The sequence below is a fragment of the Anopheles bellator genome, chromosome 1, assembly GCF_943735745.2.
Source record: "Anopheles bellator chromosome 1, idAnoBellAS_SP24_06.2, whole genome shotgun sequence".
In the NCBI taxonomy this organism is placed as follows: Eukaryota; Metazoa; Arthropoda; class Insecta; order Diptera; family Culicidae; genus Anopheles; species Anopheles bellator.
Window position 1 is genome coordinate 45,102,622 of NC_071285.1, and position 61,921 is coordinate 45,164,542.

A 61,921-nucleotide genomic window follows, 5' to 3' on the forward strand; every position below is an offset into this window, starting at 1 on the left:
TTACATTTTCTCGTCTTACGATCATGGCGATTACAAGCAAATAATTGCTGAATTCAAAGAGCTGCGCAAAAATCAACAGCTGAAGAAAATTTCATGTCAAGAGTTAGGTATGCCTAAGAGAGCAGCTAGTACCTTCGTTAGGAGAGCGGATGAATATGCATTTCAGCAAAGCCCTGGGCTGGATGTGAATCATTCGACAGAATCGTTAGCAGTGCAAGGCGCTCAACATGTTGAAGACGGTTCTTCAACAGACATAATCTTGAACACGGCGGAAGAGCGGATTCACTCACCAGTGTACAATGTATCCTGGCAAGAAGCGAAAATGATCGAATCAATTTTATTTGCTCAACCTCACCTAACGTTGCCTCAGCCCACGATTGAAGATTCGTTTGCAACCACTACCAGCACAGGGAGCAATATGTCGATTCAAGCCGCACAATCGGCTTTACAGACAGTTGTAATGTTGAATGAACGAACATCTCATTGCCATGAACAGCAGGAGGTTTTGAAACTTCTAAAGGAAATCACTCGAAAGAGCTACCGGAAAGACCTTCGAACCGAAGTCAGTAGCTTAATAAGTGAAATAATGGAAGAAAGACAAACAACAGAAGCACTGGCGAGCGGAAACGAACAGTCGGCTGTAAACCAACGGTGCCAACTTTTACGAGATCTCGAAGTTATCCGTAAAATGGCCAATCAAGGAAAGCTAAGTCCTGTGTCTCAACAGCGACTTTGTGAGGCAATTAGAATAGCGATGTACAAAACACAAATCAGGATCAAAAGACGTTTGAAGAGAAGGAAGAGAGAAAAAGAAAGTAAGAAACAGAGCTACCAATTTTCCGCAAGTAATAAAACAAAGAATCGCCCAAAAGAAATGAAATATCGTTGGTAGTAAGTTGTGTACCGGATTAGTGTATCGAATAAGCGCTGAAAGGATGCTGTTCACCAAAACCCAACTGATTGCAAATACATGAATGGTTAAATATTTTATAGTAGTTTTCGTGTCTTAATTGTTTAATCTGATAAAAAAATTAATCAGGAGCGATAAGTAAGCACTCAAACGATTTGTAACAAGTGACTAAGCATGTCATCACGAATGAAGCTCAAAGATCCCATGAATTCCGAATGAGTCACGTACATGAACCAGTCATTATTACCGTTGCCACGTTATTTTGAACCAGTCAAATGGTCAATTGTTATTCGCCCGAGGGCCAATTATTGATATTTCTAGCATGTTGTCGTTTGTCTTTGTGGTGCTTTCCAGCGGCGCGCTTTCGACGAACTCAGATTTGAGCACCGTCCTACCACATTTGTCCATATGTTGCTTCTTGGTGCTCCAAGCCGGGATCAACTGGTCACATATCGGGCACCATTTTTCTTGCGACTAAACCACGAAATGGGGTGAAAAGAATGCATTATAGTGTGTGTGGGTTTTTGTACGAAGCGCTTCACTTACTCGCAACGCCCGAAACTGTCCCGTCAGTATTCCTTCCGCCGGTTTAACGCGTACGTTCGTGTTCTTTCCGTGAACCAAAAACATGTGCTTGTTGTAGAAATAATGGTACTTGAAGTCACGATTGCAGCAGATGTAATTTTCTCTGTGAAAAAAATAGTATTTTAGCGATTACCCAACAAAACGACTAACTGGCTAACAGTTTAGTTTCACACAGTAATACCGGTAGGTGATGCAAAGATGATCGCCGAATTCTTTGGTCGTCAAAAACGCCCCTAGGCATATTCCACATTGTTGGTCTTTGGGGTTTTGATGATGGTTTTTGTGGTCGTCCAATTTTTTCGACGTACTATAGGACTGCAGGCAAATATCGCAAACAAAGTACATTTGGATCTGCACGATGTAAAGGAAAGGACAAAGTTTAACAACGACATCGGCTGTTTTATCTGCCATCTACAAACATTATGTTTCTTCTCGATGTGCATCCGTAGCTTGTCTCGGCGGCAGTACGACTTACTGCAGTGCTCACACTGGTGCCGTTGTAACTCATGGACGCCTTTAATGTGTCTGTTGAGATGGGTGTGCGATTTGAAAGAGAATCCGCATTGGGCGCACTCGTACCAACGCTGGTTCGTGTGACTTTTGCTGTGTTGCTTGAGCTCGGCATTGTGTTTGAACCGCAGTCCACATTCCTTGCACTTCACTTCGTACGTTTTCAGGTGCACCTGTTTGACGTGAAAATGCTTTTCTGCCTTCGTGTAGTACTCGAGCGGACAGTAATCACACTTGTGCGGACGCACCGGCTCGTGTCGCTTGCGGTGCTCGTCGAGGGAAAACTTGACCGCAAACGACATACCGCACGAGTCACATATGTAATCCCGATGCTCGGAGTGCTTGTGGCTTTTGAGCTCCTTTTGGCTGTCGAACGTAAGATTACAGCGTTTGCAGAGTACAGGTTTTGGCATTCTGTAAAAAAAAACCAGAGACGTCAACGGATGCTGTACGGACCACACCACCATCAACGCAGTAATCAGATTGTCGCCTACTTCTGATGGATCTCCATGTGTAACTGGAGGGATTCAGAACAGGCTGCTACAAATTTGCATTTCTCACATTGAAGCTGCGATGATCCTTCGTCTCGATTCTTAACGCATCTTCGGGCCGATGTCCTAGTATGGTGTCTTTTTTTTGCATCTACGTGGCCTCTTTTTCGAACCACTGCATCATTCAGTTCTGCATCGGTTACGTCCATTACATCGATGTCCATTACTTTCACAACTTCGGTATCCGGTTCCAATTCCTTTCCAAGTTCCACATCTTCTTCAGCATCTACGTGGGGTATTTCTCCGTCCGACTCGTTGGCTGCGATCTCGTCGAGGCAGTTACTGCCGTCGTCAGCTTCCGCTATGTGTTTATGTTTCTCCTTATCTTGTGTCGAATTGGTAGCACCTTTTTCCTGAAGTTCCATCTCTGTGTATTCATTCTTTCCTTCGTCCAATATCGAGCTGATACCATACTCTTCGAACTCGTCAAGCAATTCCTGCACGTTCAGTTCGTTTTTCTCAACATTCAACAGTTGCAGTTTCTGTAGCATCATCAACATAGGTTCCCGGTGATCAACAAACAATTCGTGTAGCGCAGACGGATCCCCTCTGCGTAGCTGCGCGAGGCTGTAAGTGAACTGCATTACGTACCACAAATTTTTCCGATAAGCCAGGAAACGCTCAAATGCTTCGAAGCACTTTTGGCAGACACCAGTCGGAATCAAATGTATAATTTCCTGCAAGTACCAAAATAGGATTAGTAGGAATAGTGTCTAGGCATTAACGTGCTGATTTAGACTTACCTCCGGCAACTGCAACAACGTAAGTTCATCAATGAGGTCGCCAAGTTTTCCATCGTACGGATGCATATATTCATTCGCCGGAACTAACGTTTCTTCATAATGCAAACAAAGTCGGCACACGTGTGGGAAATATTTTAATCGAAACACGGTCATACCGATGTGAGAATTCTTATTAATCGAACCAAAACACGCTCCACGGGGAAACAAGTCTGTGTTTACATGTCCTATAGAGATCGGAAAGTAGAAAAGCGCAAAAAGAGGCTCTTCTCGTTTGACGTTTATGCGTATCCTGCAATTTCGAACGGCGATGTACAATTAGAACCGTTAGAACAATTCGGTAAGATTTAATATCGATTTCTTACTTATTAACTTTATTTTTATATTCGTATTTGTGGGTCTTACTATCATCAGTGCTAAGATATTCGAAAATGTCTGGGAAGCTGAATAGAAAAAGTAGGAAGACAATGAAAGGATAAAGTAAAGATTACGTTACGAGCGAAGAAATTTCCCTACGTTTTCAGCTTATGCCTTTACCGTAGGTACGCAATGTAGTTAAAAAATCGCATTAAATATTGCGTGCGGCTTCAACAACTTAACAAAATTACTTTCTCGAATGAATTGCAAACGCCCGAGACATTGGTTGACGGGAATCAGTCACAATGGCAACATGCATTTATTGTTCCCCTGCAGATGGTCGGCTAGTGAGACTCCCTTTTCTGGTCCTATTTAGCAATGCTCCTACACGAAGCTTTGGCGTGAGGGTAAAATATTACTGTGACGATTACCGAATCCCTGCAACACCGTTAGCAGTATGGTTTAGTATTTGAAATATGCAAAACGCAGCTTTGTCTATCGACAAAATTGCCCGAACCATTAAACACAACGGCTCTGTTAACCCTTGATGGTGTGCAGACGACGGTTAAGATCTTCAAATTTTAGGATTTTACGGATGAAAAAGTCACCATAACGGTGCGAAACTTTCGTGTCGGCAATGTGAATCATATCCTTGTCGATGTAGAAGTCCAGCTCGGACCCGGACTGGAATTTACCCTCCAGCCCGCTCACGCCCTTGGTCCATACAATGTTCTTCATCTTGTGCTTGAAGCACAGCAGACGTGTGAGCAAATTCTCCAGCTTCTGCTTGTCGACGTCGTCACGAGGCAAGTGGTCCATGAATGAGGCCAGCTTCATCATCGGCAGCGTCGTGTAGAGCTTCAGGTACGAACGGATCGTTGGCAACTCTTGCTGCTGCCGTACCTCGTCCATAAACACGTTGATCTGATGCTCAAGCGCCTCCTTCACGTAATCGTCCATCGGTGCATCTGGTGGGGGCGGAACTGGCGAAACGAACTTCGGGCAGGCGAAAACGAAGAAGTTGCGGAACACGTCCAGGTCGCCGCACTGCATCTTGTACATGTTGTCGTGGTAGTTTTTCTCGCGCAGCACCTGCTGGATGGACTCGTCGATGCATTGCGGGTGCAGAACCAGGCAAATAGCGAGCAGATGGTACATCTGATCGGTTTGCTTGTTGATCTGATCGTTCTGGTACGAGCGGGCGCTGTACAGCTGCTTGGTGCGCTGAATGTACAGCAGAATGGACGAAAAGGTGCGAATCGCGTCCGAGTAGCGGCGCATCATCATATACGCGAACCCGACGTAGTACGAGGTGCTAATCTGACACGCCGGAATGTGCGAATACTGGCTCTTCTTGTGAATCTCAATCGGTTCCAGCACCTTGATGGCCTGATGATAGTCGCCGAGCAGCGAGTGAACACGCAACAATCCGACCAAGCTGAAGTAGCCAAGCATTTTGTAGAACGAATGACGTCCAAACTCACCGGCCACCGCCTCCGGATCTTTGCCGGCCGCTGCGGCCTCCAGCTGATCCTTGATCTTCGACATTGAAACGAGTGAGTGCAGCACGTTCAAGATGCAAAGGATATTCCAGACTTTGCTGTTGTTGTTCAGTAGCATGTCCATTTCCTCCTCCGTCTTGTCGGTCAAGCGAGCACGATATTGGGCAAAGTTTTGGAACTGGTACACAAACTCATCAATCAGTTCCCACAGCCAAATATCGGGCAGCTCCAGCTGAACCGGCTCCTTTGACGGTAGGATGTAATTGAAAAAGTTGCAGTAATTGTAGAACGAGTTCAATCGTTGCTCCAACGAGGGGCCTCCCTGGATGCGGGCGTGCAGATGACGGTAATACAGCTCCTTGTACAGAATCAGGAACAGGTTGTCATTGTCCACGAGATGGGCCACCTCCTCCTCGCTCGGCCAAGCCTTCTTCTCGAAGTGCTGCTCGCTCAGCTTTGGGAAAGTGTTCTCGTACAAATTCTGTATCTCGTACACCACTCCGTCCTTGATAACGGTAGCGAAGTACACCAGAAACTTCTTCACATCCTCGTGCATCGGATAGTAACCACGGTCATACATGGGATCCTCTGGCATGCCCACCTCGTAGCCGTACTCATCGTAGCCCTACGGTAAAAATCGACAAATGCAGTAACCGTAAGTTAGGTTATGTTGTAGTTCGTAAATTTCCCTAGTCTTTTCTACAATGCTGTCGCTATTCATTCTACTAACGCAAACCGCTTTACTTACACCTTCCCACACTTCTTCGTTCGAATACATTTTGCACGTTCGGGGCGTACGTTTTTCTCGCAAAAATCTATAATTTTCCGAAATATCTCCGGATCACGCACCGACCGAAAACGATTGCTATGAGAAAGAGGTACGCTGGCAATTGTCATAATTGACCTGTGTCATTTGACAGCAACCCGCGCAGGAAAATTGTATGCAACTTCGGTGTCGCATGCAACCAAAAAAGCCGCGTTGAATGGTTTCTGTTCCGGTTGTTCTTTGTCAAAATCTTTCGATCCTCAATGTTCTCTGTTCCAAGCTTTACGTTCCTTGCCCCGGAAAAGCATCTTATTATCATTCCTTTGTTGATTTCAACATTCATTCTCTTGATGATATTTGGCATTTGCAGCAAAACTGAACTGGTATAAGCGGAACCCAAGCAACTACATTATACCAGTTCGATGCTCATCAGGCAACTTTTTCACTTGGCTACCCAGTCGTCGAGCAGTCGGTGTCGCGTTCCGTATGTTCAAGAATTAAAACTTCATTAAAAGCAACAAAATAACTCCGCGGCATTAAATCGATTCTTAAACAAGTTATTTCACTCGAAGCAATCTAGTTTGCGTGGAAAGTTCATCACAGTGAAGCGTAGAGCAACGCAGTAAAACCGAATCGTGATCCTCTATCGCGCGTCGTACGTGACCGACTCGGGAGAAAAACAAAATGGTTGACAAAATTGAGATGAGCCTTGATGAAATCATCAAGTCGCAAAAGGGATCCCGCCCGCGCGGTGGCGGACGCCCGGGGGTGGCCAGCCGGCCACCCCGTCGCACGGCCAGTGGCGGAACCAGCGGAACCGGGTTCCGGTCTAACCAGCGCAACGGCAGCGGCGGTGGCGGAGTCCTGAAGGGACGTAATCGTGGCGGAATCTCCCGAGCACGCTACGGGCGGGTAAGGCAGTGAACGATGTGGAGACAAGCGGACGAAACCCGTACGTCTGCCAGGCACAGACCCCTTTCTGATCGGATTGTAGAGCATTCCACGGCCAGCCCAAAGTAGCTTCAAAGCAGATCTTCAGCCATCCGGCTGAGCGCGGTGGCTTCTTCTTCGGTCGGGTACGGCCGCCCCGGACACCCGGTGCGCGTCCTGCTGCTGGTTCTCCAACACACGCGGTTCCTATGCCGTTTCGCTCGCATTTTGTGCCTAGCGTCGATGCTTCCGCTCTAAATATTGTATACCTTCGCCTAACGGATAAACTTTTTCGCTTCTCACGAGAAATGGTGGTGCTTCTGGTGAAAAAACGGTGGGTGCTGAGAGTATGACCGGGGACATTTTCGTGGCTGGAAATCGCTACGCTACGCAACGCGGTGAAAAAACGACGAAAAGTGGTCGAGTTCTTCCTACTGCGTCGTTCTTTTGCGAAAGCCACCTTCAAGGTGACGCCATGAGAATTCAACATGGCGGCGACAGTGGTCGTCGGTGGTTGAGAATGGCAGAGGCCCCGCGCCAGCGGTCACGATCTCTGTCCAATGCGCGCACTCGCGTGTGTGTTCAGTTAATGTGCTCTCGTGTGTGTTTATGTGTGAGAGGGCTAGTGTTTTCCGGTGCGTTAGTGAAGGAAGAAAGACGGATAAGTGTGTAACGCCGAGTCGATGTTATTATTGTGCCGCTCTGCGAGTCGTTTCCTGTTCGATCTTGTTTGTTCGTTCCACCTTTAATGTGCCCTATTTGGCAACCGAGTGCTCTGTGTGCGTTCTCTGGTATGCGCGCTTTGCGTTCGCTAAAATCTGAAGCAATTGTCGCTATTGTTTGAAGCGATTACTTATTCTGAAATTCATAAGATGCCAAAATGACAGTATCACCGTTTTGATTCTTCGCGCGTGTGTTTCCTGCGGTTTTTCGGTCAAATGTAGACATTTTTAAGAAGCTGTGCCAAATAATAAGTTGATAGCATATCATTCGAAGCAAATGCTAGTGAACTGCCCGTCCAGACGTAAACGCCAAAGTCTTACTCCATCTAGTTAGCCGAGTAATCAAAGTGGTGCTCAAATGTCCTTCAAATGGCTGTGAATCGCTTCGTAATCCCCAGTACTCAGCTTCTAAAGAACTGTAGTGCGGTGGTTCACCAAACCACCAATGGTCCAATTCTGTGCAAACCCATCTTTTTACGGTGATTCTATTCCCAACATTCCAACTATAAAAATGCCACAGTTCACAGTTTCACTTCACAGTTTCAGCTTCTGCTCAGCTCTCGAACGGCATCCCATTGTCTTCTTTCTTCCGGCTAGCGATTGGTATCACACAAGACACACACCTCCCAGAACGTAGCGAATCGTTCCAAAGAAGAACGAACGTGGAAATGATGGCAAATAGCATCACTTTTCAGTACTCGAAATGGTGGAATGGCTCATACAAAGGCAATGCTTACTCTTTGTCAAGCACGAGAATCCAATAAGCGGCATTTGATGAGAGCGAATGCATCATGAGACTACTGTAGTAACTCTAAGGAGGCGGCGGCGACCCAGCTTTGATTGCTGATATGCGCGCAGAACCGCAGGACTTGCTTGCGCGAGTAGCGAAACGTGTGGCGGAAACGCACGACGTTAATGATGAGATATGGTGCCAGGCGGAATACTTTTTTGCAGATACACTACTCCAGTGAATGTAGTCACGAAACCGACGACACCATGCTATGCAACTGAAGACGCTGCGGTGCGTCGACGAGTTGTGCTGCAAATGGGAAAAGAAGGAACAGAGGAAGAACCCGGAACCCCACGGCTGGCGTGGAGTCGTTGCGGCAGCAGGAAGCAAACTGCCGGCCCTCAGCCTCCCAGAATAAAAACTAGGGGGGCCAGCAGCAGGAGGGCAAAGGAGGAAGAAGAGAGGGTTATTGATTGCTGAAGTTCAACTTTGGGCCTAGCTTCTTTGGCACGCGTGCAGATTTCGGCGGGACGCGAGAGAAGTCAGACGGAGCGAAGCCAAACGGCGATAAATGCTTGTCCGAGGCTCTTTAGAAACCCCTCCCGAGGGAGTGGAAAGAAAGGAGTGTGCGAAGACGAAAAAAATCCACAAACCCAAAACCCGTCACATCATCATTCCACAGGGCGACGTGAACAGCGCATGGAAGCATGATATGTACGAAGGATCGCGCGGCAAAAACCGCCTGATGACAGCGGCCGGCTTCGGCACGGGCTCCGGAAGCGGCGGCGTGGCCAAACTGTTGGTGTCGAACCTGGATTTTGGCGTATCGGAAACGGACATCAACGAGCTGTTTGCGGAGTTTGGACCACTGAAGAATGCCTCAGTTCACTACGATCGATCCGGACGTTCGCTAGGTAGGCTGACCGACCGACCCGGCGCACCATGGGTTGAATTAATTAATTAATTTATTTATTGATATTGTGTATTTATTTATTTATTTACTTATTGAATGTTTCTAACTCCTTATTGCCATTGTGTTGCAGGAACGGCCGACGTTGTCTTCGAGCGGCGCGCAGATGCAATCAAAGCGATGAAACAGTACAACGGAGTTCCGCTGGATGGGCGACCGATGAGCATCCAGATGGCCACCTCTGAAATCCCCGTCACCCGCCCCCCACGTCCCGTGGTATCTCCGGGACCTCCAGCGCGATCAACCCGTAAACCGGTCGGCGGCCGCGGTGGTGGTGCAAGTAAGCATTTCTTTCTGACCACGCTTTCCGGGCCGTTTCTAAACTTGTTACGGTTTCGTTTTGCAGATAAACCGCAGACGGGACGTCGTCCAGCCGGTGGAGCAGGCGGTGCCCGAGGGCGGCAACCACGTGAAACCAAAACTGCTGAAGAGCTTGACGCCGAACTGGACGCCTATACCAAAGACATGAAGTAGAAAATGGCCCACCCAACGGCCATGCAATGAGAGGATGGTGTACTCTTGTTCGATTACTAACCTTTTCATGCAGTGCGTTGTCTTCGGTACGGGGTGAGCGAAGATTTTAAGGTTTAAGGAAGAGCACGAGTGAGTGTGGACACCGCGCACTGGCCACACCTGTGCTTGTTTGTATGCTGGACTTCAAGTGTACACCATTTAAAAATTTGCAGCGAAAGATACATATTTACTCTTTCCGACGATTATTGTAAATAGACAACGTAAACAATATAAAAAGGAACTCACGCAGCAGCAGCAGAAGCAATTTACGAATAGATTCTTCAGAATGGTGACGGTCTTTCGGGAGTGAAAAGCGTCAGGGTGTGGTGCATTTACTGTGTCGTGAGGCAATTAGGCAAACTAACGAGACAAACACCCTACGGCCAACCGCGTGGCTCTATCCGCGGGTCAATCCCCGAGAGAGGTGGTGTAGACCACGTCGTCAAATCATCGATCATCGCTGTGCTGCCTCAGTGCACGATTCGCACTGTTCATCTTTGACAACAGTAATTAAGTTTCATCCCATCATCATCATCATCATCGGAGAGATCATCAACAGCAGATTAGTCGTTAGTTGTTGGTACTACTATATAGTGAAATTGTAGTAGCAAAAACGAAGACAAATAGGGTACGAGCACATCGGAACTTAGTGCAGAACTAAAAAAGGAGTGAATAATTGCAGTTTTGATAATTTAGATTGCAAAGGTGATTTAGTGGCCAACTAAAGCACGATCACCCATCACAGATCATGCTTTCCTTCATTTTCTCAGCGGACTATAACAAACGTAGCAACAAAAGTTTAGTTTTTAATCGAAACCGCCTCCACAACTCACTCGTAGGATTTCGTCAACAGAGAGGCGCCAGAGATCCACGCGGAAGTGAGGCACAAGATAGGACACAGGTACCGGGAGGAGGATTATCACCGTGTATCGCTTTAGTTTGGAATCCCAGCAAACAGAAAGAAAGAAAGAGAAAGATAGCGCGCGTCGCGGCACGAGAGAATGTAGAGAGTGAATTCCCGGAAGCGAATGAGAACCAAAATACTGAAATAAATTGAAAACGTGATTCCGGTTTGTATCCCCTGGCTCTTGCTGTAGAGGTTTATTACTGATCGAAAAAGGGGAACGAGTTCTATGGGTCAATCCAGTTGAAACCGAATTTATCTATCAAATAGAAACGTGTGTACTGCGGCTGGCTGTTCTCCTTCGATTTGATGAGCGCACAGAACCGTTGCTCGTCCTCCGTTTGCTCGTCCTCTGTTTGTTCGTTCGTTCCCGGCGGCGTTTGGCAGTGGTCGCTCTCGCACAACTCGATGCGATAGTCCACCGGTAGACTAATTGTTGCCGCGCCTTTCCCGGGCGGAAACATGTCGTTCGTCGGTGTACTCGTAGTCGCCGCCGACGTCGATCCTTGCGACGAGTTCTCCACCAGCAACCCGTCCGAAGACAGTTCAATGTCTCGCCCGCTCTCACCGTTCGCAAAGTATGCTGGTTTCGTGTAGACGAACGCCTTATTCCACTTTTCAGCAATTCGCTTGAACTTTTGGCAATGCGCCAATTGATAGGTTTCCATTCGCAGCCGATTCGCCGGAGTGCACTTGGTCCAGTAGAATGTGGCGATCGAATCGACCAGCACGTAACTGATGTCCGGCTGCTGAAGGAAAACGTTGTCCAGCGACAGTAGGGTCAGATCGAACTGTTCCAGCGAGTAGCACGTGATCAGCTGCAACCGGTGCAGACTGGCGTCCTGGATGCGTTCAATCCCCGGCCGGTCCAGGGTGGCGGCAATGGCCGGTTCGGCGTAATTCAGGATGTACTTTTCCATCACGTCCAGCAGCACCGCCGGCTCGAAGGAGTTCTCGCAATCGATCAGCACGGCACCGAGCTCGTGGCCTGCACAGTTCACCGGAAGCACGATGCGGGCAATCAGGTCGAGCAGCAGGCGCGATTTGCCCGTGTTGGACTCTCCGACTATTTCCACCAACTCGCCGCCATTCGGGCCACCGTCCGGGAAGAGGGTTTCCTCCAAACGGGCCGGCACTTGGTTAACCGTTAACGATAGGCGCGATAAAACATCGCTGCCGGTTTCAGAGACACTCATCGTCGGAACTTTGAGATTTGGCGATCACGAAGCAGTTTTTGCGCGCCCCAATCGCGTTTGACAGCCGGTTGATAGCTCTCTCACTCTCTCACTCTCTCTCTAGCTTAATCTCTTCCTTCCTGTTGGTTAAACGCCTTGCGTTATGCAAAACGCACCACACCGGAGCCCCTGTGGATTCGAATGGTTTCCTTCAGCGGTCACGGAACGTGGCGCGGCGCGGTCGGAGACCCCACACAATGATGGCGAAAGGTGATAAAAATAATTCGTTTTATTTTAAAACACCTTTCTCGACCTCACGGTTCGCGGTCGATCGATCGAATTCGAATTTGTCAGCACCTTTACATTGTTTGACAATAATCAATAAGGAGATGCAGAATCAACGAGAAGATATTCAATATTTAGTCGCTGTATCCGCCGTCGATTACAGCATAGGATCATTTCTTCGGCTGCTTCCAGGGCCACCCGAACGGCGAGGATAATTATAAATCAGCTGATCTCCCGCTTCGAACCGTGGTGCCCTCCCGATAATTTTGGTTTCATTGTCAGAAACGGCAACACCAACGACGATCCGACGACGTCCAACACGCGACCAGTGCCCCCCCGCACTTGCCATACCCTGAAGCCGAACGATATTTATGATCAACACGCCACAGCCTTCGGTGGTCCGCTCGGGGCGGCGGGACTCTAACCCGGACCGAAACGAACCCACCCGGGGGGTTGATTTTCTGACAGATTTTCCACCGGTACACCGCTTGGGGCACGCACTCGCGGTCGCAATAAGTCCACAGTCTGGCGCCGTGAGTCACGCGATTCAAACCGTTGCACACGTGCATCGGCTTCAGCGGTGCATCCGCGTTTTCCGATCTGTGGTCATTACTTGTGGTCAGTTTGTGTGCCAGTGTTTCGCCAGCGTAGCTGGCAATTCGGATTACTGATGCCGGTCTTGGTGAGTGTCCCATTAGAAGCATAGAACCAATAGAAACAAACATTTGATCACCTTTCTTGATAAAACTGTGCAGTGTGCGCTTTATTAAATTTCTTGCCCTATTTTGTGAATACAAATGTAAATGAAAGAAATCTAAGTTCATATGAAAAAGTCCCCATCACTATCTCCGCAAAGTCCGCTACTAATCTACTCCAATCATAATGTCCCCGTCGTTGCCCAAAAAAAGGGGGGGATGACGAAGCCCCTGCAGCGAATGCAAAGTTGTTTGCGCGACGGAAAAAACCCCGATATTGGCCTGCCGGTCGGGTCGGTTGTTGACAAGAGCGCCGGCACCGGACAAACAAGCCCGGGGCCGGAAAACAAAAAGACACCGATTCATCATTATCGGTTGCGGTCCGCGCACGATTGGCAAGTGTGTGCGCGTCTGGGCCCGGGCTTATCGCTCGCGGTGCCCCCCGGGCACAACCTGGCCGACTTTTGCGTCCGCACAATGGCCAACGCGTCGCAGGCCAATCCATCGATCACACCGGGCCAAAGCAGCCGATCCTGTGGCAGCTTTGTGCCCGCCACCCTGCCGGTGATAGTGTTTGCGCACGGCACCACGGGCACCAGGGAAGACGACGTAAACAAGGGGCCAATGTTTTTTTCCGCTCAGCGACCGATTTCCTGCGTCCGTCGGTTTTGTGCACGTCGCACCAGCCCACACTTGGAGGGGGGAGCATCCGATTGGGAGCGCACACTTCTGGGTCGCAATAACCCGGACTCAGCGAAAAGTGCCCACTCATCCCGCCGGGCGGGTGATAAGGGAGGGCGCACACTTTTAGCGCACACTCCACGCGCCGACAGCGCGCGATTGATGTGCGCCCTTGCGCGGGACACACGCAAAATCACGCCAAATCCTCGTGGCGTAATCGGATGAAAAACGGCACTTTTGTGGAGGATCAATCGGATCTTATCTGCGTGTGCCCGTGCTGGTCAGTCGGGGAAAATCCTTCAATCCGGGAAAGTGATCCGGGACATTCATCAATGGCAACTGGTCATTACTGGCCCTCTTGGAGGAGCGTGTGAACCAAAAAAGGGTACAATCGAGAGAGAGAGAGAGAGTGAGAAACACCAGTTTTGTTTACACCAACCACCATGATAACGGCGGACACAGCCGCCGGTGCGCGGAAGATAACGCGTTGTGGGCGCACGCCACGGGCGCATGACAGTGCTGCGCGTTTCACCTGTCGCTAAGGGCTGCCTGCGACACACCTGCGTTACGCACCCAGACAAGAGATTAGCGCTCACCGGGGGGGGGGGAGTCCCAATTACTGGTCTCGCACGCACTGCAGAATACCTTCGATGACGGTCCTGATCGTGTCGAGTGTGATGTCTTCGACCGTGTTCTCCTGCGCGTACACGAGCAGCTCCTCGCAGACCAGCGCCACGTTGACGTCATCCGCGTCGATCCCCGGCTTGTGGCGGATCCCGTTCGCCACGAACCCGACCGTGTCCGGGTGGCTTACGTCGGCCAGGTGCAGCGTCGCCAGGACCTGCTTCATGATGTCCACCAGAATGTTGTGCGAGTAGTTTTGCGACGCCGGGAAGATCATCTCCAGACTGTTGCTCACGATCTCGCCCAAGATCTCCTTGGTGTCGATGTCGTAGCCCTCCTTGAACGTGCGGAAGATGCTCTCGATCAGCTCGGCGATGGCCTGCGGTGGGATCGTGATCAGCAGCTCCTCCGGGATGAAGGACTTGAAGTTCTCGATGATGTGTGGCAACAGATCGCTAGCGTGTTCGGGTGCAAAGTTGTGTATGATGTTGGACAGGTAGTGGGCCAGGTGGTTTACCACGCGCTTAATGTCCGACTGCAGCACGTGCGACCCCAGCTGCTCCATCAGGAAGTCATCGATAAGGCCGGAAATTTCGTTGTACAGGAAGTTATCCGGCGAACTGGCACGGGTGCTTGGCGGTGCCGAATCCATCACCGCGTTGTACACGGACTCGTCCGCCAGCGGGAGCGGTTTGCCGCCCGTGACCGGCGGCGGGATGATAATCTCCACGTCCGGACTTTCCGCCGACAGCGGCTTACACTTCATGCTCAGTGTTCGTATCTCGCGTTGTAGCGTGTTGATCTGTTCCTTCTGGATTTTGGCAATCTCGCGCAACTTTGTCAGATCGTCCGAGTAGGTGGGCTGCGGATGATTGCGCTTTTCCTGCAGCGCCCTCTGGTGGGCCAGCGATTTCTCCAGATTGTTGTACTCCTCCTGGAGGACGGTCAGAATGTGCAGCTTCTCGGTGCCCTCCTGGATGACCTTCTTCAGCTCTTCCTGCTTTCTGGCGTACAGCTTCTGCAGAGTGATCGGAAGAGAAAGTGATCGAAGTGTTTCTACAAAAACCCATGCGAACCCAACGTTACCTTCAGATCCTTGGTCCGTTCGGCGTAGCTCTTCTTCACGTCGTCCAAGTTTGCGCGCATCTCGAACGTGTACTGGCGCAGGATCGTTTCCTCGAGCTCGTCCAGATCGATAACGCGCCCGAACTTCTTCATCATCGTCCCGTTGATCGTCTCCTTCAGCGAGACCAGCTGCTGGCGCATGTACTTGATGTCCGTCTTCATGCGCGCCAGGTGGACCACATTGACCCGGTGCTTCCGTTTGGTCTCCAGTGTTTCCGCGGCCAACTGGTCGACCCGGGAGTACAGGGTGAGCAGCGCGTCCCGGTTAAACATGAGGCTGCTCTCCACGTCGTGGAACTCGGTTTCCGTGCGAAAGTACTGCATCTGATCCATCCGCACGATCACCAGCGTGTCGATGTCGTTCAGGCGCCGCTGCTTGTCGCGCCGCAACTCCAGCAGCTCGTCCTTCTTGCGCCCCAACCGGACGTTCGTTTCGGCCAGGCTCGGCTTCAGGTTCTCCAGGTTGCGGTGCCACTCTTTCAGCGTCTTGTCCTCGGCGTAGTGACGGCGCTGCAAGTCCAGCTTCTCGTTGCGCAGCTGGATAGCCAGCCCGTACAGGTCCGGATCGCAGCCGGCCGGACACTGGTTGAGATCCAGGAACACCTTGCTAACCTCTCCCTCGTTCGCAACCTCCAGCCCTTCGATATCCTCCGAGGAGTACTCGGACGAGGAGTCCGACTCGTTGTCGTTGATTTTGCACGGTTTGTACTTTTTCTTGTAGATCCGCTTCATCACCTTGGCGTACTCGTTGTCCAGGCAGGCCGAGTTGAACCGGTGCAGGTTCGACCGTTGCTCTCGCTGTATCGTCTCGATCTCCTGCTCTACCAGCTCGATCGCGGCCCTCGCATCGTGCACCGCCCTCAGGAGCTCGTTCCGCTCGATCGTTATCTCCTCCACGCCCCGCACGATCTCCGTTTCGATCTTGCTAAAGTCGCGCAGTATCCACAGCTCCTGGTACAGGGTGAGCTGAAAGTTTTCCAACAATTTCGCATCCGTCTCGACCTGCAACCGTTCCTGGGACAGTTTGGCGAGCTCATCGTCGAACTGGCCGATGCGTCCGGCCACCTTACCGATGATCTTGTCCTGTTTGAACAGCTTCCTGACGAGACGCTCGTCCCGCAGTTCCTGCTCGTGCTTGTTAGCCATCGGTGGACGCGTTGTACCCTCAGCATCGGCCAATCCCAGAGCGTCTTTTGCGATCGAATCGAAGTACGCCAGCGTTCCCTTGGTACCCGGTCCTTTGGGAGTATCCGCTTGACTCGGGCTATCGAAATTAGTTCGATCCTCTTCGAACTTGTACCGATCGTCAGCGTATTCGACGTCCACGTTGATGGTTACCTCGACCGGCAGCGACTTTCGTTTGTCGGCCGGAATTTCTTCGTAAATGTCCCGCAGCTTACGCTTCTGTTTGGCCACGTAGCGCATCAGGTCGAGCTTCTGCTCGCGCAACGCAAACACCTTGCGATTGTACGCGCTCTGGATGGTGAACATTTCCTGGCGGACACGCAACAGCTCCCGGTACTTGCCGGTGGCACTTTCGACCCGCTCCTCCGACGGTTCGTACTCGGGGTCGCTCTTGAGGTTGTAGTCACCGATCGAACCGGCCGCTTCCTGGATGGCCTGATCGTCGGCCGGATCGTTAACGTTCGGGTCCGGCTTGGCCGCCTTGTGCGCTTCCCACTCCTGCTGCCGGACCGTTTCCTGGTTCTTTCGCTCGCGGTACTTCGCCAACAGGCGCCTCATTTTGCTTTCCAGCTTGAAGTCGATCGTCGACTGTGACAGACCCTCAAGGAACGACTCTTTTCTCTGCATCTGAGAGTCCTTACGGCGGTCCTTGCGTTTCGTCGGGGACGTCTCGGGATGCCTGAGAGTGGAACGTTTTGAAGGCGTTAGTAGAGTTTTACCAACCAAACCGGCAATTACAACACTAGCTAGAAATCAACGAAATTAACCAAAAAAAAAACGGTGCAACACACCACTGTGCCAAACGGTGCTTGTTGAACCAACCTGTCCTCCGGAGTTTTACACAACTCAATGAATCGGCTTTAGGGAAATGATATTAATCGATTTGGTTACGATGTTCCATTATTTACACCATTATTTATGAAGCCCAAAGATCTTACCGCTTCCGTAGTTCTTCCGCCTCGACCAGTCGGTCAACCTCTTTGACGGTCTCGAAGTACTCATCGTCCAGCTTTTCGATACGGAAACTCTTGACGCTCCGTTCGCTCCTGGAAGTCACTCCTGCCGGTGTTAAATACTGATACTTGGCCACTCTCTCAGTTGCGACTCACCTCACGGCCAACACCTCGATCGGAAAGCTTTCGAGCGGTTCCAGAAAGAATTGGCTCAGCTTACGCGCCGTTATGCGCACCTTTTCCACATCGAACGCCATCCGGCGGTGCACCAGACTCATGTCCGCTTCGAGCTGCTCCCTCAAATCGTCCATGATCCGTTCATCCAGCACAAAGTCCGTCACGGGGATACGGTACGCCGGGGGCAACGCACGATTCCGTTCGAGCAGTGCGACGAACCGCTCCCGATGCTCGGCCACCTTCTTCCGGACCACCTCCCTACGGTCGGTCACAATTTTCGCCAATCGGTCCGCTTCTCGTTTCGCCTTCTGCTGCTCGAGCGACGGGAAGCCCTGCTCGGCGATGTCGAACACACGTTTGACACCTTTCTCCAACGGTTTCGGTGGCACGGCCTGAAACGCGTCCCCAGCACCGTACCAGCGGTAGGCGAACAGGTTACCATCGGTGCCGACGCTGAAGAGGTACGAGAAGTCATAACTGAACGCCAAGCCCGTGATCCGCCCGGTTCGGTTATCGTGCATCGGCAGTGTCCAATGGTCACCCAGATCCCGAAAGTCCTGCTTCGTTCGATTCACCCGCACGGACCCATCGCTGGCGCCATAAATGGTGTAGTGGGTGCTACAAGAAAATACATACACAGCCAATTAGCTTGACCTCGTGGAAAATCCTTAGAATACTTACTCCTGCAAGAAGCAGGTGAGTTCCGTGTCCTCGGCATCCGGGATCGGTGTGCACGAGAGAGGATCTTCATCGTCGAACCCATACTCGTACACGTACCCCGCGTCGTACCCACCCATCGACAGCCACAGCGTGTCCTCGTCCGTGTACCGCGCCCACAGTATCGGGCTGGGCACTTTCGGGATGTAGAGCGGTTCCAGGTCCTGCTCCTCGTCCGAGTCGGCCAGAAACGCTTCCTCGTTGATCTCCGCCTTCGGATCCGCCTGCCGCAGCCGGTCCAGTGACTGCTGCTTCTTGGCCCGCTTCTCCTGCTTCCGCCGTTCGGTGTCCGCGATCAGAAGGTTGCGTTTGATTTCGGACTTGACCGACTGGAACACCAGCTGCTTGATCTCGACGTGCCGCAGATGGTAGGAGATGGTCGTGTAGTCGACCTCCTGCTCCGGTAGGTCCACCTCCAACAGTTGCCCTAGTCGGCAACCGACCAGTGCCGTGGCGGCCGAGCCTGGCTTCCAGTTCAACGAGCTAACCGCCGACGGAGTGTAGACCAGCCCGATCGGTTCGATCGTTACGTGTGGTCCCGTGCGAACGAATCGGTGCACGAAGATCGTCCTGTCCTCCGAACCGGACACCAGAATGGTTTCGGAGCCGTTGAGCGCAAGCGCCGTGACCGCTTCGGTGTGTGGCTTAAGCAGCTGTATCAGATTGACGCGATTCTCCGGGTACGCCAGATGGCCATCGTGTAGGTTCACTGCCACGGTTCGCAGGAACCCATCACTGAAGCCGAGCACCAAGATAGCTCCGGTGGGATCCAGCGTTACCGGGAGCCACAGCATGGTCCTCCCCGAGTACTGGAACTGATGGGTTAGCAGCAGCTCGCGCTTGTGGTAGTCGTAAACGCACAGTTTGCCATCCACGCCGAGTGTAGCGACGTGACCCGACACCGGGCTGGTCTGGACCGCCGCAATCGGTCCGGCGTGGCACCGAAACAGCTGCTGCGGGGGCTCCGTGTGATGGGCCGGTGTCAGATCGCACAACCAAATTCCTCCCGCCCCGTCCTGAGCGTACCACTGGAACTCTCCCTGTTCCCTGCTCACCAAACACATCAACTCGCTGTGATGCGTCGCGTCGGTTCCGATGCGAAACTCCATGATCGGTTCGATCTCCACAAACCGATCGTCATCCGGTGGGTCGGCCAACTCGACCGTCTCCCAGAACCAGATCTTTATCTTACCGTCCAGCCCCGCCGTCATGATCTCGCTGCCGCGCATACTCAGCTGCGTGATGGGCCCCTCGTGGCAAGGCTTCCGGCCCTTCCGGCACACTTCCAGCTTGATGAGCCCGGCTTCCCACACCAGGATGTTGCCCCACTGGCACCCGGACAGCACCTTCTCGTCCGGCAGGGGCAGCAAGCCGATGATGTCCGAGATTTCCGTCTTCCCGAAGCGCCCCAGCTCACCCTGCAGCTTGAGGCCGGTGAAGGTGTTGGACATCTTCCAGAACTTGACATGACCGAGCCCTGCGGAACCAGAGAACCCGTTGCGGTAAGAAGTATTTCCCCCAGCTTTTGGTCGGCTCCACTACTGACCGCACGTTGTGATGTGCCCCGGGACGCTCGGTGAGAACATCACGTTGATGACATCGTTCGAGAAGGACTTGCAGCGCAACACGATCTCACCCTCGGCCCAGTTCCACACCGTGAGCATGTAGTCCGGTTCGATGCCCTGCGAGATCAGCAGCCGCCCATCGCCCGAATAGTCGACGCGAGAGTAACCGGCCGTGGTGCCACCGACTAAAACGCTAACCACCTCCATCTCCGGGTACTGGTAGATGATGATCGGTGGATTGACTCCGTTTTCGGCCACAGTCAGATGGCAGTACTCGGTGCACGGGTTAACCGTGATGCAGCCGATACCACCGCCGGTCGAGCTGCGGCGGGTCGTAACGGTACGTGTCCCGACGTGGAAGAAGTGAATCAAATTTCCCGACGCAAACACCAGCACATTCTCTTCGATTTTGCACAGATTGAAGTAGCGCTTGCAGTCGTAGCCGTAGGAGTAGCTAAAAGAAGGAACAGGATCACATCGGACGTAGGCGATAGCAGGCCGGTCGGATAACTTACTCGAACTCGAGCAACTCGTTCGGAATGGTGCACGACGAGTTGCGTATCGGTTTCGATATCAACGATTTTCCATCGTGACGAGCCGGTTTGTTAGCGGCTTCCACTGGCGCCGGAAAATTGTCCATTTTCACAACAAACGTTCTGAAATCAGAGTCCTGGACAGTGGCACTCGTACTGAGGTTCAGGTTTTACTTCCATGCACGCTTAGGTGCGTTGCTAAGGAAACAGCTTTTCCGGTGGCATAGCGACCAACGTTGCGCAGGCTGGCAGCGTTTGGTGTTTTGTTGGGGAATCCTTTTTTTGTTTTTTCGTCGGTAACATTTCTTTTAGTTTTCGCCACTTTATTTTACCACAAAGTTTGGGATGTCCTGAATTTACTCAACTATCCCAAATAGCACGCTGTTGACTATATTTCTATTTTTGACTTTTCACTTTTTGACATTTCACTTTGACATTCAAATTCCATTGATAATTCATTGTTTTTTTTTTTTCAAAAATGCTCCTGATAAACAAACTAACAAGCTACCCAAGAGAGTGTTGCTGAAATAGTACTTTTTAAATCCAAGAATGCTTAAATAAGTATTATAAGTCGCCGATGAGTTTGCAGCCCGGAAAAAAGACCAGAGTGTAAAGTAAAGTATAAAATGGGGAACATATTGATTCGTTCAATTAATTCACATTTTCAATTGGCTCAGCTCTATTTTCATGTTCGAGTGACAACTTTGGAGTTTCCCAAGTCTGACATCTCTCGAGAATGGCAACAGAAATTCCTCTTTCTTTGATGCACCCCAATTCCGATACGGATCGGCGGACTTCCGATCGCCTATCAGAGCAGATCGACGCCGGACCGGCGATCCTTCACGTCCCGCGGTAGGGGTGTATCCGATGGCGGGAAACGTGCCGTGTGGCAGACAACAGAGCATTGACCGCCGTCTACCGATAAGTCTGCACGTCGCCCCAGCCCCAGGGGCGGCTGATGAAACCCGGTGTCCAGGTTTCAACAGGTCGCCCCCTACCGTGCTCCGATAAGACACCCCGCGACAGCCGTTGGCCATCTCTCCCTTCAAACACCCGGACGGGTCCTCTGGGAAACCCGGGGCCCGAGGAATCAATCACACTGCTTTACCCGTCCCAAGCGGGTGGGCCGAATGATATTGAATTGGTTCGTAAATTATCGCCACCGCCATGTCGGACGTCCGAAAGGGCAAATAATCGGTGGGGGTGGGCCCCCCTTATATCACGAGTGCTCCACGAACCGTCCCGAACCGGATTCGCAGACACGCCGGGTGCGATAACTTTCGGGGTGCTGCGACCTCAGGAAGGGGCTGATACAGTCTGGTCTGATTGAGATCCCCCTTAAATCGTCGCGGCCCACGGTACAAAGTACAATCTGCGTCGGCGGCCCGGGCCGTTGCATGCGCTGTGCATGCTCCTTGGACTGTCGCTCCTTCCTCCTGTTTGCGTTCCGCAACCATTCATGGTAAAGCCCGGCCCGAAGTGGGACAAAACGGCCGGCGGACAACGCTGGCCCTTGGACGGCGCGGATCGGCGATAAGCCAATCGCGCGCGCGGTAAAATCGATGGGATCCGGTTCGGTCCGGCTACGATAACCCGGCGGGTTAATTTCCGAGTCCGTGCGGGCATCACGCTCGCACCCCGGACAGCACAAATCCTGGCCATGGAGCGACTCTAACTCCTCGCGGGACTCTAATGCCGAGCGCGGTACCTGATGTAATACCGTAGAACAATTGCCAATCCTCGCGTGGCCTGATGATGGCTTTGGTGTACCTTGGAACGTCCGAATCGACCACGGGGGGGTTCACAGCTCATAGCAGCGCATCAGCAAGCCCGGGGTGGCGTAATTGACAGAGCCCGAGGCGGGCCCGATAAGAGTGCCGCCGAGGCCGTCCGTCCAACCGTTAATCGAGAGTGGTGAACCGCTTCTAACTGGTCTCGTTAGAAATCGCAGCTTTGCCAGTGATGCGATCCGCTCTCTCTCTCTCTTATCTGTCTCTGGGAGTCACAACGCGTTAGCGAGGGTACGATAAGCGGTTCTTAGGATCGTCCGAAGCGTTTCTCCAGGTTCAACTGGCCTACTTCCTAGACGCATATCCTGCCTTGAAGCTGGATGCGCAGGCTCGTGGAGCTTGCCTAATTGCTGCCACCGGATCGTGACCGGACCACAGAGTGTCATCGTAAGCAAGGAGCGGTTGTTTGCAAAACAAGACCCCGCGAACGTCTAAACAAAAATTAGGATTGGCACTGGTCGCGTAACGTGCGGTGCGCCACAACTCCCTCGGCCCTAGGCCCTATCTCTTATCAGGTACACCTATTTCCACATCTCCGCCGTCCGCTTATCACCGATCTACCGTCTAGTCCGGATGGGTCCAGTCAATATTTGCAGTTGTAGCAAAGTGCATCGTACAGCAGCCGCTTTGAGGGGGGGTGGGTGGGTGAGAAATGAGGAACAGTTGTGCGGACAGGAATGTGGCTACAAATCAGCTCGCGACCGGCCGTCCCGTATAGGTCACCGGAACAGACAATGGCCGACTAGCTCGGCTTGGCTCAGCCTGTAATGCGCAGTTTAACCGGCGTCCGGCGTCGTCAAACGTCACGAGTCGAAGGGCCACAGGGTGGTGTCCCTGATTAGGGCTGACCCTGGCGAACCGACGATGGCGTAGCAGTGGCAGACCCACGAGCCACTGGATCCGGTGCGCCAGCACGCAGCTCGATGCGCGGTGCTCCAGTTAACCTGTTCGCTGGATCCGCTTCGAACAGGATCATCGATGATGTGACTCCCGACGCTTCGCAGGAACCGGCTTCAGGCGGTTCGGACACTTTAACGCGCCATCGGCCACTTGGCTTATCACCGTTCTTTGCTACGACGTGGGGGGCGTTTACTGATGCAGTCTGTCCGTACTGGCCAAACGATCCGGAAACGATTCACCGTTACGGGAACTCCAGCGGGTCCACCGAAAGAAGGCACACGTGGGCACCCTAGTATGACCCTGTCTAGACGGGGGGGCCGTATCGGGCGATTCGTTTTATTTTCAGGGGGTATGGCAGCCTTGTATTGATGCTATCGTCGTCCGTCGGGACAGTCTGTTCGGCGACATCGGGAACATCAGAACATCGGGTTCGGGTTGTTGACAGCCGTTATCTGGACCCATGGGCCGCCAAATTGTCAATACAAGACACACCTGAGCGTCGGTCCCGAGTACTCCTGTCGAAGTACTCGTTGCGGGAAGGAAACGGAAATTAGTCCCCAAACCTGATCGCTGCCACTGATAGGTTCCGCTAAGGTCACGTGGTCTGTGGCGTGTTTTGTTTTCTTTCCGGTCTCTAGATTCCGGACTCAAAAGCAACATTCCTGTTATTGTTGTTGTTGTGAACGAACCACAGGTGTCCACCACGGGCTAGTTGGGAGATGACGAGTTGTTTTGATGTGCTCCGAAAGCATGAATGGTTTCGGGGTCCTGGCGGGGGTTTATCTTGGACCAGCGTTCTAGAGTGGTGTCTTTTATCGTGGCCACTTCCGAGAATCGAGGTCTATCAGGTGTCCAGCAACCTTTGCGTGATGTTAGAATTGAACGACGATGGCCGATGTCTACAATCTAGTAGACTCATTGAGCCGTTTATTGGGCGCCCTACGGTCGAACCCAGATAACGGACTAGATCTGCACTCAATCAATCGGCGTTACCTCATGGGGTAGTCGAAGTGGTCTCCCTCTTCCGTGCCTGCGATAAGCCACCCAGCCACCTTGCGTCTCCACTGTGTACCGCGCTTGTTGCCCTAGGCACTGGAAGACGTCATCTGGCCCTTTGGACCGGTGCTACCGAATCACCCGAAGATGTCACGCAGCGATTTTATCACGTCACCGTCACCACAAATTTGATCCCCAGTGAGCCACACGGAACGGGCGGAGGTCATTCCAGACCTTCTCAACGGCCGCGGGATGCGTGAATCCAGATGGGGACCAATACTAGCGCCGACAGCACGAGTGTGTGGCCGACCCAAAACCAATGGCAGGGCGCGCTCTGTGTCGGCTGTGCCTGATAAGACCGCGACTCCGACGTGCGATCATCGCCCGGCTGTCGTTGTGTTGGTCTAGGCCAACGCACACTACTCGGGTCTCGGGTCGAGACGAGTGCCCCATTCGCATATGTGTTCCGTGTGGGCCACCGACCGCCTTTAGTCACGGTTTGTAACCCGAACTGCTCGGAGGAGGGCTGAACTAGAGAAGCGCGTGGTGATCGACCCCCACAAAAGGATCGCTGTAGATCACACCGTTGTGATCGATTGTTGTAGCAAGCCGAAGAAAGTCGGTATTAGAGATTCGCACTTGGAGAGGCCTAGCCTGGGTGTCCTGTGCTTCGCAAGTCTCAAGAACCTCACTAGAGTGCCCAGTGGTTCCACTTGCCTTCTGCTGGCTGAAAACAAATAAGCGATCGTGCGTGTGTCTGTGTGCCGGAGGGTGGACTAAAAGATAAGACGCGGTGACAAACAAGTGGAGTTACTTAGCCGCCGGGGCCGGGGGTGCCGTGCATCTTAAGGCCGAAGATAAATGAGATAGCAGGGGGGACGAAGGAAGGAAGCGGAAGGTCCTCCCAGAGAGAAGCCGGAGGCGAGCAAAATAGGAAAATAAATGACTTAAGAAGGGTGGAAAAGAAACGTGAGACGCGAACGACGCGAGATGCTAATCAACAAAGAAACCATTCCGTACAGGATGGGCCTGCAGCCCTTCTACTACTACCAGTCGTCGCCGCCGGTGAGCAATGAGCGCCTGGTAGGGTACCACCACCCGATCACGCCACCGTACCACGCCCCGTACGACTTCGTCCTGCCGATGCAGTCCCCGACGACGCCGACCGGCTCCGTAGCCGCGGCGGCCGTTGCAGCCGTCGCATCCGCGGCCGGAGTTCCGCTGCCGCCGGGTGCCACTCGCCCAGCATCACCTTCGCCATCGGCCACCTCTTCGCCGCTGTACTTTTACCTCAACGGAGCCGCCAACGGCACAACCCACGGTGGTGGTGGCCACGATGGAAAGGAAGACATTAGCTCGGTGCCAATGTCACCACCGCATACGCCGCCACTCCAGGAACCGGCCGGCGAGCCATCGTTCGGTGCCACCGCACGGAACTCGGTCATCATGAAGGTCCACAATCAGCAGGTGGTGCCGATGCGCGGCGGTGACGACGCTGACACCGAACCGGAAACGGTGGAAGAATTCATCTGTCGCTGGGAGAACTGTTACTGGTAAGTGTCTTTTTCGGGCCATCCTCATTGTGCCGGGCTTCGGTTAATTCGCGCTGTTTGACAGAGATAAAACGGAGGCACGGAGATTACGGAAGGCGGGCGATCAGGCGTTTTATGGTGGCTTTGAATTTTTGGCAACGCAAGAAAGTTTGCGTTTCGGGGTCAACGAGCGCAACGAGCGTGCTCGACGTGGTACCAGGGTCTTCGAGCGGGAATTCTATTTATAGGGCCCCCTCTAAGGTATCTTGAATTTTGGGGACAATCATTACTTTTGGAAATGCCAGCGGTCTGTAGGAAGCAGCTAGTGTAGAGTCCGTTTCGGGTGTATTGGCTTCTCTTGCACGACGTGCGAGGTTTCCGAGCCCCAAATGCTACCATTCTGCTTATCCGCCGAGGTGGAAATAACTTAACAGTTTGACTTACTACTTAACGGAAATAAGTTTTGAGTATTTCCCAATTTTCTACAGGTCCCCCGATAAAGTTTGACATTTTAAAACTCAAATAATCGGTAGTTTAAAATCCAAACACTAGATGGATCCTAGACCCAACGTTCACCGCTACCTGGTGGAGCTCATCGTGGCAATAAAATCGGAGAGTATGCCGCCCCCCAAAGCAGAGGAACACCGTCGTCCTTCAGGTGCGATTTCTTATCACGCTTATCACACGGTACGGCTAGGTAGAACGGTAGCGAGAGATGATGCTCCTCTGTCATCCTCTTCATTCTCACCGAGGTTGTCCAGCTCTCCTTGTGGTCACAAGCAAACAGACCGGGGTGGCCCGGGGCCGGGGCCGGGGCCGGGGCCGGGGCCGGGGCCGAGATACGCACACGTTTTCGCGTGTGCCATTTGCACACGTCACGCACCTACAGCGACCTGCTGGTCGGTCGAGACAACGTTCCTGCCACACAGCACAGAGAGAGGACCCCTGGCGCTTGGAACGCGACCTAAGCCCTGCGACCGGCTCTCGCTCTCGGTGTTGGCAGTGGACTTAGGAACTGTCCGCTGCCTCGTGCCCGGGCTGTCCGGTCCCACGTGAAATGTTTCGCCGTAGCCTTGAGAACGCGCGCGCGCGCCCCCCAGCCACCCGGTGAAATATTTCACCCGGTTGCGTCAGCCAGCCAGAAGAGCGTGATCGGGCGGGCTGGCTTTCTGTTTAATTTATTTTTAAATACTAATCTGCGTCCCACAGTGGCATTTCCTCGATTGATTGTTTGTTTCGGCTCAATAGATGTTTGTTTGGGGCTGCGCCAAAAAAAAAAACACACCAACAGCAAAAACAATCTGGGGGTATCAAAATGAAGTCGAAAGATGCGCACGTTTCGAAGCATAACTCCTGGCGGTTCGGCTAATTTAAATGATTGCCGCTTATCACGCACCCATCCTAGAATCGCTGCCCACACATTTTTGGGGCACCGCCACGCAGCTTATCAGCCGCAGGTTCTCCCCGATTGGGCGACTTGAAGGTTCGGCAAAACCGTTCCCGTCGAATCTTGGGAAATGAATCGAAGCACACCACGAACTAATGTATTGGTGTATGACGTCGCTCGGTTCGCTAATCTTCGCTCGGGAGAGTTTCGGGAGAGCAAAACCCCCCCCTACAGAAACCCTCCACGACATGTGTCGCCTTCGGTGGATTTCGCAAGATTGTAAAATCCGTTGCAGCAGGCCGGGCCGGTCCCTGATAAATCAGGTTTCCGGTTCAGTGCGACCCTCGCCATTGAACCAGTTTCGTTGGAGGGCCATTGACACCGGACTGTCGCCGCCGGTCTGATAAAAAGGCTTGAATTGGGGAGCGCGTGGGGTCCTCACCTGGTGGCGAATCTTATCGTCCGGCCGCAATCTCGCTACGTGACGTCGAGACCACACCGCCGATCGCTCGGGCCCTATCGGAATCGGTTGTCTTCGATGTGTCACTGGCCGCCCCGTTAATCACTCTACTCACACGCACACACACGCAGATACTGATTCTCCCTCTCTTTCCTTCTCGCAAACAGTGTATTCTTCAAGCTGGAAGATCTGGCCAGTCACGTAACGCAGAAGCATGCCGTCATCGGGCTGGATAGTTTGTACTACTGCCGCTGGGAGCGCTGTACGCGCCAGGACCGGGGTTTCAACGCGCGCTACAAGATGCTGGTCCACGTGCGCACCCACACCAAGGAGAAGCCGCACCAGTGCGGCAAGTGCGGAAAGTGTTTCTCGCGGGCCGAGAACCTGAAGATCCATCTCCGTTCGCACTCGGGCGAAAAGCCCTACGTTTGCCCCGTCGAGGTAAGGCATCCTAGCAACCCGTTGTGGCTCTCCCTTCTCTCTCACAGCCTTCTACTAACCTTGGTTCTTCTCCAGGGCTGCAGCAAGGCCTACTCGAACTCGTCGGATCGCTTCAAGCACACGAGGACGCACTCGAACGACAAGCCGTACGTGTGCAAGGTGGCGGGCTGCAACAAGCGCTACACCGATCCGTCCTCGCTCCGGAAGCACGTCAAAACGTTCAAACACTCGGGCTCGGTCCGGGCGCACCTGCTGCCGGACGTGTGCCTCGAGTTTGAGAGCTTCTCGCAGGACAGCACCAAGTCGTCCGGGCACCCGGCCACCGCCTCCGCCAGTCCGGCCTACTCCGACTCGGACACCGACCCCGGGCTGCTGATCGATGTGGTCAACCTGGAGGGCGGTGGCACCGGTGGCGAGCAGCGAATCCTGTACGGTGGCGATTACCCACCACGCTGCCACCGTCCGTCCGGTTCCACCGGACGTCCGTGCGCGTATCCGGATTGTATGGCACGGAAGGAGTCCCGCGTCTACCGGGACGCATCCTACTGGATCGTGGACTCACTGTCCCGCGACACCTACGGGCGGGTCAGTGACCTGCGGAACGACGCGGACGGTGATTCACTCGGCAGCGAGTTCGAGGCGGAAGTTCGTCCGGCAGCAAGCCCACCGCCACCGGTGGTGCTTCCGAAGACACTGGAAGACGACGAATTGTGCCGTGCCATACGGCAGCTCAATGGGCAGTCCCGGAAGTCCCGCGGAAGTCTCCGGATGGACGTCGACGTCGGTCCGCTCGATCTCAGTATACATCACCGCTGACAGTATGGCCGCGGCCGGGCAGCACCCTCGTTGGTCGGGTTTTTGGGTTTGACGGCTCGAGGGTTCCGATTTCCCTGATTCCCCAAAAGGCTCGCTAACTGACGAACCAGCGCCCAAACTTTATACTGTGTTCTACAACGCAACTGATGGATTTTTGTAGCTCGTAAGGCATCTATTACTTTATACACTTTGTACGCACGCTGTTGCTGCGAGTTAACCGATTAATTTACTATAAACACACCACACCAGGGAATGGCCAAAAAAGTGGTAGAAGCCCCACCGCAAAGGGCTGGCCCAGAATGCACTGTACTGTGTCGTGTTCAATGTTTAATGTGACTTCACAAATGGCGCGGAAAATGAAGAGAGATAAGTTAGGGAGAGAGAGAGCTGGGACAGGTGTGCAATGAAACTCAACGTCTTTACTATCATACTAGCAAAAGTACATATTTGTTAGAAACCTTTGCCTTATTATGTGGAGTGGATGAATAAATACCCAAACGGAAACGGAACGGGTCTGCGCTTATCGGTTGTGAAGCGTGAAAGAAACAGAAAACGAAAAAGTGGCGGTGCAATTGTTACCCAGCGGGGCAAGCATAACTTATCGGGCACCTTTCTTTCTTCAACTTCCCCAATGTTCAATGGAGCATAAAGAACAGAGCGGCCTTCGATACCTTTCCCACAGCAGCAGCTTTTATTGAAGCTTCCATTGCGACGTGTCCAACGACGTGTCTTTTGTGTGTATTCATAGAAAATTTAAAACGAAGTCCTAGCGCCACCTGGGCCTCCATTATTCGGGTTTCGCGCCGATCGGGAAGCTGGGGAATCCGGGGGCACCGCCACCACCACCGAGCGCTCCAATGACGGTGCCGAGCATCCGCGGGTCGAACGGAGTGATGATGGCCTGAAAGGAGCCCAAAACCAGCGAAGCTTGCGGTGCCGCTGATGATGGTCCTCCCGAACCGAAACCCGGCAGACTGCCGGCACCTCCGAGCAGACCACCCGCCGCCGTCGTTGTCGTCGTCGAGGGTTGTTCCGTTGTGGCACCCGGAAATGGAGGACGCAACTCGAATGGTCCTGCCCGACCATCGGCCGACGTTGGTTCGCTTTCGTCGCCGGCATCGCTTAAGGGGTCGCCGGTCGGCCAACCGAAGGTTTCCCGGGCACCGAGAACTAACACCAGCGCCCAGACACTGGCCACCAATCGCCACCACATGGTGCGCACACTCTTCCCCGTAAGCTGGGCGTATCTCGTCCCGACGTTAAGGTTTCCGCCCCGGGCTGCTGTCGATCGCGCTACGGTTCAGTCGAGACTGCTCGAGTTTGGCAAGCGGCCGGACAAGTTTAGCTACCAGTCGTTAGAACTGTCTCGGGGCACCCCACTGGGTGAGACCTACGGGTTGAAGAAATAATTAGACCCCCAACGCACCGGCACCCGATAAGAACCCGGCGGCCAGCGTCGCCGGTTGATTCAATTAACGTGCATTACGCCGGAAGGGGCCACAATCACCCTCGGAGTGTTCCGTCACGGAACACGGAACGGAAATCGTAAAATCAAACGATGTTTGCAAAACTTGAACCTAACCATGGCGTATTGTCTGCGGGAGCTTGACAATTTATTGTCGGAAATCCGAAACGATCGCTTGTTGGCGTTACGAAGCTTTTTGAGCCCCCCCCATTGAACTTCAGTAGTCTGGAAATAAAAACTACCATTCGCTACTTCGAACGGTGCGTGTCCCATTAGTGCTAAAGATCCGTCTCCGCATTCAGATAGCACCGTGGGAAGTTTTTGCTATCAACGAAGGCTCCTCGAGAGCCCTTACCGTAAGCTTTTGAAAGCTACCTCTGCCAGCCATACGCAGTATGAGTTCCTGTTATCATTTAAAGATTCTGCAGTTTCTCTGCAGAATAGTTTCTCTCTATCTCTCTCTCTCCTTTCTCTCTCGCGAACAGGATGCGGCCACCGCAGGAAGAGATCACCTTTACCGATAGCTGTGTAATAGGAGCGGTTTATTGTAGAGTTTCTCCTTAAGACCCCCAGACTGTATTTATTTCCAAACATTTCGTTCATAAAAACATTTTTTTTCACATAAACATTCTCTTAAACCCGTAAAAGCCGTCGTTAGAATTTTCTTTATTTCCGCTGAAATTGGCTAACGAAAGAAATGGTAGGAAATGGAATTTAAGGTAAGACTCGAAGCAATGCACGAAAGAAAATCAGTTTCCCTCGGAAGCTTCAGGGAAAACATGTAGGAAAACGCTACTGGCGCTTTTCTCTTCGAACAGAGGGGTGTCGGTAACACGCTACCAAAGTGTGGTTATTTTTTTTTATCAGAAAAATCCACTCCAAAAATTCGACTTTCTGGAGTCGCAAAAATACTAGGGGAACAGAAGCGACTGGTAGGTAGCACAAGTGACTTGCAAACAATGTTGCACGTGACATTATATACAAGTTTTGCCTTGTAACTAGTATGCACAGTTGCATACAATGTTGAGTGTAATCTTGTACCGGACCAGAGCCGAACCGGACCGATATTGGCACACGAAAGCAATAATATTGTTTGGCCGTATCATGCCATATTACTAAGAAATTATTCCATGCAAGCTTCGACGGGCAGTCAGATCTCTTTCTAGTCAGCGGAAGTTGGGCTATCTTCGCGGAACAACATGTAAAAAATTTCGCTGAAACTGGTATTCTTTCGAGAGGATTTCAACGCGAAAGCAATTGTCCTTATTCAAACAGATTTGTTGTCTTAATTCTTAATTCGTCTTAATTCAAACAAATTTTAAGCTCTACTGAACTACAGCAAAAAAAAAAATTGGCATGAAAATAGTCCCAATGTCCCCAGCTTACCGATATTGGAAAATAATGGTCACCCCTAAAACAGTGTGTGCTGACCATCCGTCTCTTTCCGTACCATTACGGAAAGAGCAATTTTTTCCCGTTCCCGCATAAAATGCACTCCAAAATGCGCTTCAATATCTGCACCCATAAATGCAGCCCCCGCCTGGCTGACCGATTGATTGGCGAAAATGGCGTAAAAAAGGAGAAAAATTACGCTTCCTTAAATATTGCTTTTTGATGAGGTTATGTGTATGAAATCAGAATTAAGCCTTTGCCGGCCGTTACCATCGCTGCTGCTGCTGCCGGTGGCGGTCTGTTGATTAAACTTCAACAGGTTTTTAATTGATGATGACCGTCGAAGTCATCGCGCGCACCATCATGCAAATCAAAAATGGCTGCCCGCAGAGAACGGCCGTACCCGTCGTGCGCTGACTAAATTAACTACCTCCTCCTCGGCTACGCAATGGTCGTCCGGGCCGAGGATTTGGCCTGCAACAAACCCAATATTTGCTTCGCTTCGTCGGCGGCGGTGTTGATTCACGGCGCACCCCGGGTCTCGTCCAGCGTGGCCCGGGTTTACCCAACGTTGGCGGCTGGCGGATTATGCACAGACGGCGACCAGGACACCACAGAGAGGGGGTACAACTCCCGCAGGCCAATTGCAGTGAACGAAGTAATAATAATTCCTGTCCCAACACGCTAGACTGGATCCCTGTAAAAGGAGGGAGTTCGGCTGGCACTCACCCCGTGTGTGCGTCGGGGCCAAAAACCAACGGAAATGATAGTGGCAGGGAACATCCCCCCGACCGAGCAGCGAGTCGGTCGTACGGTCTGGCCGTTGCTGGCCCGGGCGATTAACTGGAGCGAATGGGCAAACGGGAGAGTTTTCATTATGGAGCCGTCGGCCTAGAGCACCCCAAAGCCCCGTGTCAGCCAGCCAGCCAGCCAGGGAGCCTCTCCTGGCGTCCTGGTTTTTGTGCCATAAATGAATTTAAAATTCTTCGTCTGGATCATTCGCTGGGCTGTGTCGGGCGGACGGTGCCCCGGGAACCCCGGAGGGACCTGGCCGGACGATGGATGGAGATGCAAAAACCTAGGCCAGAGTCTATCGCTTAGACGGCCTGTCGGGAGCATCGAGACGTCGATCGAGCGCGCCAGACACAATGTTGCACCACCCAGAAGCCGGAGCAGGACACTCCAGGGAGGAGGCTCGGCGTCTCCCGTTCATCATCCGTCCTTGCATCCTTGGATGCGGGCCGGCCGTGGTAAGTCAAAAGCCGTTCCCACGATGCGCTCTGACAGCACCAGACTCGATCGAAGCAACCGACCGGTGGTGAGTGAGGTGAGAGTGAGTGAGATGCTCCCCAGCAACAAAATGGAGGTGTTTAAGCCCTCCTGGGGCTGTGTCCAGCAGCCAGCAGGATTCGGGTTTCAAAGGCCATCAGCTCGCAGACACGGACCAGACAATTGGAAGCGCACACGCATACACGTGCACTGGCTCACTTTCACCACATACTCTCCCCTCCCCCCCTCTCTCTCTCTCTCTCGCTCTGTCTCACTACCGAGCTCACCAGCAGCCACGAGAGAAGGACCCCACGGATAACGGCCGGGATCAGGAAAACAGGAAATGAAAATGGGGAAAACCAAAACTTTCCCAGACTCTGTCCGGCGGACGGCGCTGTCGGTGTCGGTGTCGGTGCCGGTGTGTGCGAAATTGATGACGTCTGCCGGCCGGCGTCCGTGTCCGTGTTAAATGCAAAAAGCACCCACAGAACGGGCCAGACAACCACAGTGGTGGCCATAATTATAACCCTTCCCTGGCAGGACTCGCTGCTCGCTAACGTGTCGGGGTTAGTGTCACTAACCGTCACGACCTACCACTGTGCCGGGTTTACGGGCCGAATTTGGATACGCGCGTTGTAAAAAGTGAAACTTTGACTGGGGAACTTCCGAAGACCAAACAAAAGTTAGTGCTTCCGTTGCGGTCCCCCCACCACTGTCTACTGCTGCTGGTCCGTGGCCACACCCGGAGAGCTCCCGGATCGGATTAGCTTCGGGGCGCCCCGGACAGAACTCAGCCGCCCGCCGATTCGCTCGTTGCATGATAAAGTTAGTGCGGTTTGTTAGATGGTAATGGCATTGCGATGGTAGTAAGTGCCACAGAGTAGTATGTACGCCGGCCCAGGCCCATGGCACGTGGGCAAAGTTCGCAAAGTGCACCAGTCGGGCGGCGCATGGCGCATCTGCTGCTGCAAGCGACCGATGCAACTGATGTCGATGTACAGATGACGACACTTTCCGACAGTTCCACGGACGTCCCCGTATCGGCAAAAGTTCGCAACCAACCCACCATCATCGGAAGACGCTGACTGATTTGGAAGGGAGTTTAGGGAAACTTTTAAATGAAACTGTTTTGTTACACACTCGACACAGGACTCTGCTGCTAATGGCGGTGGCGGGTCCCCCTGGTACCACAGCCAGCATGTGGTTCCGGTGGCAGTAATTTGTTACACTATCAGCCGAACTGGCAACCGGAGTTAGACGGCGATCGATCTTCATCATTTTACATTTTGATAAACTTTCGCTTACATCACTCATTCGGGTTAGTCGATAAATCGTGTTTCGTGGAGGAATCGATCAAAATCGATTCTGTTGTGAATTTTAGTTAACTATTGTCAAACAATTCATTTCGAAATATAATCAAACTACCAGCTTTTTGGCAACATTACCTTGTTTCGACATCAGGTAAATGATTTTAGGTCGAAAAAAAACATTTATTTAGTTGGCATCCCATCTTTGAAAGGGGCTTTTGTGCCTGAAAATGACGTTTTGCGGGAATTATTATTTTTCTGCTCCTTCTCGGAGAAAACTGCTTCAGAATTGCACCAAATGCTTGTCGGGGCTTGTTTTTGGAATATCGCAGTGCATTTAGCGGTTTAAAAAATGACAAAAATGGCGATTTTGGCTTGATAAGGAAAGAGCTTCGGAGGGCTTCAAAAAAGGACTTTCTGATGACACCAGAAAGGTGTGGTCTAACACAAGCTCCTCAAACCTGGTGAAATCGTTAATTCAGGCCGCTACTGACAAAGAATGATCAATTTAAACCATGCATTTGAACAAGATCGAAAAACGTCCCAAATTACGTTTCTTCTTTCCGAAATGGAGGCGCCAGGTGACCACTGAACTTGGCGTCTCCATGACCTCCCATGCAAAACTGGTTCAGGATACTATCAAAGCACTTGGCTGCTGCTGCCCCCCTCGCTGTCTCCTCAGACTTAGTTCTTTCCAAATATTATTCTTTTTTATCAATGGGACACGCATTGGCTGAGCAGCACTTCGTTTTTTACGAGAAAGTCGAAATTGGATAACTAATTAGATTACTTAAAAAGACGAAGAATTCTTTCGTCTGGGAATCCACGATTTAGCAAAGAGATAAGAGAAATCTATAGCAAGCGTTGGGACATACCTTGAATAAAATAGAAATTTTCATTACAATGTGATTTTTGCACTTTTAATGATTTTCTCTAGTTTGTTATCTAATTTTCAGTCTTATTTGAATGAATTCTTCTCCTTGTGGGACACAATTTGTTCGACTGACAGGACAAACTACTTTGCATAGTATCTTTTAGTCTAACTATTTCAAACAAACACACAAAATAACTGTCCGTGCGTAGCGCAGGATCATCGAGGAGGAGGAGCGTTTACCATTTTCAGCTCGCGGCTGTAAGGTTAACCCAATGGAACCCACCCCCCGAAACGACGTGTCAAATGCATCGATCCTTCGTTTCGGTCGCCCTTTTTCGTGAAGGAACGTAAAACCACAACACACAATCCGTCCCATGGAGGGACCTCACGGCACAACATACAATTCTTCGTCAAGGTTATTCATTAGCCAGACAGCACGAAGACGGATCGACACGGACCCCTACCCGAATCCACATCCATCAGGACACGCCGGCCGGCTCCGTCTGGGTGTGTGCGAGAGTCCCAACCTAACCCCACTGGGCTGGGAGGGGCTGACGGATCATAATAAAATGCAAATGAGGGCGAATGGAAATTTTGATTGCTCTTGCTTTGTCTTGGACTGGATTGGGCCCCCGGGCTCCGGCCTGGGTTGGGTGTCCTGTTTTGCTCCCGCAGCGTCTCGTCTCGTGGTGGAGCCGTGAACGACGTGATAAAAAGAAGGTGTTATCAGCCACACGAACACACGCGTGCACGTCGCCCGGCAAGGTGAAAGGAGCGAAATTTTACGCCCGTCAGGGCCGTGGCAGCCGAGACACGTGTCCCGGAATGTGGCTTGCGGTGGCCCTCGCGATGCTGCGGCCCCGGAATGTGCGCCTCGAGGAATGTGCTGTTTGGCGTAAATTATGCGTGAAAGCTTATTAAGGGGCAGGCGTATTAGAATATCGCCGTGCCGTGGTGTGACATGTGTCCCGCGGCCGCCACGTCCTGTCGCCACCACTGTCGGGCTACTCAAAGCAATTTGGGTAATTTGATTTAATAAGAGGCTCAAGCGTTGTGCAGGGGCACGTGAAATGACTCAAATATGATCCCCAAAAAGGGCGAACGATGGCCGAATGGTTGCCCGAACGCAAACGAACGACTTCAGCGAATCGATCACTGGGACAAAAGTGCGGAGATTTATGATCCAGCCAGGGAGCGAGCGAGACAAGCGTGTGAATCTTGATCAACGATAGGTGCGAATGAAAAATGGCCGTCCGTTGCCGCCCGTCGGATGATCCAAAATTTATTTTCACCAGTTTTGCAACATTTCACCGTGATTTACGCTTGATTTTCGTCGCCAGACGCCCGGCGTAGATTTATTGATGGCCCCGGCTGCAGCTGCATCGCGCTGCCGTCGTGATCCTTCTCGCCGTGTCCCGGCGGCTCCATTGTGCCCGAGTCCGAGAGAAATGCAATCCACTCCGGACTTACTCCGCACGCCGGGATGCACTCGAAGTGCAGCGGCCCTGGGGGGTGGTCCATTGCACTTCGGATGTCCTTTACCCCAGTGAGCCTGTGTATGTGTGCGTGGAACTGGAAATTGGAATGTAAAGCACCCGCAAGCCCCGGCCCGTCCCCGGGCTGAATTTAATCTGATTCCAGTCGACAGCTGCAATTGGCGTCGCATGGTGGTGTTGTCGCATTGCCCTGGCTGCGGGTGATATCGATTTTCCCACCACACATTGTTGTCCTGGCCGGCCCGGCTGGTCCGGGCCGCCGTCATCGGGGTGTTGTCATGTGCTGTAAATGCAATTCTAATCCCCGCCCGGGCGCCCGATGACGGCCGGTTCGTCCTGCAGCCCGGCATCCTGCGGCTACAGTGACCTACCTGCATTTCGTTGAACTGCCGTGACCGAACGAAACGTACATACCGATTGCCGCCGAGGGCGAGTTTTATTGATTTAACACTCGACGTTCGGCGATAAATAGGCAAGAACTCAGATTGAGTGTTGCTGGTGGAGTCCATCTGCAACTCGAACATTTCCCTTCGGTTCGGTTGTCGGATTGAGTAGAAATTTTCATTTTTCGTCCTTCTTGTTAAATAGTTTACTAAATGCTCTTTAAATGGCATTCAAATGGTGCCAAAGGACACTGGTATCAATAACGTCCGGCACTGTAAGCGCAGTGCCCGGTGCTGACCGTCGGAGATTGGCGAGGCGAAACGAGGCAAACAATCCCGATCGATGATAGTCGCTGGACGCTCCCAGCGAGAGATCGATGCAAATTTAATGAAAAACTATTTCATTAGCCCATTACTTATTAACGGGGGGAACGTAATTAAATCAGTCCAGTCAATCGAAAACCGGATTACCCAGCCCCGGGGGCCCGTTCTCCGAAGGTGTGGCCCGCAAGACGTTCCACCAAAGGATGTTGTCGAGGAGGACACAGGACGAACTTTGTTGTGGCCATTCGCTCTGCGAGCAAGGGAGGCACGGATTCGGTCCGGTCCGATCCGGTCGCCGAGCCGCGGGGAAAGGATAAAGTTTTCGATTGATTGGCTGCCAGGAACATCGGAACAAAATACAATTAACTGTTTGATGAGCTTCGAACCGTTCGGTGCACCGTCGAGAGTCCGACGGTTTGGCCGAGGTGTTGTAAGATTGGTCCCCGTACGTATTTTTGTTTGTGTTTTCCATCGACTGGACAGTGACATTTTAATTCCTTTCGTGAGTGATCCTTTCGGGCCATTTGAATCCCTCGCAATGATTCAGGTGTCACGATTCGGAAGCATTGGCGTGATCGATACCCGGCCCGGCCAGTTGGCAAGATAATTAAAATAATATTTTACAGCGTGGGCCAAACACGGTGGCCGACTCATTATGGTGTGCGGCAGTAAATCTAAACTTTACGGCCCCCGGCCGATGTACGCCCGGTGGCGGCAGCATAACTTTATGAGGGGCTACGGTTCTGAGTGGCGCCGGGCAGCAGTTTATGAAACATTCGAACTTTCCACTCCGCAATTCAAAGGAGCGGTCCAATAATTTTATGTTCTCTGTTTTTTATGACCAACTCGGTGGAAAACATAAAATCAATCAGTTCCTCTCGCGGCCATGTGGCCATTATTCGAGTGTTTCGAATCAACCGATGGCGGTCGCCGGCGAAGTCTCCTGTTGCGATTGCGCTCCTTCATGGAACGCCGAACGAACACGCCGAACACTCCAATAAGTGGTAAAACTAACGAATTTAGAGTAAACGTTGAGGTACCTTTTGTGGTTGGGTGATTTTTGGCACAGGAGCAATTCGTTCTTCAGCATTCGCTTTGATTTCCTATTTATTTTAATGGGTATAGTGTCCTAAATTTCTTGATGAGAACTCTTTGATCGAATCTTTCGATGGACCCTGACCATCTATTTTAATGTTCCGGTTGTGACAGTTTTTTGAAAATGTTTTTGTGCGCTCCTTGAACCTTTGAAAAATAAGAACCAGTTTATTAAATTCTATTTTATTTTTACAAATCAAAATAATAAGCATTTTTCAATACTACAGTTATCTGCTTATTGAACTCTCTTTGGATACTTTCATCTTTGATGTATTATTTTTAATGAAATTTAAGAGATGAAGCGAAACCGACTGTCAAATTGGTAGTAATTTTACAAGCAAGTCAAGCACACATATCCCATCAGCAGTTCAAGCATCCCAGCAACCCGAAACGGCACGACAGGCGAACTTACGCGAAAGGTACAGGACTCAACCAATAACACTAAAGAGCTCTTTCCGTCTCGATGAACAGATCACGCCCCTCGCTCGCTCTCTCTCTCTCACTCTCACTCAGCATTTACTTTTATGTACCGCGTTCCGCGTAGTGGTGTTATTTTTTAAATTTCGATTTTCACGATTTTCGCCATAAAATCGGTCCGAACGCCTGCCTGTCATTTCCGTCTAGCGGCCACGAGAAAGGTCTAGCGCCGGGTCCCCACGGGTAATAAAATTTCCTCCGCGTACCTGAGATTTTCTACCGACTTTTCCGGTGTCTCGTTCCCTTTCAAGGTCGTCCGGGCCATTTTTCATAACGTGCCTTTCATCCCTTCAGCTCCCCACTTTGATGGCTTGCCCGGCCCGGAAGGAAGAAGCTTTTCGGCTCAGTCCTCCTCGATCCTTTCTAGCCCATTTCGAGTGGTGCTCTGGGTCTCCGGTGTTCTGGCCGTCCCGTTCTTCGGTTCTTGGCGGAGATTTCGAGATTACGTCTGGAGCGCACCTCTTGAGAGAAGCCTTGGGGCGGGCTAAGACGCTGTCACGTTCCGGATCCTTTTAGTGCGAAGCCAAGAACCGGTGAAGAATCGCGTCTGAATCGCGACCCAACACATGGCCAATTATTGGTCGGCCGGTTTTGCGCCGCTTACTGTCTAGCGTTGGCTGTTTGAGCGTTTAAAACGTCAAAAGTGACGCGTCACAGCCAACTCTTCAGAAAATGGGGAGCCCCACCGTGGAGCAGACATCGTTGGGTTGCTGACAAAAGGGAATGCTCTCCGGAATCGATCGGTCGTGCCACGCGGTGGCTTGTAAGTGGATCTGAACTTGAAATCGGAAAGGTTCGCCCGGTCGGTCGGTCGGTCGGCGCACCGCTTACAAATGACGATGATGGCGGCGATGGTGGCATTCAGATAAGGTCCCGGAGCGTAGTCCTTTGGCTCCATTCCACCCGTTGCATCCACACGCCCGCCACTTGATGCCAGGCGCAGTCGTCCTGTTCAAGCATATTCTAAGGCCCCGTTGTGTGCGTGCGGGTTCTTATGTACCGCCGCCGGGAAGGACTGTACCGCAGGGAATTCCTTGTGGGGCGGTACATGAAGCAGAAGCAGAGCCACCGTCAGCGAAATAAAACACAGTGCGCAGCGACCAGCGGCAACCCGCGTGACCTTGAGACATTTTACGAACCCAAGCGCCGGAGCGGGATATTAAATACATAAACAGAGCATGGTGGCCAGAGCGAGTCGTCGCCGTCTGCATCGTCCTTTCGGGCGCGCGGACCTCGCGTGTGTTGTCCGCCTACGTACGGCACCGGCCGTGTCTCTTTCGGCACGGGTTGAGCGTTATGTGAGCGACTAGATAATGTCCTCATCGCCGTCGCCGCCGCCGCCGCCGCCGCCGCCGCCGCCGTTGGGGCGAGGTAGGATCCACTTTTAACGGTTGTTACGGTTTTCACTGACTTTCACTTTTTTTCCTCGCGGGCCGTGCCCGCTGAAGGTCCTATCATAAAACGCGAACCATATTGAACCGGTCGTTGTCCGCGTCATCGTTCGGTATTCGGAAAGATAATTGATATTTATGAGATTCCATACATGACGAGTCGAACGGCCGATCGGTGCTAAGGGTTGTGGATCTTGTATGGTCAAACATTTTCACGGTGACCGGGACCGGGTTGTTCAGGAATTATTAGAAACAACTTGCGGAAGAAGCAATGGAATGGAACACGCGATGGTTTAAAGTGAGTTACCTCTAGGAAGCAGCTAGTGGATCTCAACTCGTTTAGTTACCTAATCGTTACCGTCTACCTAATCGTCAAACTTTTTTAGTTGAAAAGAATAAAATTAATTGATTAATACCATCCAAGAAAATGAATCGTTTATCAACAGAACTACCGGTTCAAAAATTATGAAAACATATTACAAAATTACATATTTTAATATGTACATATTAAAATACAAAAGTGGGGATTCGAAATAGCAAATTTTTCCAGCAAAATTTTCTCCATAAACATTATGGGATTTTTATTTTTATTATGAGCATTATGGGCACAGGAACCTTTTTTTTCGAAAACGACAAAAAACCCTTACCGTCAGATCGATTCCACCAGATATCAACACATTTATGTTTGGTCTGCAATTGAAGATATGGTGAAGTCTAGATCATGCGATTTGACACCGTTTGATTTTGTTGTTGTGAGGCTACGCAAAAGATCGTGTTTAAGCTGACAAGCCTGCTAATTTGCAGCATTCAAGGAATAACATTTGCCAAGTTAGTTAGTTTTACAACCCTTAATTTCTTTTCTCTCAGATCTATTCCAGGTGTTGCCACTTTCAGCACTTTTAGATCTTCGTTTCCCAATCCCAACTCATTACTTTGGGTGTTGTACAATGTATCGGTTATCCGCCATGTCGTCGGAAACCTTTTTCGGCTTATCGCTCGTAAATACGTACCAATCGTGCGATGTTCAACATGCGGTTGCGCCCTTTGATTTGCATTCGCCGCGGTCTGTAAGTGGCTGGGACACGCTTTACGGTTGTTATAAATACTGACTGGAAAGGCGATCCGAATGGCCAGCCAGCCACGTGCTTCACGCTAATCGACTCCGACGGTACAATCCATCATGTCCGTCGTCCGCTCGGCGAAGAAACCGGGTGCGGGTCCGGCGAGTGATTTATCAAGCGACGAGCTGCAGGTGATTAGGGGCCCCGAAAACGGAGTAATGTGTTTGACTGGCGATCAACGGCCAGCCCTACAGCACCCTCAAGGTCATGTAAGGCCGACAGGAACCACGGGGACGGCACGCGACGTTAGCGAAGTCGTTCATCAACCCCTCGCGCGGCCACACGGTTAAGACATTACGCAAATGACCGTGAAATGGTGAATGTGTTCGGTGCCCGATTACCGTTCTGCTCCATCGGTGTTCCTTATCCGGCATAGCGTCGGTGTCTAGGGTCGGTAATGAAGGCTCCAGACTTTCGGAGGGACCAAGATTCGGAGATTATCCGAACATGCGGAACAAAAAAGCAAACAGCACACAGAACGTTAATTTTCGTTCGCCGGGCGGAAATTAATAACCCACCACCAGCGGAGCAGCTGCTTCCAGGTGACCAGCCACCGAAGACGTGAGCAGCGCGAAGAGGCTGGAGGGTGGAATTTGCATAATTTATGAGCCACTCGGTGGATGCAACGTACCGCCGCACCTTTGAAAAACAAGCGAACCCGCAAAAGAGGCAAAAAGAAATAAAAACGGAAGACCACTTTCGTCTCGACGAAATAACTCCTCATTTGCGACCGTCCGACTAGTCGGGCTCTCAGCCATTCCGAGAGGTATTATCGCAACCTTTGGCAAAGGAGAGCCTTCCTGGGCCGGGGGGGTGGTCTTAACGTCGGCAGGTAAGTATCACACCTTAACGAACCCTGGGTCTGGGAGTGTCCTGCTGGCGGGCCCAAAGAAATAGACATAGTTCCACGAACCGGGACCCGTCTGTCTCGTTCGGCGGAAGACGGACTTCCACTCAGTGGAATCAGAAGCGGTCCCGGTATCTGGTAGCGATCTGCGATCTTGTTACAACGGTTTTATTTAAATGGAGTTTTAAAACTATTGTCTAACTATAAATTGGGCCGAAAAAATGGCGAATTGAAAGTAGCCAAATCTTGATCACCGTTCGCGAGGACCGCGAAACGGGCAACTCTCAGTCTGGGTGGCCCCAAAGTTAAGCCGGAAATAAAATTGCTTCCCAGTTTTTTCCGGTTCCGCCCTGTTCAGGTTCTTCAATAATCTAATTTCGAATGAAATAAACAACCGGACTCCAAAAAGGGCGACCACGCAGGTGGACCAGATGTAGATGCCCGATAGCCGGGCGAAAATATATTGCATTAGACCCGTCCCGTGCACTGTGCAAGAATAGAGCCGACGGCAGAGCGAAGGAGGCAGCCGTATCGAACCGGCCGGGTGGAAGTAAAGTCAAAATAACAATTCTTATCCCCACCACGAAGCACGGTACCGGGCCGCCGACCCGATCCGACCCGGCGTAGATTAAAGCCCGAAAAACCCCAACAATGCACACGGAGACACGGAGGCACTAACTTCGCCCGGACCGGAACCGCCGATGGGGGGACGGCGAAAAAAACTTTCCATTTCATCAGCCTCGCGCCCGCAGCCCCGATGGAGACGCCCGGTGGCCCGTCCCGTCGGAGGTCGGAGATTTTCGTACACGGAATTTGTGTTTTCTTCGTTTATTTTGCCATCCCGAGCGAACACTCCCAGGGTGCCCTTGCCCTTGAGCCCGTGTTCGATTAAACCGTACACACCGGGGCCAACGGAACCCGGGGTTGGGCGTAGAACAACATTTTGTAGCCGCGAACCAGCGATGGTTGGGTGTCCTGAGTTGGGGCACACGGTGGCACGAAGGATTTGTTGAGAAAAGTGATACGGGTCGAGCTTTCGATTTACTACATAACACTATAGTAAATTGAAACCTCATTAGATGATGTTTTGATTGTGTAAATATCACTTGGAATGATTGGAAGACAATCAATAAAAGTTTAGATAGTTCTAAGAATTATGAGGAATTAAAAAAATGATAATTTTAGGATGAGAAGTAAAAATTGAAATTTGAATTTTTATAAAAATATATCGAGTTTCTAGTTCAAACATTACGGTACTAAATCTTTCACCGGTTGGACCGTGGTCGGCAAGTGCCGTGCGCCACACTGTACACTTTACCGGCTCCAGACACCGTTGCCGGGCGAGTAGGAAATAAATTTTCATCATTGTTGGACATTTTTGCACATTGGCTCATTCCGGTTCAGGTCGCCGGTCGCCGGTCGCCGGTCGCCGGTGTTTCGGTTGTTGTTCGCCCATCATTGCCCCGTGTATCCTCCGTGGACCGTGTAGCCCATGATGTCCTTCCGGTTGGACCCGGGCCCGAAACATCCGCTTCGGAGCGTCTGCCGGCCTGGGCCCCTTGGGAGTAGGCGGCGGCGGTGGACCGTGTCTAGAATGTCGTCTAAGAAATGTTGTCTTCCGTTCGGCTTCGGCTCCGGTGGACGGAACGCCAAGGAAGGACAACCTTGCCCGAAGACGCCACCGACAGACGCTTGCCGAGGTCAGACAGGTAATCATTTTCGCCCGGTCATCTCCCGAGAATTCACCTTTTCGGGGTGTGAAGCCGATACCACGCGCTGGTTGGGTTTGGCCGACCCACCCGGCCAGGGAGTTGAGTTGTTTGTTGTTTTTACACTGCGGGCAGTATTTTCGTCCTTGCGAACCGAGGCTTAACCCTCGTCACTGCCCGCCACCGACCAAGCGGAGTGCTTTATTTTGTCTCGCCCGGCCCGCGCAGGACAGTGGCTCAACGGCTCGCTGGCCAGGACGTTGCAATCCCGTTGTTTACAATTTGCCCCAAACAGGGGCCGCCGGACATACGCGATCGTTTAGCGCAATTGAAAAAGTTTTGATTAACTTACGGCACGGACGGACGGATCTTTGGCCGTGTTTGATGGCTACGTTTCGCTCCACAGCACTCCGGGCCCGGATTGTCCATCTTACTTACAGTTCCATTCTAGTTCGTTGTTTTAACTTTAGACGCAAACCAGACAACACGGGAGACGGGGCGAACACTGGACCGGGTGTAAAACGTGGCCAGCCGCGATGGTCGAATGGGAGGTTATTGAAAGGTTGATGGATTCGTTAGGAATTAGATTAGACCGGAGCTAATCCGTCGAGAGTGCAGCGCCACTGAAATCGCTCATGCGACACGACAGAGGCGATAGCGATGGCGGACGGTGAAGGTGATTTATTTTTCTGTCCAATTCCCTGCCCCTGCCCGGGGCTATTTATTGGCGCGTGATGTTCTTTCGCTTGAAGTGATGGCGTTCGAAGTCATCTAATTTCAGACTTAGAGTTTGGGCATTAGGTGGCGAGTAAGAATGAATTATTGGTGCATTATCTGGTGACGTACGGAACTGCATTTTCTTTTATGGGCTTAGAATTGTCTAACTTAGATTTTTGCTGCATGACCAATCGGCGGATGGAAAGCAGACATTGAAAGACCGCAGAGAAGAGTGATCAAGATCAATAGTTTGACGCTTTTCGATTAATTTAAAACTCTGCGTTGGGGTGTCGTTAACCATATCAAACCAATTCTTTTTTACAATAAAGAAAATATGAACATTGTTTAAGAAAATTGATCAAATTTGCAAGGTAAGTAATTTAGAAAGAACAAGCTATTCAAATAAAAAGAAGAAGCTTCAAACCGTGATTTTGACCAAGAATCGTAAAACGGGCAAATTGTAACAGGAAAACCAATACTTGAACGCCATGAGCTGAAATAAACCACTTTGGAACTTTTCCCCAGATGTCGACACTGAAATGTTGCAGTGTCGAAATTCGATTTTTCACAAGCTCACAAGTTATCCGTACCCGGTTATGCGTACCCGGTCTCCTGTTACGAAATCACTTATTTTGGTCTGCTTTTTGAGCTCGCTTTTTTATAGAAAACTTGTTTTTTGACAGTTTATCCTTCATTTCTTTAAAAAATATCGAAAGCAACGAAGCAAATGATTTCTTTTTCATATTTATAATCATCCTTTCGTTTACGTTTCATGGTATAGGAATAATAAATGGTTAGTTTTGGATTTGTTTACGCAGGTAAGGTATTTACGATACTAGAACATGCTTCTGTAACAAAATAACATTACAAAAAAATTTTTGTCTGAAATGGACTAGACATTGACTGTTAACCGTTCAATGCAGCCACAAGCCACCACGAGCCTCCATTGTTGGGCCCAGCCTATTTATGAATCGTTAAACACCCAGCGTTGCATAAATCCCGTTGCGCCGCCATTTGGTTGAGCGATTATTTCCCGTCGGTGAACGGCAGCCCACCAATACCCGCTGGCAACAGCCTGGCCCTGAAGTGGGACAGGCCTAGGCACCGGTCACTGCTGCGCAGCGAGTGCAATTAATTTGCACTTTCATCTGCGAAGCATAAACTTTAACCATCCGATCCCCATCCGGTCCGGTTGCCACCGGCATGGGTTGCTGGCTCTCTGCCGGCCAGAAGATAGCTTTATCTTTACGGACGTCGCCGAACGGGCATGGACCGCCGTGCACGGAGCAGAATTAATAGCGCCATCCTGTGTGCAACGGCGTGCAGTTGCTGCCCCGCCGCGGTGGCTGCAGTGCTTAAGCGGGTGGTGGCCCCGGGAACAGTTCACCGGCACCGGCGTCAACGTACGGCGTGGTCATAATTTAGCGGAATGAAGATAGACCAAACCCGAAATCCTAGCGGATCCTAGCACACAAAAACCCAAAACTTTCCCGACTACCACGGGCCACAGAGGGCCGGCACCAGACCTGTGTGGCAGTCATTAGCTGTAAATTTGAAGACATCATTTTTTACTTCTTTTACTTTCACTTAACCCCCCCGCCATTATCAGTCTCACCCCGCGGCCGGCCAGAGACCGCCCGCCGATAGGAGCGGATTGTTTTCGCCTCGCCCTGCAAAACAATTCACTTGGCGTTCCGTTCGTTTGTTAGAGTCAGTTTCGGGGCAAACATTGTTGGCTCGTGGCTATTGGCTCGGTTCGGAGCTCGCTCGTCCCCGGAGCAGTGCCGGCGAAAGAATTGGGATTGTCCTTCTCTCTTATGGTTTGGCTTTTTTTTCTTTCTTTGTTGGCGCGGTGCGCATCCTTGGGCGCACCAGTTGTCCGTCGGTCGTGGCCAGCCCTGCCCTTGTTCTCGGCCTCGTCGCCGGCAGTAACCTTTCGACGGCTACGTGGCAGCTGGGGTGCAGTGAGCGAAAGTCGTTAAAAGATAAAAATTATAAGTCTGGCAAAGTTGCGTCGTTGTCGGAAGCGAAGGCGACATCGGGAGCGTTTCCGGCCGGGCCCGGGCCCGGGACGACAGCGCGCTTCGATGGGTTGAATGAAAAGCGACCGGTGGAGTTGGAGGTTTTAGGAAACAAAATACATTTCACAAAAACTTTCAATAAAATCGAACGGTGCGTAAAGAAAACCGTTTACGAAAACATTCAAACGCGTGCTACGGCCCATTACGTTGACCCATTCGTCCGTTGGCTAAGTAATTATAAGCTCAACCGAATCCGGTCAACACCGAGCAACGCAGGATTGGTTAGAGGAGCTTTACTTCGACAGCAGATTTTTAGCAGCTCCCATCGGTTGTCGAGAGAGAGGGGAAAAAAAGTGCAAAGAAATAGACTTGGATCGGGTGGGGCGGATTGCAAAAAGCCCAGAAGTGCCACCCAGGATATCCGTAGTCGCCGCACCGGGGGTCTCAAAAATCAGTTTGCCAACCGTTTTACGGCGCAGCGCAGTACGGTGGGCTTCGGTGTCCATTAAACCCGCACCAGATGTCCTTCACGATGTGGAATGAATTTATGATATTGAACCGAAACGGAACTGCGCCAGTGTGATTTCGGAACACGGCCACCGTTTGCGGATCAGCCGGTCCCCGTGGGTTCCGCTCAGAAAAAAACTGCTTCTCGCGAATTTCAGTCGACAACAGTTTCTTTTTCTTCCCCGTCGGACACAATATCGGAAGCTACTTAAGCGTCGTTCACAGTTAATATCCCGGCTCACCGTTCCCCGGATGGATTATTTCTTCCTTTCGCCGTCGCCGAGCGGAGCGTTATTGATCGCGAACAAACTCCGGGCTCCGTCGGCCGGTCTCGAGCGTCTCGGGCCGAGGTTTGGCGCAGTGCAAAAGAAATTGTGATCGAGTGTCCACTTGAGATTATCAACCAGTCAGCCAGTCGATTCGATTCCGCCGGTCCTCTCGATCTTCGATGGCTCTTTGGGCGATTTTCGGCGAACAGGATGCTTGAGCGGCCAGACCGCCAGACAACGTCCACCGTCGCTCGCCTGCTGTCCGCCTTTCGCTTTCGTTTTTAACGAAGCGAACCCAACCTCTTCGCTGCGGATCAGTGTCTTCGCCAGCCCGTCGAGACGGGCATGTTTCGGTTATCGACACCACTTCGCCTCTGCGGGGAGGAGCTCAATTTACTGCGCGATGTTATATAAATTGAATTAATCCACGAGCTGTGCTGCAACTGGTGCGTTGGCGCGTTTATTTTGGTAGAAGGATTTTTGTTCTGCGCCTTCCGGACAGCAGAGTGCCGGGGGTCTGCTCATGTCCGGGGAGAGTTTTTCCGTGCCCTGCGGGCCTGATCGATTGTAACATGATTCGCGTGGCGTCCATCCATCATCAGCGCAACGACCGACCGGACCGAAAGCGCTCGAAGGTATGCAATCCGAGATGCGTCACTGTGAAGCCCGGTTACCAACCCCCCGCAGGGGGCGGTGGTGGTCCTGACATTGAGCCAGGAAGTGCATGCTCGACCGGAACGCGCGAGACACGACGTTCGATAATGCGTTTACGCTTCCGGCTGACAGTAACCACATCACGACGTGTGTCGTGTACGGAAAGTTCGACATCCGCTCGGGAGCTGGCCCCAGGTTCCAGTTTGTGTGGGTGTGTGTGCGTGTCCGAGAAGGGCCTTCCGGTGCACAACAAGACGCAACATTATTGGATAGCCTCCGAGCCTGCCGCTCGGACTCGGTCCTTTAATGCAATTACGGATTCGTTTTAAAATCTAAATCAGATTCCAACTCAACACATGTGTGGGGCGGCCAATGCAATTATGGTTCCCCGCCTGCCGAATGATGGTGATAGTATTTCAGTGATTTCCAAATTGAATTACCGACCGGGTGACGCTTCCGTGCTGGCCCGGAAGGCGCCCGGCACGCCTTCCGGTCCGGTAGAACGGAAGTGTGAAATTCGACTGTCAATAGGAAACTGATGGCCCGGAGTACGAGCGGTTGCCCAATTTTGACGAACAGTGAGCCTATCAGTGGCCGGTTATTATCGGTCCTTTTTTTCGTAATGAATTTCGATATCATTTCGAGCAACTTCATCGACCACGAGAACGCAGTTGAGGTGAAACGCAAAGATCGGATTAAAGTCCAACAGTTGTTCGGAGTAATTTAAGGACCCCCATTAGACGCTTCTAACAATGTGCATTGTGCATAAACGGGAGTTGCGGGCACTCGCATCGTACCCGGCCGTGGTTAACCAATTACCATAATGAGCCACCGGAGCCAGTAAAAACCGCGTCCTCAACCACGTTGGGCTATATCGATTATGTAGCCGAAGGGAGGCCCAGTCAACCCCAGATGCAACACGGTCTGATTTGCACGATGGACGTGCGATGGATGGACAGCAAAAAAAAAACAAAATCATACGCGCGCCTGTAATTACATTGTGTGCATTTTGTATGCGGTCGGTTGTTGCGTGTTCCGGGACCGATCGGGATCCGGATTTCATCAACGCAGCTTACAACGCTCGATGTGTCGGGTCGGGCCGGGGACAGAAAAATCACCCCCTACGCTTAAATCGGGCGTGCAAAATAGTCCAGCACCCATTCGCAATTTTTTTGCCCCATCTGTTTCGCTCCGTTTCGGCCCGGCGCAAACAAAATTAACAAATAATTCACGCAATCCCATTTGCGCGCTCCGGGCCGGGCGAGCCAATTTAATTACATGCAAATTAAATATTAATAATAATCAATCGAAAATCAAACTTGCAATCGCTTTCGAATCGTAATGTAATCATTTCGCGCCACTTCGCAGGTGGGTAAAAACTGTATGTGTCCCTTCGCCACATCAATGTTGCAGACAGACAGCTAGCCCCAGACAGACAGACAGGCCGCAGTAAACCACAGGCAGCGATCAACGTGCTAGGGCCGGCGCCCTTCGTGGGCAGTCACATAAAGTGGAACTTTTAAATGAAAAAGTTTCCAGTTTAATTAAGATTGTCGCCCGTGATTCCGTCGAATCCTTTTCCGGTAGTGCTCGGTGCCGCGGATTGTAGGTCGGCCGGCCGGCCAAGAGACATCGTCCAATTTTCGATTATAACCTCATAAACATTCAGATTAGTATTAGCCGTCGTCACCGCCGTCGTTACGGTCTGCCGACGGGAAGAAGGCTTTCGAGAGCACTTTATCGGCGTCTGGCAGGCGATCATGCTGATCCGAAGGTTGGCGAGACACTGTGGCCGGTCCTGGCCAGTATTGTGATATTTCAAACTCACGCTAGGGGGTTCACGTTGCAGAGCGCGAATACCGACGCAATTGGGGAATGTTAATTTCATTATTTATTACTTCTCTTTAAATTATTTAGTTACTTCTTTTCCATTATTATCGTTACCATTATCAATATTATCAATATTATTATTATTATTAATATTATTTGCATTATTATCAATATTACTATTATTATTATTATTACTCATATTAATATTAATATTTTCAATATATGTTCCATGCTTTGCGCAAAGGAAGGAGTTGTTTGCGCGTTTGCGCCGCGAAGTGTTCGCTTTGCTGCGGATCGATGATGCGACTCGGGCGCTAGCGGCCTGTCTCTCGTCGGTCTCTGCCTGCCCTTCCACTCTTGACCTGCCTATGCGTAATAAATATGATTTGTTTGATTTTTTTTTCACCACCATCCGCCATCTTATTCGACTTAATTCATATCCTTTCTCTCGCTCTCTCTCACGCACACACGCGGACACGCACTCACGCTGGTTGGGTGGCGAACCGCGCTTAAAAGTTCCCGGTTTTTCCCTAACTAACTAACCTCTCGGTTGCACTCGGGTGTCTCGGAGCACGGGTAGAGTGAAATGCGGTCGGTCGGTCGGTCGGATCGGTCTTTTCCGGCCGCAAGGAACCCGAAGTTTCCCGCCACACGCAAGGTGCGTTCTGTAGGATTTTCCTTCGACCATTCGACCGCAACACAACGCACACTACGATCGTCGGCGATGGGATGAGAAGGACTGGGAGTTGTGTTTTTCAGTGCATATCGATTAAAATTGTCGCTCACTTCGACCCAACGTCCTTTTGACTCTCTCTCTCTCTCTCTCTCTCTCTCTTTCTCACTCGCTCACTCTCTTTCTCTCCTTTGCACCCAATTGCATAGATCCCAGTGACAGTGTGGTGACATCTTACTTTTTTTTGTTTCGTCCTTTTTCGACAGTTACTTTTTTACACTATTTACAACACACCTACTTCTGCCTCTCTCTCTCTCTCTCTCTCTTGCACATGGCACGGCCATCCGAGACATGTGATTGATTATCGGTAAGATAGATACTCTTCCTTTGCCACCCTTCGCCCTTGACTCACCACCTCTGGTTTGAGCTCTGTTTTTATATTTTTGTGTCTGTTGAAAACACAGCACTTTTCACCAAAAAGCGAAAGAAAAAAACCCACGAAACCAACAGAAAGAAAATGTGGTTCACAAAACCTAAACTTCCTTTTCCTTCGGCTTAGCCCAACATCATAATGGCCTGAGTGGCCGTTCCCAGAGTGTGATGCTTAAAATTGGAACCCTTTTCAATGCCTCACAGGCCCCAGGGCGTTCCGTTCCGGTACTTTCGGTAAACCTTATGTTACACCTACATAATTGTGCTAGTATCTGTGCTGCTCCCCTAGTTTACACACATTCCGGCCACCCCATTCCAGTCGGTATCCTATAACAGAATGGCGCCTTGAAATGGTAGGCCAATCGAATCGGAAACTGTTTCCAAATTAACAAAAAACACATCGCTTCGCTTCGCGCGGGGATTAGAAAGAAAAAGGCCACTGCGCGCCAACATGGCGAACGAACACCACACCGTATTTGCTAATAAACCACTAAACCGTGCCACGCGTGCACGACGAAACACGCACTCAGGAAACGCAAGCGGAACGGAAGCGGTGCGTACGGTACAAAAGGCAAGCATTTCTGAAGGACTTCGAACCCACAGGACTCCAGTTCGCCAGAGTGCGCCGCCATCACCTGTGCTTACACCGTAGTATGTTGCTGTCTATTTTCTCTCCTTTAGGTTTTAAGTTTCGGTTCTTAAGAGTAGTTAATGATTTCCTTTTTGTTTTTTGCTTTTGCATTGGCTTGCGCACTTATTACACTTACTAGGGGGGTCCACCGTCGGCCATTATTTATACCGTTTCGTAACCGCTACTACACTTTACAATAGATTTGTCCGGGTTCTGTCCGTTTTGTTCGACCTGACTCTGGCGCGGTTCAATTTCCCGGTTCCAATCGGTGTCTGTCTGTTAGACCCCCCATCGCCCTTATTTCTCTCCACCTGGTTTATGCTCTCGCTCTCTCTCTGTCATACTTACACTCGAGAAGGGAACGAGCGAGAGAGCGAGCATTAAGAATTTATCCTTTATTTAGTCTAGATTATCAAAAAACGAAATAAACAACGATTCGATTAGGTTAAAGGTAGTGTAAACATCCACCGCTGCCGCCGCCGCCGCGCACTGATAAACGGTTCTTTGTGGCCAATTCTGCGACTTGCGAGTCTCGTGGGGTCTCGCATTCGTTCAACCATTCGCCATTCTTGGTCTCTGAAACAGCGCCCCCGCTGGTCTCGTTAAGCCACCTCTGTTTTTGCCCTTTTTTCTGCTGTTTTCCCATTTCTTTTCGCTGTTGCAACTCTTAATAATTTAATGAACACCTCAGAACACAATGCTCCCAAAAAGCACACACGGCGCACACGTTTCCTGTCCTGTCCTTTGCTGATTCGCTTTTGATCTAACACTACCCGGTCCCGGTTTTTGCTGTTCCGTTCGTCCCAAATGTATGATTCTATCACATTTTTTGATTCATTGCACACGACGCGACACACTGCGGCTGTTTCGGTCTCAGATTTTTGCCAATTAAATATGTATTCCGTTCGCTTTTTGGATGCGTAAGCAAGGAACAGGTTCCCTAGCGCCATGCCAACGAGTGGTTCTTTTGATGCTGAAAATAAAGTTGCCTTCCAGAGAGCGGTCTGATCCTGATTCTGTGGGTCTGGGCAACTTGTGTGCGAGAGAGAAAGAGAGACACACGGATGGGACGAAAGAACAATAGAGGAGGAAATATTGGGCCGGGTACAACGCAAACCACGCATCCACGCACCAACCTTTTGGACCAATGACTTTGTGCTAGAGCTTTCCGCTAACGCCATCGCCGAGCAGATTGCTAACCGTTCGTTAAATAAATATTTATCACAAATTTGTCATCTCTACACATCCGTCGTCCACATCCGCAGCGGTTCCATTTTCCTAGCTTTCCTGGCATTGCAATGCTTTTCACGCAAAGCACTGCCATTTCCCGTTCCATATCTCACTCGCTCGTTCCTCCTCGGTCTCTTGGACTAACAATCGGCGGTCCTAGCTCCTGGGGGGGTTCCCGGGTTCCTTCGGCACGCCACAACACGCCTCACACGGTCCACACGCACGCACTGACTCACACAAAACCGTGATCCCCATCTACATCTCACTCGATGATGCTCTGATGACGTGGTTCTTTTTGTGTGGTTTTTCACTAAAATCAAACATTCAATTTAAAAAATAATAATAATAAATATATTTCCCCTCGCAGTCCGGCACCATCCCGCTGTCGCCCTTACGCACTCTCTTTCGTTTCGTACCTCTCTTTCCTCGCGCTCCGCCTTATTATGATACAATTTTCCTATCAAACTCTACTACACAATCGAAACTAGGAGTGGTAGTAGCAGCAGTAGTACAGTTAAAAAAATAGCTTTAAAATGTTACTTCCCACCCACCGAGCCCCACCCACAACCCACCCCGTGGTGTTGAGAAGGGATTTCCTCCTCCGCGTTTAGATAGAAAGATTACACATTCCCAGCCAGTAGTAGTCGTAGTCGTAGTAGTAGTAGTAGTAGTAGTAGTAGCGGTAGCAGTGGTAGCACTAATTGTACGAATTGATTAGCTACTAGAGAGGGTTGCTTGCCGCTGTGGGTGTATTTCTTGATCGCTCGCCGAATGCGAGTGCTTATTGTGTGTTTGTAGTAGTAGTTCTTGTAGTAGCTTGTAGTTTGTTACTATTTTACGAAATTATTGTTTCTGCTTCGCCCCCAACCGGGGATCGATCGGGCATCGTTCTGAGAGGCTATGGTTGCAATGTTGCTAGTTGCGATCTTTATTGTAGTTTGTAGTTTTGTTGGTTGCTGTTGCTGCGCTGCGGACTAATAGTGATCAATATACGGTAATATAGTAGTGTGTGTGTGTGTGTTTGTGTAGTAATCGATAATAGTATATTGGTATTGGTAGTAGTAGTAGTAGTAGTAGTAGCGGTACTATTATTATCAGTATTTTCCTTCCGTTTCGTGTGCTGGGTCCAGTTCTATTGCATTAACCGTCTCTAACTAGAGTTTTTGGATGCTTGGAGTCGCCCTGCGCTAGTTGTGCTCCGGAATCTTTCCCGCCGCCACTCGAATGCGCGGGGCCCTACCCCGCGCTGCTTTGACCCTCCGCTCGGCACGCGCCGCACCGTCGCAGAAAATTTGATTTACTTAAAATAATACAACTTATAACAGATTAGAACATTTTTGCTAGACCTCTCTGTGCACCTGAGCCTTACACGACGCCCTTAACTATCTCTCTCTCTCTCTTTCTCTCTCTCTCTCTCTCTCTCTTGTCGCTGCCTCGGGGCCAGCAGCCCCCTTTGTCCCCCTTTGTGTTTACCCTTCCGTCTGGTTTTTGTTCGTTTCTTTAAAATATAGAGCTGTAGCTTCAATTATGGTTAGAAGTCTTAAAATACGCGGATAAAATGTACAGCACGAGTTGTTGCTTGTTGTGTGTTCTCTTCCTTTTCTTACGCGCTGCGGCTATATATATGTACATACGCACTAACTGATTGATCGGTACTCGCGCGGACCGGTTCCGTTCCGTTTTCGATTGGAAAGCTCATGGCAGCAACTGGCGTCGCGGCCAAACCGCGAATGCCCGGGGCAGAGGTGGGGAGGGGACAAACACGAAAACGGGGCTCGATTGGCATTCGGGGGCCAAGGGCAAGGGATTTTCAATCTGGAATTTGCCTAATTTCGAAACACTCGATCGACGGAGCCCCTCCGAGATCAAGCGACGCAGAAGAGCTGAAAGCTGCTTCCGTTGAAAACAAAAAAAACTTCGTTCCCGAAAAGTTCTACGCCTATGACTAGTGTGTGTGTGCCGGGACTCGGACCCCTGCCCGCACGTGTCCGAAACGCAACTTCGAGTCCGCGCGGCCAAGGGGTGGTGGTGGCGGTCCCCGACGTGTCCACGGTCCTCTTTCATCACAAATAGTATCACGACATCGATTGGCTAACACAAAAACTTGGGGTGGTGGGGCCCAGAGAAGAACACCGGGGAGGGGGCAGGCCACTTAGAAGCTGCCGAGAATGCGCTCGGCACAGGCACTGACCGCCACCGTCGTTGCAGCCGCCGACGCCGCCGGTCACATGTAGTGGGCATGCGGATCCGGACTGGGACTGACCGAGATCGGGGGGCTACCACCACGCGGGTTGGCAGTGGAGCTGCCGGACCCGGCGGTACAGTCAGTCCCGGTTCCGGTCCTCCCGGCGGCCCCCGACGGAGACGACGAAGAGGAACAGGCGGACGACGACGACGAGGATGATGACGAGGACGAGGAGGAGGACGACGGCGAGGAGGTGCTTAAGGGCGTGGAGAAGGTGGTGGTACCGGTAACGACCGGGGTCACCGCTAGCCCCGCGGACGGTCCGGACGATCGATAGTGCTGATTGTGGTTATGAATGCTGGCGCCCGTTGCCACCAGGCCCTGCACCGCACGACCCCCACCGGCTACGGCGATGGCGCTACCGCCGGTGGTACCTAAGCTATTGCTACCTATACTGCTATTGCCGGTCCCGAGAACCAGGCTGCTCCTATTGCTGATGGTGTTGTTGTTGATGTGATTGTTACCCAGTCCGCCCAGCCCGTTGCTGGCGGCGCTTACACTACTCTGCACGCTGTTGTTGTTGACGGTGGTGGTGCCACTGCACCCGAGATGGCCGAGATGCAGCGTGGTAAAATTATTGTTACTACTCCCGCCGTTGCCGCTGTGGCTGTTGTTGTTGTTGTTGTTGTTGCTACTACTGCTAATGCCACTGCCGGCGCCCGATGACGACGTTGGTGATGAAGATTTGGAGGTCTTGTTACCTGGGAAGAGCCGCAGGATTTGGCCGATCTTCTGCAGCTTGTCCGGCTTCTGGCTCTGGCTGCTGGCTGGTTGTTGCTGGCACGTGGCAGCCACCCGGTCCACTAGCCTGGCTCCCGGTGGTACTGTCCCGCAGGCGGCCGCGACCAGACCACCGCTGCCGTACGAGGAGTGTAGGTAACCGCCGGCGATGGTGGCGGCGGCACCGCTGATACTGGTACCGCTGGCCACACTGGACGTACTGCGCAGATGACTCGCGGTTCCGTCGAGCGACCCGGGCGAGACCAGCGCCAGGCCGGGACCGACCGAGATCGCGCCCGTCGACTGGTACTGTACCGGGACATCGCGCACGGTTTTGTTCGGTGGGGCTTTTACGTACGTCCGAGGTATTTCCGATTGCTGGAAGTAGAGGACGAGAAAAATAGTAGAATTAAAATGAGGTTCTGAGCTAGGACGTGCTTCAATTTCAATCAAGAAGACATTCGACACCGAGCTAACCAGAAACAAGAAACGAATCTGTTCGATGACGGACTCGGGAGCTAGGTGTACTGTGATGGTTTCTACTGAGTTACCGTTGCTTGGGAAGAACAAAGCGCCCAAGTGATCTTTCACCATGGCAACGTTCGGGAGCCTCGAACCAATTAATGTGACGTTTACTACCGTCAGACAGTGCGTTGGCCAATCAACGGAAAGTGTGCCTCAATCGAATACCCTGGGGTGACCGTTACATTCAATTTGGCCAATTCCGGGGCCTAATTGACGTGATAAAATCTTCCAAAGGGCAAAGAATGTCCATTTTAAACGTATCGGGAGGGCGCCATTAGTAACAGAAGGCTCGGTAAGTAATTGCTGTTTATATGACATCCTTTGGACCCGTTGGACAGGCACCCGGGGGTCACGTAACGACGTTAGAGAGTGCATTCTTTATCGAACCCCCGGCGATGCCCAAGGCCACCGGGTAACCAATGCCGGGCAGGAATGCATTACATCATGCTGTGGTGCATTGGCCAACCCCAGCAGCAGCATTCCAATAATCCAATAATCGTGTACAGAGACAGAGAGACTGAGTCACAGCTCCTCCGTTGGTGGTGAATCAGGTCGCTAGCGGTTTGGCCTACTTCGGCGTACCCCGAATAGGATCCGTACCGGGGGAATGCAGGCATAGTGCAGTGGCACACGGGGGGCACACGGGGCCGTGTGGTTGTGCTCCCCCCGTGCGCTTACATAAATGAAAATCCTCGACACCATTTCTCTGAGCAGCAGGCAGCATCGCTCCGGGTCGTCGGGACGAAAACTTTACGCCGTCAGTATGCGCAAGGACCTTCGGCGGCCATGGCTATGGGTTGCGCTTTTTATTTTCCTTCGCTCGACTTCGTTCGTTCGTTCGTGGGACAATTTATGGCCGGCACACGGGGAATGGTATGTGTTCGGACTGGAAAGGAATGCATTTGGTTGCTTGCGGTGCAGCGCTGCACCGTCGGGACAATGCATTTGAAAAGCAGGTCACGCACACACACAGACACGTTTGAAACAATGGCCAGTTGCGTGCAGCTGTGCGCGGGCCACCACTGGCAAAGGACGTCCCCTGCTGTTATGGGAGAACGCTCGTTACTGCAACCGGGCACTGCATCGGTGAAGGGCCGAGGTTCGTAAGGGGCGCACTGAGAAGTGCATCCCAAAAGCCAACGGGGAGGTAGCGGGTTTTCTAACCCACTCTCAGCGACCCCCGGTCTTAAAAAGGGGTGTTCTCAGCGATTGATTTATTCCCCGGTGATTGACCGTACTTTGGGAAGATTGCCTGAATCTTAGTGAAAAGGGATAAATGCAACTGCACTCAGGTCATGAAATGACACACTGTGTTTGGTAAGTATATAACTAATTGTATAAATATTACGTTCAAAAAAACTGTAATCTAAACTTTTAAAATCTACCACTTTGTAGGCAGACAACAAAAACTACCAACAATATGGTTGGTAACAACTTTACCAACCATATCTGCTTTTGGTTTAAGATGAACGATGCTCTAAAATGTTTGCGATCTTTGTTTAGTGTCAAATGTAATAAGATAATTTTCTGAGAACATTGAGGAAACATCGAGGATCGAAAGAAAGAAAGATTCAACGGAAAAATCTATCATTTTTCATACATTGGATGGCGGCCCAAGTGCGACACAACATTTACGTGTCACGTCGCGTGCCCGCGCGAACGAAAGAGTGTTGCGCGCTCGCGGGTATGAAATATTTCACCAGCGCGCGTTCCGCTGTTTCCAAACACACAATTATGCCACGATTGCGCCAATCTCACGCGCCTTGGAGCGGTCACGATGCGGGGCTCGATCCCGATCATCTCATCGATCATCGTCCAACGGAAAGGGGTGTTGGCGGACCTACCTGACACGGTGTCCGTATCTGCAGATCGCGATCCGGTCCGTACTCGCCGTCCGGCAGCGGGACGTGGTGCGTACAGTGGGGGAAACTCGTGAGGGAACTGTTGACGCCACCGGCCACGCCACTGGTGCCGCTGGTGCTGCTGCCGCTCCCGTACGATGAGCTGCCGCTATTGCTGTAATGCGTTTTGTAGTTGATGCTGCTACTGCCGCTACTGCCGCTCAGCTGCTGATTATGATGATTGTTGTGATGATGATGGTGGTGGTGATTGAGGAACAGGCAGGACTTCCTGGGCGGGTTGCTCTTAAAGTTACTGCTCGTGGTGCTGCTCAGGATGAGGTCCGAACGGTGATGCTGAGCCGGCACCGGGGGTTGCTGCTGCTGCTGCTGCTGCTGCTGTGGTTGCTGTTGGTGATGGCCATGGATGGCGGAGTGGTGGTGGTGGTATCCGGTCGGCGAGTCACCGCTGACTCCGGAGTCCACTCGTAACCGTCGAGTTCTGTTGGGGGGGAAAATGAACGAACATTAGAGCTCAGGTTCGATAGCGCACAGCAGGATCGCGGAGCGGCGAGAAAGCTTACCGTTCATCCCTTAATGGTGGTGATCCGATGGAACCGCGGGCAGGAACGCCGAGCCGCTCCATCCCCGCGCAGCCCGGTGACTGTACTGATAGCATCTGCAAATAGGCAATCGAAACCACAAACAAACGTTAATTTGTGTTAGAGTTGACACGGGCAAACAAACACAACAACCGAGCGATTCTTATCGATACTTCGGGAGCAGTCCACCTATGCTGGCCTCTAAATATTATGCTGAGCCCTCTCGGACGGAGGATTGTCCGGCTGATGCATTCATTCCACGCCAGACAGGGAGGCCCCCGTCAGACGGAGCTATGGCCTATGGCCAGCAGTGCCATTACCATAACACACCGGGGTCCGACGAACCGTGTCGGTTCGCGTGGTGGTTCCCGCGTTTGCGGAATGCGAATGCAACGGTAGTTGCCGAGGTGACGTTGCAAAAATGCAAATGGCAGCCCCATTTTTTTTCGTATATGTCCCGCAGCCCCCATCATCACGTGTGTAAGTGGGGTAGTGGTCCGGGCCGCCGCCTTACCAACCCGGAACCAACCGGGTTACAGTGGTGGCCATCCCCCGCAACACACACCCACTTGGCTAGCCACATCAACCGCGTATGTGTGTGGTAGTAATAAACAAATTAATTAATTAATTGCCCAAGCTAATGGAAATGCTAATGGATGGCAAAGTTCACCGTTGGCTACTGGGAAGTTTAACGGGGAGAGGTGGCTCCGAAATTGAATTCCGTACCATTTCTTTACTTCCTGGTGACCCTTGGACCGGGTCGCCATAAGGATGTCACTTTTTAACACTTTGGTCGAACAGGACGTGGACGTTTGGACAGTTTCGCTGTAAAAACAGGAAGTATTCTACTTCTGAATTTCAGCAGCATCGAGCGTGTCGTCTGCGTTGAGGTGCTATCAGCGTTCAAAGTGACCTCTTTGGCATTGGAATTGGGGGCTTTAAGAAATGTATTTTTTAGTACATTTTTAGTACAAACACAACCCCAGTCTGGTAGGCAACTTTCAATGCTTTTTGTAAGGATCCGATAACGCAAAATTTATGTTTACGTGTAAAAATAATTCAAATCTTTGTCACAGACAGTTATTTTAGTGAACACTTTGTGGCTTTGTTTCAGCCGCAGCTCCTTGACAGAGAGCATCTCTGGGGACGGAATTAAAAAAAAAATGAAGCGCAATCCAAACCGCTGCCGCTTAATTTTAATCCACCTTTCGCTCGGTTTTGACACTCAAGTCAACATGAAATAAAGAAGAAAAACCTCATCCACGAGCCAGGGATCATAACCAACGGTGCGCTCCGGGGCAAGCTAAACGTGAGACGATATCGCCCAAAGTTATTTGTTTACCGTTTTGCTCTTGGGCCATAATTCACCGTGAAAAATGCATTCACCGTGGAATGCGCGATAGCTTAACGTTTCGTTAAGCTTTAATCACACAGCTGTGACCCGCCGGCCGATCGTTGTTGAAGCGCCGCGACCACCGACACCGCCGACAGGTCCGCCGCCGCCACTCAAAACAACATTTTTCTTCCATAATTTCAGGTCACCCAGTAAATGTGCGAAACAAACTGGTAAATTGTATCGCACACCCCGCCGTTTTGGGGGGCTATCGCGAGACGCGAGAGTAATTATTGTCGAGAGGGTGTGTAATTAAAATCCACCCACCCACCCACCCACCTGCGGTGTGCATGTTTTTCAATAAAACATAGCGAACACAACAAAAAAAAACAATAGAGAGTAAAGGGAGGCCGGGCGATTAATAATCGATCTGCTACTAATTGAGGCGCCCTTACATCGCCCGGAATGGCACCTCACATGGTTAATCAATTATTAGAAAGGCCCGACCCGAAAAAAAGGAAATGCGCACCGAGTCGAGCAACATAAGCCAACATGGGCTGGCTTGTGGGGGGGGCCAACATAAACACACACGCCCGAGAGCCCGTTCGTTCGTCTTTCGATCGTTCGAATGGGCGGTTGTTTGTTCCCCGATCGTCTTCGATTTCTGCATTCCGCGTGGAAGATTTATCGTTTTGTTTTTTGCTTCTTTCGAGCTCCAAACTCCACCACCAAGCGATATGCATGGTGGACGCCTCAAATGACACCCCTAATTAGCGACCTTCGGTGGAGATCGACCGAAGCGAAAACAACGCGAAACGGAAAGGAATCGCAGCGGCGGCGGCGGCGGCCCCAGCCATGCGTTAACGAGGAGTGCAAGCAAATGCATCGCGCAGCGCAGGGCCTTGCGCGCGACTCGCTTCCTTCTTCTGCGTGCACGTGTATGTGTGTGGGCCGCCCCCAAAACAGCTACGCACCATCATCATCGTGCGCCGCTGATTATGCTGATTGCTCTCAATTGGGCGTGATGGTGGTGCGCGCGAATTGGGTTCAATGTTGCCATTTCTGAGGAAGTGGTTTGCGCGCGAAACCCATCCTGGCCGGCTGGCCGAGCGGCCGGGGAGCAAAGAATATGATAGAAATTTATGCTCGCGCGACGACCAGTTACGAACTGACACTCACTCACGCAGTGGAGAGGAACAGGGCCCACTCCCGGGGGCTCGGATGACTGCCGCTGCAGGACAGGTGTGTAACGGATTTCGAAGACGTCACACTGGCTGCACTGGCCCGAGTTGGCAACGCGAGACGCGAAGGGCATCTTCGCACGTGAATCTCGATAGCTGCCAACGGAACTGAACGCCACCGGACACCGGCTTAATGTCGGTGAGTGAACGCATTAAGCATTGCGCGCCTCGCGGTGCCGGTGTACGATTCCCCAAAACCGCACGAGAGGCTTCCACCCGGGAAAGGCCAACCGCCGGTGGTCGGTGTAACGTTACAAGCACCATGCCAGAGGCACCAGGGAAGGCTTCAATTTATTTACAGGAACTAAACTGAGGCGTACAGTACAGGCTAATAATTAGCTAAGTTTTTCTAGCGAAAATACATTCTTTTTATTGAAAGTTACGCTAAATTTATGCCAATGGCAATGACTAGGCAGCAATCAAATACACAGCCACGGGCGGATTGGTTTACACGTCTTCAGTGAAAGTAAGTTCCTCTGGAACTGCCACACACCACAAATTTAATGGAAAATTGCACAATGAGATTCACTCTAATTAGTTAACATCCTAAAGGGTGCACAATCTAAAGGATTTTTT

General features: G+C 51.4%; 7 protein-coding genes across 7 annotated transcripts in view; 2 read left to right on the top strand and 5 right to left on the bottom strand.

Moving 5' to 3' along the window:
* Positions 1–1,121: 1,121 nt before the first annotated feature.
* LOC131205381 (zinc finger protein 99-like) lies at positions 1,122–3,452 on the bottom strand. The gene is made up of 6 exons (XM_058197457.1): positions 3,300–3,452; positions 2,500–3,233; positions 1,915–2,419; positions 1,677–1,846; positions 1,457–1,598; positions 1,122–1,384 (listed from the first exon to the last, which is right to left on the bottom strand). The coding sequence occupies exons 1-6, from the start codon at positions 3,450–3,452 to the stop codon at positions 1,190–1,192; spliced, it is 1,899 nt and encodes a 632-aa protein (XP_058053440.1). The 3' UTR covers positions 1,122–1,189.
* Positions 3,453–3,948: 496 nt separating this feature from the next.
* On the bottom strand, positions 3,949–6,036 carry LOC131213778 (eukaryotic translation initiation factor 3 subunit L). Its single transcript, XM_058207901.1, has 2 exons — positions 5,904–6,036; positions 3,949–5,780 (listed from the first exon to the last, which is right to left on the bottom strand). Exons 1-2 carry the CDS (start codon positions 5,931–5,933, stop codon positions 4,191–4,193), a joined length of 1,620 nt encoding a protein of 539 aa, XP_058063884.1. The 5' UTR covers positions 5,934–6,036; the 3' UTR covers positions 3,949–4,190.
* A 345-nt stretch (positions 6,037–6,381) lies between these two features.
* Positions 6,382–10,855, top strand: LOC131205899 (THO complex subunit 4). The gene is made up of 4 exons (XM_058198199.1): positions 6,382–6,833; positions 8,986–9,217; positions 9,347–9,553; positions 9,620–10,855. Exons 1-4 carry the CDS (start codon positions 6,606–6,608, stop codon positions 9,745–9,747), a joined length of 795 nt encoding a protein of 264 aa, XP_058054182.1. The 5' UTR covers positions 6,382–6,605; the 3' UTR covers positions 9,748–10,855.
* A 62-nt stretch (positions 10,856–10,917) lies between these two features.
* LOC131215699 (DNA repair protein XRCC2-like) lies at positions 10,918–11,886 on the bottom strand. The gene has a single exon (XM_058210091.1). The coding sequence runs from the start codon at positions 11,884–11,886 to the stop codon at positions 10,918–10,920; it is 969 nt and encodes a 322-aa protein (XP_058066074.1).
* Positions 11,887–14,142: 2,256 nt separating this feature from the next.
* Positions 14,143–20,512, bottom strand: LOC131215700 (cilia- and flagella-associated protein 44). Its single transcript, XM_058210092.1, has 8 exons — positions 20,388–20,512; positions 19,854–20,326; positions 18,272–19,784; positions 17,570–18,208; positions 17,399–17,506; positions 17,283–17,318; positions 15,237–17,139; positions 14,143–15,168 (listed from the first exon to the last, which is right to left on the bottom strand). The coding sequence occupies exons 1-8, from the start codon at positions 20,510–20,512 to the stop codon at positions 14,143–14,145; spliced, it is 5,823 nt and encodes a 1,940-aa protein (XP_058066075.1).
* A 4,147-nt stretch (positions 20,513–24,659) lies between these two features.
* LOC131215701 (zinc finger protein ZIC 3-like) lies at positions 24,660–28,727 on the top strand. The gene is made up of 3 exons (XM_058210093.1): positions 24,660–25,644; positions 27,638–27,911; positions 27,987–28,727. Exons 1-3 carry the CDS (start codon positions 25,082–25,084, stop codon positions 28,725–28,727), a joined length of 1,578 nt encoding a protein of 525 aa, XP_058066076.1. The 5' UTR covers positions 24,660–25,081.
* Positions 28,728–55,203: 26,476 nt separating this feature from the next.
* LOC131215702 (protein sickie-like) overlaps positions 55,204–61,921 on the bottom strand; it is a gene marked incomplete at its 3' end in the record, with an annotated part of 99,456 nt that continues 92,738 nt past the window's right edge. The window contains exons 3-6 of the mRNA XM_058210094.1: positions 58,754–58,848; positions 58,644–58,671; positions 58,176–58,562; positions 55,204–56,184 (exon numbers count right to left, since the gene is read on the bottom strand). Coding sequence (XP_058066077.1) covers positions 55,204–56,184; positions 58,176–58,562; positions 58,644–58,671; positions 58,754–58,848 — 1,491 coding nt within the window. The remainder of the gene's footprint in view (positions 56,185–58,175; positions 58,563–58,643; positions 58,672–58,753; positions 58,849–61,921) is intronic.

Excerpts from the sequence above, each read along its gene's own strand:
- LOC131205381 (XM_058197457.1), bottom strand. The coding sequence starts at position 3,452 with ATGACCGTGTTTCGATTAAAATATTTCCCACACGTGTGCCGACTTTGT. Across the intron at positions 3,234-3,299 it reads CGTTGTTGCAGTTGCCGGAG|GAAATTATACATTTGATTCC; the intron begins GTAAGTCTAAAT and ends TGGTACTTGCAG. Across the intron at positions 1,599-1,676 it reads CATCTTTGCATCACCTACCG|AGAAAATTACATCTGCTGCA; the intron begins GTATTACTGTGT and ends TTTTTTTCACAG.
- LOC131213778 (XM_058207901.1), bottom strand. The coding sequence starts at position 5,933 with ATGTATTCGAACGAAGAAGTGTGGGAAGGT. Across the intron at positions 5,781-5,903 it reads ACGAAGAAGTGTGGGAAGGT|GGCTACGATGAGTACGGCTA; the intron begins GTAAGTAAAGCG and ends TTTTTACCGTAG.
- LOC131205899 (XM_058198199.1), top strand. The coding sequence starts at position 6,606 with ATGGTTGACAAAATTGAGATGAGCCTTGATGAAATCATCAAGTCGCAA. Across the intron at positions 6,834-8,985 it reads CCCGAGCACGCTACGGGCGG|GGCGACGTGAACAGCGCATG; the intron begins GTAAGGCAGTGA and ends ATCATTCCACAG. Across the intron at positions 9,554-9,619 it reads CGGCCGCGGTGGTGGTGCAA|ATAAACCGCAGACGGGACGT; the intron begins GTAAGCATTTCT and ends TTCGTTTTGCAG.
- LOC131215699 (XM_058210091.1), bottom strand. The coding sequence starts at position 11,886 with ATGAGTGTCTCTGAAACCGGCAGCGATGTTTTATCGCGCCTATCGTTA.
- LOC131215700 (XM_058210092.1), bottom strand. The coding sequence starts at position 20,512 with ATGGACAATTTTCCGGCGCCAGTGGAAGCCGCTAACAAACCGGCTCGT. Across the intron at positions 17,140-17,282 it reads TGTAAAACTCCGGAGGACAG|GCATCCCGAGACGTCCCCGA; the intron begins GTTGGTTCAACA and ends TTCCACTCTCAG. Across the intron at positions 15,169-15,236 it reads AACGGACCAAGGATCTGAAG|AAGCTGTACGCCAGAAAGCA; the intron begins GTAACGTTGGGT and ends ATCACTCTGCAG.
- LOC131215701 (XM_058210093.1), top strand. The coding sequence starts at position 25,082 with ATGCTAATCAACAAAGAAACCATTCCGTACAGGATGGGCCTGCAGCCC. Across the intron at positions 25,645-27,637 it reads CGCTGGGAGAACTGTTACTG|TGTATTCTTCAAGCTGGAAG; the intron begins GTAAGTGTCTTT and ends TCTCGCAAACAG. Across the intron at positions 27,912-27,986 it reads CCTACGTTTGCCCCGTCGAG|GGCTGCAGCAAGGCCTACTC; the intron begins GTAAGGCATCCT and ends GTTCTTCTCCAG.